The sequence below is a fragment of the Brachionichthys hirsutus genome, chromosome 19 (genome assembly GCF_040956055.1).
Source record: "Brachionichthys hirsutus isolate HB-005 chromosome 19, CSIRO-AGI_Bhir_v1, whole genome shotgun sequence".
Lineage (NCBI taxonomy): Eukaryota > Metazoa > Chordata > Actinopteri > Lophiiformes > Brachionichthyidae > Brachionichthys > Brachionichthys hirsutus.
Window position 1 is genome coordinate 2516625 of NC_090915.1, and position 69604 is coordinate 2586228.

Below are 69604 nucleotides of genomic sequence, written 5' to 3' on the forward strand. Positions count from 1 at the left end.
TCAGCGTGTGTGTTCTCTTCCTGTCCTGTGTGGGCGTTGATGTGTTGGCCTCCTGTCGCTGGAGAACACTTCACAGAGCTCCATCAAAGAGAGAACAGAGGGAGAACCAAGTGGGGGGGGCATCAGAGGCCGATGCTCTCCGCTGTTTCCACATGCTGCAACGTCCCAGTGGTAACAGCTGACAGCCTGTTCAGATCCGACCAGCAGGATGCACCCATTCAAAAACATCTTGCACTCCTGGCCTTTGTTTGTCGGACGGCGGGGTAGAACGAAGGGGTGGGGAGTGCACAAATTAAGGCAGACAAAATTATGGAAGGAAAGAAAGCGAGGCCGATACAGCTAAGATTCCAAACACAAAATAGAGTCCAGGGCGGGACGAGAGCCAATGTTGTCCGCCTGGAATCCGTGGAAACCGCTCCGAGGTGCGTTTGGGTGTCCGTCCTTGTCTTTGCGTTGCCCATGGATGGGAGGGTTGAGGGAGAGGAAGAGGATGTGTGAAGAAGAAGAATCAGTTTTCACTGCTCTTTCCTGTCCCCCGTCGTGCTCTGAAGATTAAAACGCTTGACAGACCTGGAGCTGCATTCCATTCAGGTGACGACGGCGATAATCCGCAGGCAGTTTGGAGCAAGCCGAGCACGAATGACAAGGTCGGACGCGCTGCCACACATTACCTGGAACCGTCCCGTTCGTCTCAGGCCCCGTCTCGGAAACGAAAGGCCGCGGGTCACACTTTGTACGAAATGCGCTCGCCTCCGGCTGTAATCCTCCCCGTCAGACTTTGTGACCGCTTGATGGACAGACAGAAGGAAGGGGAAGAGGCGTTCAATGTCAAAGTGTCGGAGTGACAGCAGCAGCAAAACACAATCCCTTCACACACGGTCTGCCGGAACGCCGAAGCCGGGCAATCTACGCATGCCTGTTTAAGCCTGACCCATGCCCCCCCCCCCCCCCCCCCCCCCCTTTAATGATTCCAGTAAGCACCGGCGCTGGGAATCACGGCCCCCCAGTACCTCGTGTGTTCTCCACACGGGCCGACGTGCCGGAGGCAATGCCCTCATTTAGTCATCTGTCAATATCAGATATTATTTCGGTGCATTGGCCCACTGCGTGGTGCATTCAAGTGCACCGTTTTTACCAGATGTGTCTCTGAGCATGATGACGCTTCCACCGATGAGCCGAGTGACACAGCGAGGAAATAAACTGAGTCAACATCTCGTACCAGAATGAGCAAGTGGGAGTGGAACAGCAGGTGGAACCGAGGAGCAATCCACACTTCAGCGATAACCAGCGTAATCTGTATTTATGATTGTGTGGGAAATCGTGACATTATCTCACCCTCTGCAGTCGGGTGTGCATTTGGAGCCGGAAGGGAAACCGTCCTACTTCAGCAGAAATCTGAGGTCGGCACATAAAATATTTCACGGCGCGTCGGGCCTCTCTGCGCATCGTGAATAATGTCCAACGCGACACCGTAATGCTTGTTCAGGTGAAAAACGGTTCCCGTCGCAACTTTCTGGGGCAGCGGTAATAATATTCCATCCCACAGAGTGGGCGCGCGTGAAATATGGCTCTACTTTGCATTCATGTATTCATCCCGGAGCGATAAATTACACCCCAGACATTTCAATCTAGCTTCCTAAATAGAGCACTTTGTCATCACAAACTAAAGGGAAAGTGTGTCGACTGATCAACGGAGCAGCTTCTTTCTTTGGGGGGGGGGGGGGGGGGGGGTGTTGCACATGACTCTCAGAATTAGTACCAGAACACGCTGTAAATAATAAAGTACAAAGCGTGGCTAATTTGAAATCGCTCCTCATCCTCTCATCTCTGATGGCTGGAACTGCCTTACAGCATTAACGTGAGCGGCATCCTTTATTGTGGTCAGACGTGTGTGAGATGGATTCGCCTGGTGCAGCCGGCTGAAAGGCCTCGGGTCAGTCGGACGATAATGGCCTTTTAATTGAGCTCTTATGTCCTCTGTAGCCTCACAAGCGGCTGGACGACGACGCTCCATCGCCTCGCTTTGTTACCCTGCTCACCCCGACGACATCAGGGGGGGGGCTGAAACCGGATTTTGTCCAAAGGATGCACGAAAAGTCCAAACACAACTTGATATTTAAAAGGTTATCCCTAAAAATCGGTTATCGGTTTGACTTTTTGCCGCTCTCCTCCGACTCCGGCTGGATTGTCTTCTTTGGATGTATTTGTAAACCTTCCGGTTCTGCCGTAGCTGCTTAAATCACGAGTCGAGCGTTATGACAGACGTCGCTTGCGCTGACGGGACGGGCCCTGAAAGGCGTCGCTCCCTCGGTAATGATGCGTTTGGGAGGCTGCTGACCAGTGATTTAAAAAACATTTAAGTGTGGCTCGCGTTTGGGCCTCTAAATGCTGCCGGGGTTCATTCCTGACGTGAATGAATGAGGGCTTTGCTGAGGGTTAAGTAAATAAAGTCATCAAAGCGAGGAGGAGCCCTCAAGGAGCCTTGGCTCCTTCCTCCCCCCCCTCGGTGGCTCTGTTTGAATAATTCACTGTGGCTCTTATCAATGTCTTGTATTGAACAGGGTGAATCAATGCGTGACATAGGTCCCGGTTCGGTGCCCCGTTCCAGCTAACGGCTTCGTCTTTGATTTTATAGCCAGGTTAGGGATTAATGGCGATCCAGGATGAAAGCGATTGACTCCTGCGTCGTCCCTCTTTCTCATTAACTACACGGAGAATCTGTGCAAAGTACAAGATGGCTCTGAGAGGACACATTTAACGTTCTGCGGGCTCCAGTTCCAGGGCCCAGCGATACGAAGGGGCCAAGGCCATTCGAGATTTATCACCTCAGTAAAAACAAGCGCGCCTCTCTCAATCGTTTGCAAAAACCTCAACAAGGTTCCCGTCCTCTTCGGGAGACAATAGTCGCGATAATGTCCCCTTGTGTGTGATGTTTTGAGATTCTCCGACGAGACCCGACCTCAGAGTCTCTCCGGATATCCACACTCCTCTTGTCGGAGTCGATCATGGACGGCGGCTTCGGATAAATCTCTGGTATCAGCTCTAAACGGGATAAAACTCCTCGTTGCTGACTGGTGAAGTGTTTCAAACAGAAATCAATGGGAAACGATTGCCTTGCGACGGAGCGGAGTGACGCCTTCGGGGAGCAGCAAGAAAGGTTTATTTAGCACCTCCAGGCCCGTCGCAGTCGCTTCAATCAATTTCCCCCGCGGCAGCAAAGGAAGACGTTCTGCACATGACAAACAGGAGCGTTCATCTCGTCGCAAATGCAACAACAAAATAATGTTATGTCATCTAATGCATGCTTTCTAGAAGTGCTAACACAAGCCAGGTAGCTGGCTAAGCTACCTTCTGACGCAGACTATGACTCTTTAACTCATTAAAAAATGGTCCTAAATCACACAAAAGCTTATTAGATTTGCATCAGTTATATTTTATTTAATTGGAGATTCTGCTTTTAAAAAATCCATTTTCTGGTGCTTTGCAAGCCTTTTTTTTATTTATTTAAAAGTGCACGATAGCTAGCAGGCAAGTTCTGTGGGATTTGGAATCAGATATTCTGCACAAAGCCAAATCTACAGGGGTGTGAAAAAAACATGTTTGATGTCAGATGAAATTTCAGTGAACAGCGCGGTTCAATCTGACTCCACGCTGGCATCCTCCGGCAGGCTGATCGCTCCGGACCGTTCCACCCACAGTACGTGAAATGTGCATCTGTGCTACTGGAAGAGTGTGTGTTTCTGTGTGTCCGTGTGGCTACGAAAGAGGCGATCATTCAAATATTTGAGGGAAATTTGTAGGACAGGTGGCAGACTTCATCATTCCACAAATGAAGCATTAATTTTGTACAGTTAATTCACTGGCAGCAAATGAGAAGAAAACCAATGTCAAATATTCTTTCTTTAGATCACTGCGGATTCTTTTTCTCTTTATTATGATTATCAAAGTTGTGTTGACAGAGTTATGGGGCAGGTGATGCTGGGAAATGTATTTCCTGGCTGTAAAAAATATATGCAAAACTGTAATTATAAAGGCCCATCGGCCATTTCTGACCCGCCATGATAGTCTTTTAATCCTGCTAACAGGCTAAACGAACCAACAACTCGACGCGAGACGCTTTAAAACCCGCTCCAGTCAGCCGTTGCCTTTTGTTTTTAGGAGGAAGCGGGAAAGCCGTCCCGTTTGAGCGTATTCCGGAACACTGCGCTGCAGCTTGCATCCTTGTTCTGATAACCGACGAGGCAAACCGCCGCTCCTGCTCTTCGTCGTGCCGGTTCGCCCCTTTCATCGGCCGCAGACTGTGACCTTGCTCCCCCCGATGAGATGGCGCTCCCTCTCTTTGCTGCTCCTTATCACCGACGGGGATGCTGATGGACGATGAGGAGTCGCTGTCCAGGTCGCTGGAGGTCAAGGCAGCGGTTGCGTTTTGCCTGGTATTGATTTCTGATCGCTAACAGGGCCCGGGAGGATTGTGTGTGTTCATTAAAAGAATGTTGAGCAAACTGTTCTTTCACATAAGTATTAATTTACTAACCTTCTTTCTTTTTTTTTATTCACCGTTTGCTTTTGAAGATTACGGGGAACCCTGCGAGACGCGTGGAAATAATCCGCCCGCTCGCATCCCGCAGCCTTCAGCCCAAAGGTTGTGAGGGATTAGGAATAATTTTATTACGGAGCCAAGCAGCCGGGAATCCAAAGCCCACAGAACGGGACTATTTTGGGCTGCCGCTAATAGTTCTCGATAAGCCGATACTTTTAAAGCACTTTAACAAGCAATTCATGGTACAATTGGGTTAGCAAAATTAGCTTCTTGTGAAGCCAGTCAGGAGGTGGAAACTCAATAAAGCTGTTAACATTCCAGATTGATAGAACCCATAACAGATTATCTGCCGATAACGCCATTGTGACGCGTTGGGCGCGCTCTATCGATTTTATTTATTTTTCCCGGAGACAAACGATCCGTCGCTCAGACGCATTCCTGAACTGATGACAGCAGCAAATAAACGTCTGTCTTCAAGATGAAAGAAGCGTTTTCAATCCGCGCCAATCTGACCGACGCCTTCAGACAAGTTGCCATGGTGACACAAGGGGGCTGTTAATCATGATGACACACCTTTCAAACAGGTGTGTGTGTGTGTGAAGGCTTTGAAGATTTAGGAAATATGGCGACCCCTTCCTGGTTCCGCCTGCTTTTGTCCTTTGATCTAAATAGTCTAAAATGATTATCGATTAACTCAACGCAATCCGACACGTTCCGCCGTTTTATTGGTTAACTCGGGAAGCGTAAAAATATTTTTTTCTTCCCGTTCTCCGAGTGACGCGGAAACCCTTTGATCGGTTATCGCTGTTGTCGTGCCAACGAGCCGCCGCCAACGCGTCGTCGCCGCAAGCGTTGTGAAAACATAGCTTCCTTGTTGGAGGTGAAAAGTAGGTCACGGCATTTAATCTGCTTCCAATCGTTTCGGAAGGATGCGGAAATAGGAAACCCCTGCTGGGATTATTGATTATAGCGATCAGCTCAGGAAAATGTCAAGACATTTAATATCAAAGCGTATGATGGGCCTTTTTTTTGTTTCCTTTTAGTTGATCGATTATAAATGGAAAGCGATATCCCCCGGGGGTGATCGATGCTCCACCGACATCCACAGTTGGATCCAAACCCGGACCTGGATCTTGGTGTGATGATGCTTATCGCAGACTCACAAAGAGCCCACTTCTTTTTCTGGACCGACCCGTGACAGGAAATGGCCGAACTGGGCTCGGAGGTGAGAAAACAATTTTCCCGTTGTTGTTGCGTTTCAGTGGCGTTGGCCTCCGGAGCTTCGGCGTCCCCCGAGTGATCTCTAGTTTAGTTTCTGTCACCGTCTCTTCAGGGAGATTTCAGATCATCCGACCTTCAGGTATTAGCACGTTTAGCCACATTAGCTGTTTGTATTTTCTTGTTTAGATTATCTCCATTCGGCACGCTGAACCATACGGATGCGTGTTTGTGGGCATTAGAACTAATGACCTCCTTCGGAGTTGTGTCGGAACTGATCTGCAGATTGCAGACCAGACCTCACCCTCTGGAGTCGTTAACCCCCGGCTGACTCGCCCGCTTGTTGACGACAGACCGAAGGGTGACTCGTGACCACATGAAGGTTGAGCCTCATGATTCAGTGCCGGAGAGCCGTGGATGATTGATCTGTGTTGTTAGTGGCACGACGGTGCAGCGGTTAGCGCCGTTGCCGTCGCCAACAAGGATCTGGGTTCGAGTCCGGACTCCTTCTGCGAGACGTCTTGCACATTGTCCACTGCCTGGAACCGCATTTGTTTTTCAAATCCCACCAGAGCTTTTCTGTGGATTCCAGTCGGATGTCTGCGACGGCCTCTCGGTTGATCCAGGACTCGTCCAATGAAGTCCGAGCCTCGTCTTCCTCACAGATATGTTTCTGATCCCTGCTGGAATCCATCTGAACCTCTACCGGCTGCAGGGTTCCTCCTCATCCTCCAGACGCACCGCTGATCCAGAGGCCCCAAAAGGTCCGGTTTGTTTTCATGGCTCCACAGAACAGCACCCCGACCCGTTTGGGATTACAGACGGGTCACAAATAAGAGATCAATCCTAATATAAAATGGCAGTTTAATAATTATGGCTTCATGGATAATGATGAAGGTTAAAGTCCTGGACTAAAGAAATGATGACATCATCGTAAGATCTAACACACGTCGCCTGATCTGGATCCGGTTGTCATTCTGGATCTGATCAATATTAATACTGCTGAACTGAGAGAACCCGCAGCCGGGACTGCTTGAAGGTCTGACGTCACCTGCCTGTCACGTGACTGCAGGTGTAACGACGTAACGGGCTCCGAGTCTGTTCTTCTTCCTCCGCGCACTGAAGCGTCAGCGGAGCGGAGGAAGGGCTTCTCTCTGGGCGTTGCGCCGCCTTCTTGGCGCCCCCCCCCCCCCCCCCCCCGCCCACCTCATTCCTCATGCGGCCCCCCCCCCAGCGGACACTTGCTGCCTGTTGTGTGATCAGTGAGCTGCCGAAGTCCGGAGAGGAGACACGCAGAAGTGGGGACGGGAGCGCGCATCACCGGGATCTATACTCCACTCCGGTTTTCACGTTTTTTGGATGATGGCGCGTCAAACGGACTGAGAGGCTCCTCCGTCCCCTTCGGACTGTTTAGGACGTCCAGCTGTTTTTGTTTTTTCTTTTTTTCTTTGGGACATGGAATACATTTAGTAAACGTCACACGTGGACTAAAAGTAACGCACATCCCCAAAGCGCGGCGCCCCCTGTCCGATGAAATATCTCCCCGCGGCGCACCGACCCAGTACGCGGATCGAGCTCAGTGAGACCAGCCCGTCCGGTCCCGGTGCGGCGGACCCCCCGTTGACCCCTCTGGATCCTCACCGGCAGGCAAAGCGGCTCCCGATCCGACTGATCAACATGTTGACGGCGCACACCGGACACTTACTGCACCCGGAATATTTACAGCCTTTGACGTCCGCGCCAGTCAGCATCGAGGTATTTCATATTTGTCACAAGGACAAGACTTTAATGTGTCGTGTAATAAATAATAACAACTGATTGTCTGCTTTATTGATCCACTTAAATTGACGATGATTAATCGAGTCGTCGAAAGAATCCAAACGATAATTTTTACGCAAAGCAAAAAAGAAGTCTGGTGTTAGTTTTTGTAAAAAGGATGGAATGTAAATTTGCGTTTTGCTGTCAATTATTTCAGCTAAAATGATCGATTGAGAAAATCTTTTCAAAGATTAATCTCAAAATAAAAGTAAAATAAAAATAGCCTTTTTTTTTTAGGAAAGAAAAACTGTTTGTGCTCTGAAAACAGACATTTGAAGATTCAGGTCGATTTTATTGGGCTTTTTTTTTTAACGATTTCACTTTATAAACAATGACTAATAAAAAAAAAGAACCACCAGATAATTTTCTAATTAAATTAATCATCTCATGTAAATTAAATATGAATGAATGACAGGCTAACAGGGCAAATATTTCAGTTAAAATATAGATAACTAATCAGAATCTCTATTTGATCTCAGCTGGATGCCAAGAAGAGTCCGTTGGCCCTGTTGGCACAGACCTGCTCCCAGATCGGTAAACCAGACCCTCCATCTTCCTCCAAGCTGGGCTCCTCCTGCAACCACGGGGACAAGGAGTCCAGCGGTCGGCCGTGTCTCTCCAGCCTGAAGCATGGGGAGCACCGCCCCTCCCTGGAGGACAAGTGTAGCTTCAAGCCCTACAACAAAGGCAGTGGAGACGGTCACAGGGATGGAGTCAGCAGCAGCTCCAACGGCAGCGATAAAGTCGGCTTCAGGGTGCCCGGTAATAACGGAAATGGAAATTCCAGCTCAGGCCAGCTGTCCTACCCCCCCCACGCTGCTTCTCCCGGCTCCAGGACGAGCAGCAGCGCCTCTCCGGGGCGCAGCCAACAGCAGCAGCCGCCGCACAAGCGGAGCCAGTCTCCCGGTGAAAAGCCCGCCCCTCAGTCCCAGAACACCAGCGGCGAAAGCGCGAGTGAGCGAGGAAGTCCCGCCATCACGAGCAGCAACAGCCATCATCCCAAGAAGGACGCCGACGTAAATAAAAACAATTCAGACAGTCCACACAGCCACATCCGGGCCGGCAGCAACGGCAGCGCCGAAGGCGGGGCCGGCCACGAGGCGGTTAAAGCAGAGTCTGCCCAGCCGAACCTCCGTCCCGGACGCATTACGCCCATTTCTCCCTACAAGACGAGCCAACCGCTCTTCCCCCTGCCCCCCTCTAACATGGGCTACCACGGATCCTTATTGGGGGCTTACGCCGGCTACCCATCTCAGTTCGTCCCCGGGCTCGATCCGACAAAATCCGGCCTCGGGGTGGGAGGCATGGGAGTTGGTGGAAAGCACCCGAGTTCCAGCCCCCTCACGGGGGCCTCCCCTCCGTCCTTCATGCAGGGTTTATGCAGGGACCCCTACTGCTTAAGCTATCCCAGTGTACCCCATCTTGGCGGAAGCAACTGCAACTCCTGCATTCACGACCCCTCCTCCACCCTCAAATCAAGCTACCCGTTGGTCTATCCCTCCCACCCGCTCCACTCCCTCCACCAAAGCCCCCTGTCGTCCAGCGCGTCCTCCCCAATCTACACGTACGGCTTCATGCTTCCCAACGACCCCCTGCCCCACGCCTGTAACTGGGTCTCGGCCGCGGGGCCCTGCGACAAACGTTTCGGCAACTCTGAGGAACTCCTGGCTCACCTCCGGACGCACACAGCGCTCCCTGTGGGGATGGACAGTAAGCTGCTTTCGGTCTCCTCCTCTGGGCCGGCCCCCTGCCACCTTCACCTCCCGCATCAGAGCAGCCCAGGCTCAATGCCCGGCTCTCTCTCCCTCAGGGCGCCCCCCGGCCTGGGTCTCTCTCGGTATCACCCCTACAGTAAGGTCCATCTGCCCCCCGGACCCTCGCCCATCTCCCTGCACTCCCTGCCCACCACAGGCCCATACTACCCCCATTACGCTCTGTACGGTCAAAGACTCGGATCTTCTGCTCTGGGATACCAGTGATGCACCATCAACTCACACGATTGATATTTGCTTCAAAATCATGGGCAATGGCTTTATACTCTGTAGATGAGAAGACTGATACCACACATCCATCTTAGCTTAGCTTAGCACAAACGCAGGAAGCGTTTCCAAGCAGTGGAGGACTTCAGGAAGTTATGGCTCCAAATCATTTTGCAGTTAGGATTATGGTCTGGCTCTTGCCAGATAAGCTAACCGAGTCCCCTTTTCAGGTCCTTGTGTTATGCTAAGCTAACGTGCTACTGCCTGACGCCTTATATGTAACGGACAGACGAGAAAGGCATCAGTCCTCTTGTCTAACTTCCCATCGTAAAGCCAATGAGCCTACTTTCCAAGATATCAAGTGATTTTTTTTATTTTGCTGCTTCCTCTGACGTAAGACTGGATTCTAAAGGATGTGAGTTCAACTCCTGGATTTTGTTTTAGGAGCATTTTCTTGCTTTTTTTCTCCACATGATATGTGCGATTTTCCACTGCTGGTGCTCAGAATACTCATTCCTGGATCCCTTTGCTCCGGGCGGACTCTGGGTATCATGTTTGGGTTTTAATGTTTAATGGTTCTTGCTGCAAATGAAGATGATTTAACCCAGAAAAAAAAGAAAAGAAAAAAGACGTCTGGCTTTCTCCCTGCGAGACTTGCCTGGAGGTTTGACAGGAGAGACACTTGACTGTTTATTCAACACCACGGTTTGTGATGATTTGTTTCGGTTTCTTATGTTTTGTTTATTCCTACTGAGAATTTGTATTTATTCAATTCACAATCCTCCGAGCAGACATGTGGGAAGCCAGACGACAGAATATGTTGTGTCTTAACACTTTTTTCCCACAAGAATTATGATTGTTGAAATCACATTTCTCTCTCTCTCTCTCTCTCTTTCTCGCTCTGAACGCCTCAGCTCATTGATTTTACTATTGCCACAGCAAATCAATTAAAATGAGATGTGATATTTTTTGTAAGATGGGAACGCCTTGTGGCCGTGTCCTGTCAAAGGGGAGCTCGTATTTTATTAAACAAATCACACCGAAGATGTAAATCTTGTCTTCTTTTTGTTTTGTTTTTTATGTGCTCTGAATTTCTGTCCGTTTTTATGTAACGTATAAATCTAAAGATTGTGACGTTTATCTTGTCTTATCTGTCGTGGCGCTTCACTTTAATTTCTTCACTTCTTTTTTTGTGAAGAAGATGAAGCAGCAGTTTCATTTTGGGAGAAAATCCAAACTCTGACAGTCTTTGATGGGATTTTCTTTACAACAAAATACATGGTTTAAATGGTGTAAAGTCAGGAAGGTTCGAACTTCGCCTCTCTGAAAGAGAGAAATATCTCCTCTCAACCAGCTGTGAGAATTCTACCTTCAGGGTTTCAACTCCTCTTGAAGCTCTCGTTTTCATTCTTGGAACAACGTTTTCTGTCACTTTCCATTTGAAAAGCATCTTACAGGAAACTCAGAAACATTTTTCGTCATTCCCCTTATTTGAATTTTTTAAAACCCGGCTTTTCTGACTACCATTTCAGTTCTGATGGAGTATTTCTCGGCCTTGAGGGGAAACAGGAGTGAAAAGACGTAAACCTTTGTCGGTGTACATGTCAGCCTGACTGAGGCTGTCTGGATTCGTACGAGTAGCTATTATTACACTGTAAAAAAACAAAAACAATCACAAGATTGATGACTCTAGCTGCAGCATTGCTTCCAGTAATTTTTCACCATGTTGACAGTGTCTTATAATCAGACCACAAAGAGCTTGCGTTTCTCTGTCCTGCAGTGGATGCAGCTTCGCCCTGAAAGCAGCAGCTCCTTTATTCAAAGCTGTGGGGGGGGGGTTTAACGGCAATTTCCACGGATGCCGAGGAAGCACGGAAAAACCCATCGGGCTGTAATTTATCCAGACTGTAAGACCCTGATAAGCATCAGAGCCAAAGTGCCGCTTTAGGTATGTGTTCAAGATAAAGGCCCTTATAATCGCTCAAGTTACTACCCCTGCCACATGATTGGCAGCGGTAAAATGCCATTTCCTAGCAACGTGACACTGTGGCACCCTTACGAAGTATAAATGACCCTCGCTGGTAACAAGCATCTCCGACTAGAGACCCGCAGGGGTCAGAACTGCCTGTAACAAGAGAGCGCTCCAGTTTCAGCGGCCTGAGATGCTTTTACGGGTTGTCTGAGTTCGGCAGCAGGGCACAAGATCCTGTGGGCCCACTGTGGGGGTTTCATGTTGCCCGATGTGTCCCAGGAAACAGAACCACTTCTTTATGAAGCCCAAGAACGCCTTTGAATGCAGATACTACTGTGAAATAGTCTGTGGAGAGTTGTTGTTATCCTTCCTTGATGGATTCTATGGAACCTTTGGGTTTAAGGCGCAGCAGGAAGTAGAACGTTGGACTGGGATGCCACCTATTGGTGACACTGGAATGTCATTCAGTTTAATCAAGAGGAATCCCCTGCGTCTGGTACATCTTGTTGGATTCTGTTCACGTTCGTATAACATCAGTGCAGGTACTGCATATTTAGATTACAGGGATTTTCAGTGATTAGGTTAGTGATAATAGTGCAAAATTAATAAAGTATTATTAGGGATTGTGTATAAATTATTAGAGGAGAATATATTTATATATATATATATATATTTATTTATTAGAGAAAATTATAGTTGTTTTTTCACATTGCAAAAAAACAACTACCAGTACATGCAAAAAACAACAACGATGTGTTTAGTGCTAATTAGCAAGAATTTATATGCTAACATGCTGACTTAAAATGTACACATTGCCACATCAACATAATGCTAAATGACAACACGACAATGACATTTCCATCAATCATAGCTGTATGTCGTGTTTCATGCAATTTGATGAACATTTGTCTGCTAACATGCTAAGCTAACATGGTGAAAATAGCAAACGCTGTACTCTAAACATTAGCATGTTGTTCTCTTATGTTGCATTTAGAGCTCATGAGCAAAGCTATCATGCTGGCATTCTAAATGTTACACTATACGCACTGTCGTTTGTCATTTTTAGCATTTATTTCAGCGTGCAGGATCGTAATCTTTCCCAGTCAGCCGGATGATTCATCCTTTAAAGAACAATTGCATATTATTTAGAACACTAAATTAAACCCAGAGTTTTAGAGGACATATTTTTCAACAACATCTAAAAAGTATTTGGGTATTGCTTTTGGAACGGCTGAAGCCTGACAGCCCCGGTGATTAATGGTGACAGACCGCAGAGCTACTCCTTCATCACGGCCGGACTTCAACCTCTCTATCAGCCTAAAAACTGTGCATGAAGGCCAGAGGGAAAGAGCCGCATTAAAATCATTAAGGGACGTCACAAATCACCAACATATGCCCTGATTCTGAATTGGCTGTAAGTTTCTGCTCACCAGAAATAGATTCCTCTGATTTCATTGTCCTCTCTCCAACTTTATCACTTCATCCATCATCCTGCTATGCGGGCTTTTCAAGTGGTCCAAAAATAAAGAGGACCCAGATGTCAGCCATGCTGTACGAATGTTTCTTAACCACCCATAACTTACATCCACCCACAGGCAGGGGGAAATGTTGGAAATACACTGTTCTCACTTGTGGAAACACTTCACAAAACTTTCAAAATGAGCCGCACACACAATATACTGCAGCTCTGCAGCGGTGTATGTTAAATTACCCACATCCAACAATAAATAGATCTGCATTTCAGCAGCATTCTCATTTCTAAAACGGGCACTAATCCACCCTCCTTTCCTTCTCTCGAACCCTGTCGGTTTAAAAAAAAATAAAAAAGGAGTTTAGCGGTGTACAAAAGGGCAAACGTAATTATGGTTTCTTTGCTAATGTGCACGGCCCCAGCTGGTTTTGATCTGGATGTTCTCTAAGGGCTCAGCTGTCAGCTCTCATGGATCACAGACCTGTAGCTTAACGGAAAAACGTGCTTTGGCAGCGACCGGCAGAAGCCTGGAGGCCAGCGGTTGCTGGTCGGTTAGCCTCATGCAGGGATGGGGGGGGGTGACACCATCCGCTGCCTTCTGCATCTGGATCCTTTCGGTCACATTCCCTCATTCCTTTTGGTTTTTCACCTCCCCATCATGAATGCAACCGCTGTAATTGGCCGGCGTGACCCGGAGCAGACGCCACGCCACAGACTTGGGAGGTCAGAGAAAAGACTCCAAAATACACACACATGGACGACACCAGAGAGAGAGAGAGAGAGAGAGAGAGCACAAAGCAGAATGAAAAAGAGACGCTTGCATGGAAATAAGCATGCGTGATTACTCAAATACAGTCATTAAGGAGGAAATGTTGTTTTTTAGGCTGTCAGGATGATTAATGAGGGACAGAAAATCCACTCAAATGCTGTTGTTTAGTCTAACCACCAGACCTGATCTCTGCTAACATAGAGCAGACCGAAACCCAACTACAAAGCATGCTATCAAATGCTATAAGACAGTATTTTAAATAAACTGTTATTATAGCTCACATGTTCTTTTCCCAGAACAGAAACGTGTTCTTCTGACTTCAGTTTATTTGTGAGATTTTTGAGTCGGGTACTACCGGGAAGATGGGTTGATATTTAAACTTTGAAAAGGTTGAAGGTTTATATTCTGAAGGGATTTAGTCGCAGTTTGTTGGGCTTATGTAGGCGTTCCCAGGCGGCCTCTCGCCCATAGCAGGCTGGGATAGACTCCAGCAACTCCCGTGACCCGTAAAGCGGCAGAAAATGGATGGGTGGTTGTTGCAGCTCCGGATCGGATCGACTCATCTCAGTCAAACCAGGAATTAACAACTTTTTTTAGTTGTATGAAAATCCATCATATAATTTTTGTTAAATCTTTTTATAACCATCAAAAAGACTGCTAAAGCAGATTGCTTTACAAATATTCAAGCGAGCAAAAATGTTTGCGTTTCCATTCTATTCCAAAATGTATCCACATTTCCTTTTTGATTATTATGTAACAAGATTTCAGCTTTCAAAGAGTTTGGAGATTCTTGTTTTTGATTTTTGTTGTTGTTTTTTTAAACCAAAAACACAAGATTGAAAGTGCAATAAATAAATAGCCTATGCTAATGTGAACTACACTAGCATGTCAGGCTAACTACTGCGTTACCTTCAGTGGTAATCAATCATTATAGATGTTTGGATGGGTAACTCCCTTCAAACATAACCTAGTATCATTAAATTTCCCAAACACATTTCTCAGGGCCTTACTTAGAAACCAGTAGCTTGATTAGCTAGCGACAGCTAATAAAGTCTAGCTTGCTGTCACATCGGCTATTGATAATTGCCTCCTAAAAATGAGTACTTGTACTTGTCAAGACATTTGTCTGAAATGTAACCAGTAGTTTCAATTTTTTAGTAACTCCTACAATGCTAAACTGGCCTAGCATTAGTGAGAGGTCCCTCTGCTTTCCTTCATGCATGCCGCATTCATTGAAAAAACATTTAACATTGCCATTGATCACGTAGTCTACAGAGTATGTGTCAACACGTTGGAGAAAATTACCATCTTTGTGCCAAAGTCCTCAGAAATGCCAGATGTTTCCTGAACCATGCTTGAAGGCTGATAAGGAATCAGTTTTCAGCAGATGTGTGGACGCAGCGATTTAGCTGTGAATGATGAAGCGGCGTTTCAGCATTTCACAACACCAATGCTTCGTGGTAAAAGCAGCTGCAGATCCGGGTGATGTCACGTCAGCGGATGAGAATGACGAGGTATGCTAGTTGCGCAGTTGCCTCACAGCAAGAAGGTCACGGGTTCGAACAAATGAATGCATTTTTTAAATGCCTCAACCGATATGGGTGTGACCCAAAATATTTGAAAAGCAGCTAGTAGCTGTTAGCTGCTAATTCCAGGAAGAGAAACCAAAATCTCTCAAAAGTAGGGGGGGAACGTTCTGGAATCTCCTCCCACTCCGGTTACTATCCGACAGTGATGCACGCATCGGATGTTTGGTTATTCAATGTACATGGACAAATATTTAGCAGGTGCGATGTAGCAACCTAGCATCTGTCAAACTCGGCGAGCCGCCGTTCATGATGGCACGAATGACTGACACAAACAGTGAGGGAGTCGGACGGATGAGCGCCACGCCCGTGTGTGTGTGTGTGTGTGTGTGTGTGTGTGGGGGGGGGGGGGGGGTCCGAGGGTCAACACATCGCCTCAGCATTGAGTGTGGCCCAGCAGCTGTATGCATAGGGGAGCCTTGGCCTCCTGCTCTGCATGTCAGGGGCCATGATTAATGGCCTGCAGCCTTGCTCTTTACCCCCCACCACCACCACCCCCCGCCCCACAGAAGTCACTGCAGCCACTACTCATTTAGCTAATGGACACACACAAGACATGGACAGACACGCACAGCAGACGGGTTACATTCAACCGCGCAGCCAAACCAATTTCCCTCGCACAAAACACCACTCTTCCAGGCCGCGTGTAATTCCAGGGCGAGGGCGATATTGTGTTCGATTGCCATGTGCGGGGTTTGCGAGTCTGCACGGCGTCGAGGTCCAGAGGGTGCCCTGTTGTGTACCGGGTTCCCAGCGTGTCGGGCGGCTGGCGAGGAGTGATTTATGACCACGAGACTCCGACCTGTCTTCACTGCCAGCCCGGTATTGTTAAAACTGACAGCTAATGAGGCCAGACATGCTTTCAAGCAGAGCACTTAACGGGGCTTCAATCTTCTCCCGTCACGACGACCATTTTCTGCACTCTCTCACATGCCACCCTCCTTTCTCCATGCCTTCCTTGTTCTCTGTCTTTCTGTGGTGGAATATCTGACAGGCAGTGAAAAGGCCTCAGCCTGCTGAAGGAGATGTTTCTCAAAAGGCATCCTGCACACACACACACACACACACACACGCTCCCAGTTGTCCTTTCCCGAGCTCCGGCCCTTAAAAACAGAATCTGTTGCAGCTCTCCAACCTTTAACCCTCGTTCCTTGTCATCCATGATTAATGGCAGGCTAACAGGCTGCTAGCTCACATTGTTGGCGGTGCCATTGTGTCCTGGTTGCTGAACTCGGACAAAGAATGTTTTGCAGATGCGTTCATTAGATGCTACAACAGCGACACCCGGCGGTCGATGTGGGACGTGCAGGCAGCAGCATGATACTGAATGTGTTATAACATTTATGAATGAATAAACAGGTAATTATAATATGCATTAATGATTCTATTCATTCCTCCTTTTTTGATGTGATAGATAAGAAGAGTATGCGCAATAAATAAATATATTCAGAAGTTATTTAGTTGATTTATCATTTTCAACATATTTCAAGGCTCAGAAACTTTTTTTCGTTTTTGTATTTTTTTTATTTTAAAGTAGCGTGTGAAGCTATTGCCAGTTTAACCTGAGGAAACAGGAAGATCAAGAAAGTAGCAAATAAAGGTCAGCAGCAGCAGGTTTGTAGTGCAAACACTGCATTACAAATTAAAATATTGCGCAAAATAGACACGCTCAGATTTGTATATTGTAAAAAAAAGAAATATCTATACCTTGTGAACATATTTTTGTATCATCAGTGTTTTCTATTGGTTGCTTCATGCACCCCAAAACAATCAGCTGTACTGTGTCGCCTCCTGCTGGACACCTGTTTAAAGCACACCCTCCGTGACGTCATCCGCTTTACTTCAGAAAAGTTTACCCTCTCCCAGTTTCCTGAGCTATAAATAGTAAAGACTCTTTGAAGCATTTGTAACGGGGTGGGGGATGATTACGCAAACATTTTACGCGAAGTCCGACCCCGTGCGCGCTTTCTTCTAAAAGATGCGTGCGTTTTAGTCATCTAATCGAGACGCAGAAGTAATTTCTGCGCGTTGAAACGTTGTCTGCCCCCCCCCAGCAGGAGTCTCTCCTTGCAGTTCCTGAAGTTCCCAACTGCTCCCTCCCCCTTTTCCCGGCTCCTCCTCCTCCTCCTCCTCCTCCTCCTTCGGGCTTCTTTCTTCGTATCGAACGATCTTCCAAAACTTTTCCGTGCCAAAGCTTCCCCGAAGCTTTTGAACCCAATGAAATGGGAATAATAAAACAACGGCAGTGATGACCGAGCAGGCGGAAAAACCTCCGACCTCGGTATCCACACCGGAGCCAGTCCTCAACAAGGACTCCCGAGGGAATCGGTAAGTAGGGAAAAGATGGAGAGGAAGCGCCCGGTGAGGCCCGGATCCGGCGAGCTTCTCGTGTTTGCACATCCAGCTCATTCCACTAAGGAAGCTCTGAGACGCGGACGCGGCGCAGATCTGCACCAAATCATGCGATCAGCTTTTACGCACATAACGCAGACACTGAAATGTGTTATAAAAGCTTTACAGGTGTGCACGCAGGTAGAGCGGGATCAGTGGCTGTTTATAAATGTGTCCAGGTATGAGGCGGAGCACGGAGGAGAGAGGAGGCAGAGGAGGCCCGGACCCCCAGACCTCCAGCTGTGTCTGGAGGAGGAGGCGGAGCCAGCGGAGGGCGGGAAGAAAGCAGCCGGCGTGAGGTGAGATTGTGACGTCAGCTTTTAAACTTTACAAAATAATGTAAATAATCATTATAAGCGACAAAATGTTTTTTGTTTTTTTTACAAAAAACTGAAAAAAATATTTCAATTTTTTAAAGTTTTTGTCACATTTGTGGCCTAAAATGTGTCAAAAAACAGGAACATATTTTGCTGAATAATAGCCATGTCATCCTCAAACCGGTCTGAACTGGATCCATTTGGCCCTTATGAAGTGCTGTTTACAGATCCTGCTGTAAGACGCCGCCGACATCCCGGTGACGCGTCTGGGACCGTCCCGTCGCACCTGTCCGGGCGTTACCTGTCCGCTGTCTGTTCAAACACAAGCTAACCCTCTTGTTTGTCAGGCTGAAACCCGCGGGGGGGCAGCAGCCTTCGCCCATTCTGACCCCGAGCGACTGCGTGTCCAAGTTCGAGAGGAAGAAGCCCCACCCCGGCCACGTACGGAACCGCCCGACCCGAACGCTTCGTGCGGTTTGTTTTTTACCGTCCGCTAACAGATCCGTCCTTTTCAGCTGTCGAAGACAAACGGTCACTATCACAAGTTATTCAAAGAGGTCGGCAAAGACGAGCTCCTCAAGCAGAGTGAGTTTCAGACTGTTTGCCCGCCAATCGGAGGCTGCGAGACCCGCCGGCGCTGACGCCCGTGTCCCGTTTGTCCCCGACAGGCTACACGTGCGCCCTGCAGAGAGACATTTTATACCAGGGCAGAATGTTTGTCTCTGATAACTGGGTCTGTTTCCACTCCAAGCTCTTCGGCAGAGACACGAAGGTGCGACGCCGCCTGAGCATGGGGGGGCAGCCGCTCATGTTTTTCACGGCTGGATTTTCGTCTAACTTGTTCTCTCGACCTCCAGATTTCCATCCCCGCGTTGTCTGTGACGTTTATCAAAAAGACCAAAACGGCGTTGTTGGTGCCGAACGCCCTGGTGATTGAAACCACGAGTTTTCAGGTGAGGAGTCGATCGGGCATTTGTTCTTTTCCCTTATTCGCGTGAACGGGAAACTGATGGTAAAAAAAAACGTCTGTTTTCCAGCACGTCTTTGTTTCCTTCCTCTCTCGAAACACCACCTACAAATTCCTGAAGTCCGTCTGCATTCATCTGGAGGTAAATCTAAAGTGGAACATTTATTTTCCCCGCTTTGGAGAAGACGGCTAGCGCGCTAACGTTTGCATGCTAAATATGAAGCTCCAGGTGGACAAGGCGTGCCTCAGCCCCACCACGTCGTCCTGTGAAAACAGCTTCAGAGCCAAATGCCCGTCGTCTCTTCCACTGGTCAGTCGGGGGGGGGTTCTTGCACAGGGGGGGGGGGGGTGTATCTATTTATTTTCCTGAATGTCCTCCATTGTGAGAACGTCTATAGCGCTGCCTCGCTCTCTATGTGGGATCCATTGTACCGTTTCCTGCACGTGCGCCGCAGGACTTTTCCAGAGACTTCTCTGACCTCGATGGCGTCGTGCAACAAAGACGGCAGGAGATGATGGAGAGCAGCAGCTCCGGCTCCCAAACGCCAGATTACGACAAAATAGCAGGTGCGTGCGCTCCTCAAAGCTACTTTATGCTAATGCCGTAGCGTAGCGCTTCAGGCAGGTCCCTTTGCAAATATCCAAGTGAAGCCCGGCCTGGTGTTGACTCACCTGTGGGTCACCTGACCTTCTCTGTGTTTGAGCAGACTTCCCCAGCCTCCCGGACACGTTTCTCAGCACAGTGAAGACCGGAGAGGTTTCCGTCCACGCAGACGTCCACCTCCAGAATCCGGGCCATCAGCGCGGCGCCGCGCTTCACGGTGGTTTTGATGGAATCGCTTTGATGAAGGCTTCTGTGACGCTTCCTTTGAAACAGCCTCAGAGGCAGTAGAAATAAACAAACTGTCGTTTATTAACCTTGGCTTTACGGAGCGGTTGCGTAACGGGTAACAGGTAACACGCCGCCTCTCTGCTAGCCAAAAAAGCTGTAGTGAAACGCAGCTTCGGCCATTTTGCAGCCATTTGTAGACAACAAAACATGGCAACAACAACAGTGTGTGGTGTTTTATCTCATCTTCCACTTAGGGAGGAAGGAGGAAGACACCATTTTGAGCTACCTGTTACCTCCTCGCATCAACATTAACACCCTTAACGCTGCAGCTGCTTCCTAGCTACTAGCATCAAATCTAATTTTTTTTGCTTCCCTTCACAGGTTCTGCCAAACCGACCGGGCTCGAAGACAAAACGTCACAGCCCGTATCGCTGCACGCCATCCTGCTCCTCTATCTGTTCCTGTGAGTCCGGGGACAGGAGATGCTAAAGATAATAGCATAGCTAGCTGTTATTTGAGCGTGCCAGCGCTTCTTCCACACGGTTGTTTTGCGTGTGTTCACAGGGTCGGCGTTCTCGTCCTGTCCTCCTGTTACATGGCTTTTAAGATCTTGGCGCTGGAGCATCGTTTGAACTCCTTGATTTCCTTCGGGGAACAGATCCGAAATCAGTAAGAGAGTTTGAAAGAGATTGAAAGCTCCAAATACGCTCACGTATGTTCTGTTTCAATCTTTATTGACTGACGTGTGACGTCTTGTAGCAGAAATGCTGTCGGCAGGACCCAGAGTGAAATGAACGCCGAGATCTATGAAGAACTGTCGACCAACTTGTTCAAGCTAGAAAAGGTTCGTTCCGTTTTCTTGCGCCGCACAGAAATAGGCTCAATATTTGATCATCATAGATCCAAATGTTTTCATACAGATCTGAACCCGTAGTCCAGATCAGTAATTAGAATCAGGATTTAGGCGTTTAATGGACTCGGTATGATTTTTACTCTGCATGATTTCTGACATCTCCCGTTTTTAAATCACAGATTCAAAGAAATCTGCAGAAGCTTCTGGGGGAGACTTGAGGAGAACACTAATCAGCTGGTTCTGACCCGAAGCTTCGGCTGTTAGCAGAGACGTTATCTCATTTCAGATCGGCCTGTTTCGGATTTGAAGCTTTCTTAGGTTACGTGAACTTTAACTCTTTCCCCCTGTTCCAGTCAGGACTCGATCTGACTGGGTCGGTGTCGGAGGTGAATTGAAGCACCGTGTTAGCGTGCTAGCATTAGCTAAGAATGTATTTATTGACAAGCTTTTATTTTCATTTCATCATGGTCCGATTATTTCATTGTTTTCCACACATTTCTTAAAGGTCAAATCATGCTGTGCAATTTTTGTTCAAATTGAATTGCAGATAATATATATTTGTGGATTTTATGCGTACAGTTCCTCTTCTATTTTTTATCTCTAATTAGAAATGAGTCTTATTTTTCTGGCTGAAAACACACTGAAGCAATTTCCAAACCAGTTTAATGTGATATATTTACATGTGCTTTTACTATAAGTGTCTCAGAACGTTTGCTGTTTAGGGAGAGGAGCGTGTTTCTTCTTCTTCGGTGGTGTGGTGAGACGTCTGGTTGCTGATCACTGACTTGTTGTCCTTCATTAAAGGCCATGAATTGTCCTGAGCTTTGTGTTTGTGAGCTTTCCCGTCAGGGAGTCGACCTCAGAGTCGGGTGACGCGTCTGCAAAGCTATGAAAAAATTTATGCAAACAACCCAACATCTCCTGAAACCTTATCCTCAGGAACGCAAAAGAATGTTGCCATAGGAACCCACAGCAGACTCTGTGTGGATTGGAATCCAAACCCGGCTCCATTACGATCTTTAATAATGAGTATTTATACTTTTGTAACTTGATGCTAGCAGGCTACGTTTGTAGATTCGCCTCAGTTATAGTCTAAAAGGAGTTTTACTCACGTATTAGTACCTTTTTGTACACTTTGCATAATGGATAAGTCTGTGAGAAACTCCGCTTTGAACTATCCAGACCCCTCGGGTCATCTGGGACAGATGTGCTGGAGTCAAAACCGACCATCAGAATGAATCCCCAGAGAACCGAGGACCGGCTTCATCTCGGATAAAATAAAAATACACAACGTTCCCTGAGCGACAAGAAATCCACGAGGAGTCCAGATGGTTTTTCTTGAATAACTATCAAAGTAATAATCCTACTAGTTTGGTTCCAGGTTCTAGGGTCAGATCCCATGCATCCTTAAAGGAATCACTTTTTGCTCGGTGCAGGTTTGTTTCTTTATTTCTACCTTTTTATATTGTCTTTTTTTTTTGGACCAGTCATGAGTCGATCAGCCTTAATAATCCATAATAATATTGTTAGTAAGAAAAAAAATAATAATATACTATTCTCGGCTCAGCAAAGGAGAGGTCAAAATACATGATGCATTTTTTTGTGTAACTTTTTTTTGCAAGGGTGTGTGGTTCTTTCATCCTCAGATCAAAGTTAGACTGAGAGTTTTTGAGTTACCTTGCTGACAGGCAGGCAGACAGACAGAAGAGCAGACAGGCAGACAGACAGACAGACAGACAGGCAGACAGACAGACAGGCAGACAGACTGTGCATGCATTGAATCTGGATGTTTATTGTGCTGCAACAACAAAGCGGCCCGCCCACTCCCGGGTTTTTAACCAATCACACGCGCGCCTCCACATCTCGTCTGCCTATCAACCCGTGCCCGACCCCCCCCACCCCCCCCTTGCATGACGTAACACCCAGTCTGAAAGTGCAATGGCGATATTGGACAATAACAGCCGCCGCTTCTCGAGGGCTTCATCTCTATTATGTGGCTAACGTCGGAGGAAGCCCCTCCAGTCGGATGCGCGTCCAATCAGCGCGCAGCGCGAGCCTCGACCTCGAGACAAGGCGAAGGTGCTTCCGCAGCCCCCGCGCGCGATGACGGCTTAGATCCAACCCCGCTGGTGAGTCGCGAACTCTCGTTTCCTGCGGCCAGCTTCGCGTTTCAAAGGGGCGTGGCCACGCGTGGGTACCGCTTCTGACTAAAGGATGCTGATAGCTTAGCAACAGCGGCAAGAAAGGGAGAGGAAGCGGAGGAGAGACAATGGATGTCAGCGTCGCTACTGGGGGAGGAGATCACCTTCATCAGCATCACCATCATCATCATCAGGAGCCGTGAATGTAAACAAAGGGCGTGGGCCTTCCAGCTGGCCCCCACGCGGGGTTCACCCCCCCCCTAACTGTTGCCTCCTCTCTCCTCAGGTGTGACGTGTGAACATGGCCACACAGGAGCCGTCCCCTCCGTCGTCCATGGAGAGCAACAAGCCGGGCTTCCCCAAGAAGATCCTGGGCAACAAGCTGGAGGACAAGCACCTGTGCAACGGCTGCCACGACATCCTCCGGCGACCGTTCCAAGCCCAGTGCGGCCATCGCTTCTGCTCCTACTGCTTCAACAGGACTGTGAGGTGAGGAGGCGCGGGCGTGGGGCGGGGAGGTGCAGGCGTGGGGCGGGGAGGTGGAGGCGTGGGGCGGGGAGGTGGAGGCGTGGGGCGGGGAGGTGGAGGCGTGGGGCAAGGAGGTGCAGGCGTGGGGCGAGGAGGTGCAGGCGTGGGGCGGGGAGGTGCAGGCGTGGGGCGGGGAGGTGGAGGCGTTGGGCGAGGAGGTGCAGGCGTGGGGCGGGGAGGTGCAGGCGTGGGGCGGGGAGGTGGAGGCGTGGGGCGAGGAGGTGGAGGCGTGGGGCGAGGAGGTGGAGAAAAGGAGGTGCAGGTGTGGGGCGAGGAGGTGGAGAAAAGGAGGTGCAGGCGTGGGGCGGGGAGGTGGAGGCGTGGGGCGAGGAGGTGGAGGCGTGGGGCGGGGAGGTGGAGGCGTGGGGCGAGGAGGTGCAGGCGTGGGGCGGGGAGGTGCAGGCGTGGGGCGGGGAGGTGGAGGCGTGGGGCGGGGAGGTGGAGGCGTGGGGCGGGGAGGTGGAGGCGTGGGGCGGGGAGGTGGAGGCGTGGGGCGGGGAGGTGGAGGCGTGGGGCGAGGAGGTGGAGGCGTGGGGCGGGGAGGTGGAGGCGTGGGGCGGGGAGGTGGAGGCGTGGGGCGGGGAGGTGCAGGCGTGGGGCGAGGAGGTGGAGGCGTGGGGCGGGGAGGCGCAGGCGTGGGGCGAGGAGGCGGAGGCGTGGGGCGGGGAGGCGCAGGCGTGGGGCGAGGAGGTGCAGGCGTGGGGCGGGGAGGTGGAGGCGTGGGGCGAGGAGGTGGAGGCGTGGGGCGGGGAGGTGGAGGCGTGGGGCGAGGAGGTGCAGGCGTGGGGCGAGGAGGTGCAGGCGTGGGGCGGGGAGGTGGAGGCGTGGGGCGAGGAGGTGGAGGCGTGGGGCGGGGAGGTGGAGGCGTTGGGCGAGGAGGTGCAGGCGTGGGGCGAGGAGGTGGAGGCGTGGGGCGGGGAGGTGGAGGCGTTGGGCGAGGAGGTGCAGCCGTGGGGCGAGGAGGTGCAGGTGCAGGCGAGGAGGTGCAGGCGTGTTAAACAAATGAATGTTTAACGAGAGTAGAAAGTACATTTGGTTCAGAATGTAGAAGAATAAAGAACGATCAATAAACCTGAAATCGTGCTGTGAGACTTGACTGATTGATAATCCGTTGATCGTTTTGGCCTCTTTTGTTGTTTTATTGCAGTAATGGACCCCAGAAATGCAGCGCCTGCATTAAAGAGGACATTTTTGAGGAGCCCACGTCGATTTTGAAACAAGGATGTGTGAGTATTTCTGTTTTGCTATTTTCATTTATTTGGGAAAAAAAAAATTCAGAAAAGAAAAAATTAGACAAACGATTTAAAACCATCAGAATATTCACTTTACTTCAGGAAAAGTTAAATAAATGCAGCGAATTCTTACATTTTAGAAGCCGGAGAGAAACTTAAATATTTGTATTAGTTCCCGTTGAACTTCAGAGATGAACCTAAACAGCATTCTGAGAAGATTTAATAGTTTAAAGGTTTAATGATGATCAGGGTTTTAGCCAGTCTCAGTTTTACCAGTTACAAATTGATTTGGTTTAAGTTTTATTCAAACCAGTGCTGGTTATAGTCTGATTTAGATCTCATTTAGATTTTTCTAGCCAGTAAACATTTTAAAGAATCCGCCATCGAGGAATCTCCTGTTTCTCCAGGCTTTTCCCGACAACGCCGTCCGAAGGGAAGTCGAGCACCTTCCCGCCGTTTGCATCAATGAAAGTTGTACGTGGAAAGGCAGCATCAAAGACTACGAGGTGACTCTTTCCTCCGATTGTTCTCTAGCGTTTATCTGATACCAGATTGATTGATCGGTTTGTTTCTGGCCTGAACAAATGATTTGAACTGCTTTGACGTTTATCTGTGTCTTTTTTGCAGCTCAACCACGAGGGGAAGTGCGAGTTCATGATCATCCCCTGCCCCTCCTGCAAAGAACACATCCGCTTCAACGAGCAGGAGCGGCACAGCGAGCGAGAGTGCCCGGAGAGAACGCTCAACTGCAAGTACTGCAAGGAGCCATTTCATTTCAAAAACATCAAGGTGGGACATGGTTCGCTCGGACGCCCCCCCCCCCCTCTTTCTGTGTGCTTGAAGAAAACGTTCCTTTTTTACAGGCGCATGATGAGATCTGTCCCAAGTACCCGATGATCTGTGAAGGCTGCGCCAAGAAGAAGATACCCAGAGAAAAGGTAGTCTGTGTGTGTGTGTGTGCGTGCGTGTGCGTGCGTGCGTGTGTGTGTGCGTGTGCGTGTGTGTGCGTGTGTGTGCGCTATGCTAATAATCCCTTTCATTGTTTCATTTCAGTACGTGGACCACATTAAGTTCTGCAGCAAGTTCAGGACTCCGTGTCGCTTTCACGTCGTGGGATGCGACACGTCTGTGAGTACCTCGCGTTTCCACGCTAGGGACCGTCTGAAAATGAGTAGCAGGGGCGAGGAGGTCAGAAAGGAGGGAGGATCGTGCATTTCTTTTTTTTGTATTTGAGTTTTCTCTTCTTTGGGTCACAAAGATGATTTTTCTTTTTTTATATTTAATGTTAATCCTTTGTAAAGAATGTTTTAACCCTCCTCTCCACACATAATTCTCCCACGGTCCCTTAAACTGCTGACGGGAAAGCGTTTTTTTTTTTCCTCTTGTTTTCGTAGGTGGAAAAGGAAAAGATTCACGACCACGAGCGCGCCTATGCCTACGAGCACCTCAACCTGCTGCTGCATTACATCATGGGCATGAAAGTGAGTATGGAGGGCCTGCAGCCCCACGGGCTGGAGGTGGCCGGTCACAAACTGGTGCAGCTCCAACAGTCCCTCAGGGAGCTTGAGGCCAGAGTCTCCCAGCTCAGCACCACCTCCTGTGGGCCTCCCGTGCAGGGAGCCGCCGCCGCCACCTCCTCTTCATTCTCCACCTCCGGTCCCCCTGGTCCACCCGCCTCGGCTCCTCTCCCGCCCCCGCCCGCTCTCGCTCCCACTCTGTCTGTGTCGACCTCTTTCACGCCCCTGCCCAGCTCGGTGGGAGCGGCGCTGGAGCTGCAGCTCCACAGCGAGAAGACCAAGGTGGCCGAACTGGGCCGCAGGTGCACGGAGCTGGAGGTCAAGGCCGGCACGTTCGAAAACGTGGTGTGCGTCCTGAACAGAGAGGTGGAGCGGTTCGCCACCACCATGGAAGCCAGCAACCGTCAGCACAAGCTGGACCAGGACAAGATCGAAGCTCTGAGCAATAAGGTGAGACTGGATCGAAGCCGCAGGTAGCCCCCAAACGCTCCCTCCCTCAAACCGACGGCACGTTTCCCTTCCCAGGTGCGACAGCTGGAGAGGACGGTGGGGCTGAAGGACCTGACGGTCGCCGAGATGGAGGGCCGCCTGAGGGAAATGTCCGCCACTACGTTTGACGGCGTCTTCGTCTGGAGGATCTCTGATTTCGCCAAGAAGAGACAGGACGCCGTCGCGGGCCGAGCCCCCGCCATGTTTTCCCCGGGTAAGGCAGAGCTCAGGTCACGGAGGGTGCAGGAAGCCCGGCCTGCGCTTTGTGCTTGAAGCCGACTCTCTCCTTCCTCTCAGCCTTCTACACCAGTAAGTACGGCTATAAGATGTGTCTGCGGATCTACCTGAACGGCGACGGGACGGGGCGTGGCAGCCACCTGTCCTTGTTCTTCGTGGTGATGAGGGGCCTGAGTGACGCTCTGCTTAAATGGCCCTTCAACCAGAAGGTAGACGACTCTGAGAAATCAGCTACAGTAGCGAACTCGCCTTTCGACGCCCCCCCCCCGTGGTGACATCATCCGTCCGACCCCCTCTCGTCTCCAGGTGACCCTGATGCTTCTGGACCAGAGCAACAGGGAGCACATCATCGACGCCTTTCGACCCGACGTCACTTCCTCTTCCTTCCAGAGACCCGTGAGCGAGATGAACATCGCCAGCGGCTGTCCCCTCTTCTGCCCGCTCGCCAAGCTCGACGCCAAGAACTCCTACATCCGCGACGACACCATCTTCATCAAGGCGATCGTGGATCTCACCGGCCTCTAGGTGGCGCCACGGGGGGGGGGCGCCGTGACGTTTGACATAGGGAAACGCACGCTCGTCGCCGAGCGCTGCGTGTGGCTGCGGCGCGCTCTGTCCGGACGGCGCCGGCTCCGTCGGTGGTCTCGACGTGAGAACCAGCGTTCTCCTTTTTTTTCTGTCGCGGCGGTGGAACATCACTTTAGTTGTTTTGTTGAAGGCCACAGACGTAAGCAGCAGCGCGGCGGCGTCTGAGTGAAACGAGCGGCTAGCATCTCTCGTAGCGTCTCCTCCGGGAGGTTTGAAGCATCGGGGCGGGGCTCTAGATCCCAGACAGTCGATGCGATCCCTCTGATGTCATTGTAGAACGCTTATACCCCAGTAAGACCCTGGTTCGATGCAGTTCTTGCTTTTTTCTTGCAGGGTTGTGGATGTTGTGAGTTTCCTAATTCCAGTGTGGAGTGAATTTGCATAGACAAACGTGGAGTTATGTTATGAATACAGATTACGGGCATTTTCTTTTTTGCCTTTTTTATTTGCTCAAAGTGCATGCTGCTGGCATTTTTAAGTCGAACCCGCTCCCTGATCTCGACGACGGCTCCTCGTTTGTTGTTAAACTCGTTCGTGAATTAGCAGGCGCCGCGGGCCGTTTTCATGTGACGTTTTGCGTTGCGTATTTGTTCCTCCTGAGGGGTTGGTGGTTCTGATCGGTGGTTTGGTACATCTGTGGAAGATACAGTGGAGTTACCAAGGAGTCAGGGCAGCTTGCCAGTCGGGCCTGAGGCGTTAAACTCGCATGCGAGCTGAAGTTTCCCTGCAGGAACTGCTCACTAGCTCACATCTCAACACATTGTGCTGTGCCCCACCACAGACTGAGGTCAACACAGATTCCACGACATGAAGGAATTGTCCGTCCCATGTTTTCAGTGCATCCGTGTTTCCGCTGCTCTAACATAGAATCCTGATGTGAATCTAATATATATATATTTGTTGGTGCTAATATACAAGAGGTAAATGTTTGTGCAGCCTGAGAGGCTGAGGCTGAATATTTAAACGAGAGTTTGACATTATCGACTTCACTTATTGCATATCGACGTTCGGTGGAGCCACCAAACGACTCTACGCTCATTTCCAACCACATCTGCGCCGTGTGTTTGAATGACGCGTCGTTTCCCGGTGTCCACCAGAGATTGCTGTTGTACTTACTTAGCATGCACGCTGAGGCTTCCCAGACCCGCCGCTGGCCTGTCGGAGAACCATTCTCGACCGGTATTGAACCCTCTCTGTGCATGGGAGGCTTCGATTCATATTCGCTGTGGAGTTCCACGTTGGGTTCCCCTCCCCCCTTCCCCCCCTCCGCCGTGAGCCACGTGTGAACGCATTTATTTGTATTTGTTTGGGTGAAAAATACTTAATTGTAGAATAGATATTATGTTATAACCGGCTCGGCGCCTGTTTAACAGAAACGCCGGCCTATATTCATAGCAACTTATAAATATGTACCTTTCATAGCATAATGTCGAAATAATCTATATATCAATGTTAATATATACGCAAGAAGTTATAATAAACATAGTATTGCTGAATACCTTATTAATTCTATATCTATATATATATCGGCTTTTCTTTTGTCAAGGTGGTTTGAACAGGCCAGAACGAACCTTTTGTGCGGCGACGACTCTCCGTCTAGAGTGCAAATATGCGATGATGTTAGACGGCGAACAATTCAAGGCTAGCTGCTGCTTTCCTTTCATTACGCATAGAAAATCACTAACATGGGAAATGAGCTAAAGGGAATTCATGCTATTAATGGGTTTCTATTCTCGTCTTAGACGATGGATCGTGTAAAAAGTACACGAGCTTTTTAAACCTTCGGCGTTCTTGTAGCGGGCCAACATCAGAGGGCGCCTGTTTATACTAACAATGCTGTTATCCTACATTCTATGCTAGATATGGTGCCAAATATGTTTATGATTTCATTTTGAGTCAAGTTTTGTACTGTGTGTGTGTGTGTGTGTGTGCACGCGCGCGCGCATGTGTGACGATGCGTCTGCCGCCTCTTCTGTAAGCACCGGAAGTGATGAAAATGGTTCCCAATGTTCAGACCTCGCCCAAGGTTTTTAATGAATGTAAAGCGTTTTAATTCAGCCGGTTTTATGTGTAAACAAACGGCAGCGGTTGGTTAACGTGATGCAGTTGGCTCCAGCCAACTATCTTTGTGCACTTTGTATTGGTTGTTTGTGCAAACAGGGTATTTCTTTTGTTGAGTGATTTATGTACGTTGAAATCAGAGCCATAAATATCCTGATGTTCATAGTTGATGTTTTGTGCTACAAAATAACATGCAGTATTTATTAAAGTTTGCTGGTATCAGTTGGTTGACTTTTACTCATTCATACCAGACACCGGCTTTCATTGCATGTCCAATATGTCAAATATAGATAATCCTTTGGTGGAAATAAGCTGCTGGGACGTCTCCATGAAAGGGAACACAGTGGCTGCACAGAGCAGCTGGACAAAAACAACGCCGTACGTTAGTGTCATTTAAAATATTAAATGGAATTAAATGCAATTTAAAGGACTTTACGCTTACAAGTTTATAAGCAATAATGCTCAATTACAAATATGGAGTATTGCCATTACTGTAATTGCCATGCTGGAGACTTTAAAAATAATAATTTAAGATTCATTTATAAATTACATCTAAATCTAGCTTATTTTATAACGTACGCGTTGAATTTAATGGCCGACAGTGAAAAGGTCACTTGAGTTCAAACTCGCCGGCGGTGCCACACCCACTGTCACGTGACAAAGTTCAAATTGAGGTCAAACTCGCCGGCGGTGCCACACCCACTGTCACGTGACAAAGTTCAAATTGAGGTCAAACTCGCCGGCGGTGCCACACCCACTGTCACGTGACAAAGTTCAAATTGAGGTCAAACTCGCCGGCGGTGCCACACCCACTGTCACGTGACTCGCTCCACCAGAGTCCACGCGCCTTTCTGTGATTGTGCCGTTCTTGAGTTTCGTCCAACAAATATTCCCCTCTGAGTGTCATGTCTGCACCTTTTAACCTGAGAAACATGACTCAGGTCTGAATAAGAAACTGCGGCTCTGTTAGCCGTGCTATTAACATAAGTTATGCTAGCTAGGGGTATTACGATGCGATTGCGTCACAGGTCGTTGTTTGCTAGCTACCTAGCTAGCTAACTAGCGTAGCCTCATTTGGGCACTTTGAATGGCGCATCCACCGCCGGGAGGCTCCTCTACGTCATTAAGATGGAACTGCTTTACAACAATAAGATAAGTAATTTATATTTCTGCTAACACGGATGTAAAGAATGTTGTTTTATAATTACAATTTATTAGAACTTCAGGTTAAGCATAGAATTTCCAACAGAATTAGTAGAAATCCTCATGAAGCTTCATTTAATCCGTCAAAAGTTGAGATGGTGCTAAAACAAAGATAGGAAAACATATCCTTATTGTGTGAGGCAATAATAATAATTATAATAATAACCTCAAGTTGAAAATTATATTGTAGGCTTCCTAAAAGTTGGTTTTGTGCTTCGAGCAAACCAAATTCTCATCCTTTTTGAAACTGTGACACATTTTAAAACGCACAAATAAGTGAGAACGTGGACATGCGACATAGGTTGTTGTTTAATTTGGGGAACGTGTTGTGCTGAAATGAATGATGGTTGGTTTTGACAGAAGGGCAAAGATGGGATAAATATTTGCATTATCTTTCCAACGCTCAAAAGAACGGCTGCTGCTTGCACATGTCTGTCTGCCTCAGCTTCTCTGTTGCTCCATGAATCTCCGCAGAGATGTTCCAGTGTTGTCGTCTCTGTGGGACGAGGTTCACTGCTTGTTGGCTGACTGTGCAGCTCTCTCTACATTAATCATGTTGACTTGCATGTACCTTTGAAGCCCCGGGATCCTGCATGCCGTTCTCTTCAGCGCTACAGTATCGTTGACCGTGCATTCACACGATTGATGCACAAAATGTTGGAATACATGATGGAAAGAATAAATAATAAAATTATGTTGGAACTAAGGAGAACACAAGGAATGGATATTACCCTTCAGTTCTCAACCGGTGATGTACTTTGTCCTTGTGTGCTTCGGGTGAGAGGAAAGCAGGTGGTAACTTTAATAAAATTGTATCGCAGAAATTCGACTGGAATTTCATTGTCTCTGCAAAGAGAAAAGGCATTGATAATAGCATAATGTATGTCCTTCAGTAATGAGTGAAAAGATGAAATAATATCACAAGGGAGTCTTTTAAAAATAATGACCCTTATAAAAATATCATTTGAATGCTTCCTGAAATTTGAGAGGAACTGAATAAGGTCTAAAGTGCTTCTAGTAAAGGTCCTGGAATCATTTTTAAATCATAAGCAGGAATGTGTTTGGTTGGAATGACACCACCTTGCTGTATTGTGGACTTGGCTTGAACTAAATAAACAAGAAATGATATGTATGCTAGCCAGACACCGAGAATGATGAAGGCAGACCTTTGAAAGACTACTTTGGATCGCATTCCTGAAGTGAGACATTAAACAATTATGCCAGCAGCGTTGCTCAGACTAAACAACCAGAGAAATAGATGTGTTGTTTGGTTTCTTCCAACATTCGCTTTGTGCATCTTTGATCTCGGTACAGGTTAAAGGTCAGCTGTAACATGGATAGGTCAAGATATTCATCGCTACTGGCCATGTCGGATTCATGACGCTGTTTTAAGTAATGAAGAGCCATTGGTCTGTACTCTTTACCTTTTATCTTCTTCCACTTCTTCTTCCTAGTGGTTCATCTTGAACTTGGTTTTTCCATTTTGCCTGCAATTTTGAAAAGGTTTGCTAAATATCAGTTTTTCTCATGACGTTTATCCACATCTACACAAAGATGGCATCTCTGTTTACATTTTTTGTTTTGTTTTATCACAATCATTGGGTTCAGAACTACAAATTTATAATATTTTTATTTAAACTGAAACATTAAAAAATGTCATTTTCTGAGCTGATGCTGATTTTACTGTTGTAAAGTGTCTCTGTGCAGCAGCTTTGTCCAGACAAGACGCTGGAACAGGAGCACATTGGCTGTAAATCTAATGTGTATAAACTGAGCTGGTTGGCAGGCAGGAACAGCGTTGGAACAGCGTTGATGTATTGTGTGTCGAGAGTGACTTACCACGGACAGTCCTGCAGTATTTTTAACAAAGTGTTGTTGACCTAGGCGCAGCAACGCTGGCAGTTAATTTGGTGTTAATGGTTTCTAGGCATTAAATCCAAATGATTTGCACGGCACTGTAACATTTCCATTAGCGCTAACAGACTTCTGAGCTAGCATCATCACCAGATAAACCTTTTAATTCAACTGGCAACTTTCTTTTTTTTACATTCACAGCACCCTCAGTTGTAGCCATCAAGCGGCGATGGCACCATGTACACGATGAACAATCACGTAACACTAGATTGCTAGCATGCTAACATGAGCGCATTGCTCAGAACACTGCTGCGCTGACGTCACATCGCAGAGCCTCTCGTAAGGCTTTGGACTCGTAAAACTTCTAGCGGCAAGCATTGATCGACCTTGGAATAATAGCCCTTTCTAGTTGACAGTGCTAACATATTCTTTGTAGTCCAAATATTTACTGGTTCTGTCATGGCTAACGTCTGCTGCCCCTATTCCAGTGAAATGAGATGTAGCTTCGTAACGGCTAACGTGACGCCTGGTCTCAGTCGTTTGTTGGAAGTCAGTCAGAAGGGATTAGTGGGAACGCCTGCAGTTCCTCTTTATTTTCTCTTTGTACTTTTCAAAGTTCTTTTGGCTTTAAAGTGCCGTTCAATGAGTGGTTGCCAGGAAGCACTGCGTTCAAGTGAAAAAAAGAGCGTATCTAAGAAATCCAGCAACAACAGTAGCGGAATAAGATTCAACTGTTAACCAGGTTTCTATTTGTGCTGTAATTCAGTCACGCTCCTGCATCTTCTTACAGTTATGCGCCCCACTGGCTGAAAATATGGTGGTTTGCCGTGAATCTGGGTCACTCCCTGGGCTCTCATCAATACATAATTAAAAAGGCAGGATACAGACACGCTTCTTGTGCACTCCGGGCTCAGGATGGACTGATTTTATTCATTTGAGAAAATTAGGACGCAAATTTCCTGAAACTTTCTTAATGAATTAGGCTGTTTTGAAGGAAAATTTGTGATCAGGATCCAGAGAGAACTATAAAAAAATCACGTACCAATTTCCATAAGGTTGATCTTCATGGATTGAACCATGGATCCAGGAAGTTCATTAACATTCTAAGATGGGACACTCATCAACATTTCAGCAACAGTAAAAACACTTTGCTGTATTTTGCAGCTGGTCGGCCAAAGATGGAAAAGTAATAAAGATAGAAGACATTCCATCTAATTTCGACTTGATGACATTTGATCAGCGTAAACCTACGGAGACACTGGCCCATACAGTAGACTCGTAGTGTTCAGACCTCTTTACCCAGATACGCCTGCCAGTTCTAATCCCGCTCTGTCTGGAGGCGCTGACCTCTTTTGTCCAGTTGATGGCTTATTACCGGTATTGATTTTGGCTCCTTTATTTTATAGACTTCCTGCGGGGGGACAGATGACTAATGGAAATATCAGCTATACTGTTAGTTGCAGTGACACTGGCGGACATTACAAACTGGTTATGCTGAAAATTGTTTACTGTTGTTTGTGCATTTTTGCATCACGCTTTGGGATTCAGGATCATGTGCAAATTTATTGGACCTCCTACTTTGGGCTTTGTCTGGTCAGATTCTTCTAATGGACTTGAACCTGGTGGACGAAACCTTTCATGCTGTAAGTCCTACAAGAAACCGTCTGAAAATATTGGACAAGAAAAAGCATTTGCAAAGTCATTTTAGTCTGTATATTCTTTTTGTGGTAGTTCATACTAACAAAATGCCAAAGTAGGCATCTAGTATTAGAGTGTAGGGTTCTTAAAAAGTGACTTTTGTTTAATGTCTTCTGACATTTGGCCGGAGAGGAAAGGATCATAAATACAGCCCAGACTGTGGGGTCAAATGTCAAATAACCTGCGGCGAACAGCGGTAGAAATGTTCCAACAGAATGGTTTTCTGTTGGGATGCATGAGTGTGATTAAAGTTGGAGAGCCCATACAAACGTCTAAGGCCAAGGTCATGTCTTCATAAGTTTACGGTTTACATTCAGATTTGATGTTGATTGCGTAGATCTCCTGAGCTGCATGTGTTCGCTATGACCTCGTTAATTTGCTAACATCAGCATATTTGCCGATTTTCTATTAAATGTGATCCAGAATGTCCCTCGAGTTCAAGCTGTCAGCAAAACGACTGTAATGCCATGTAAAAATCATTTATGCGCAACCGCTGCGGAAATATCCCACCTCCCACAGTCACACACACACATCAAAAGATGGCGGTGCAGTTGTCATGGTAACGGAGTTTGGTTTGGGTCTGTTTGAGCGAGTGAGGTCGGTCCTTTTGGCGACCTTTTTATGAATGGTTCATCAGCACTTTGTCGTCAGAAAGTTTCCCTCTTCTCTGTCCGATCAGTTCTTCTTTCTTCTGCGTTTCAGCAATCGAAACACAAGATATTAATTTATTAAGCTTCAACCACGAGTCTGCGTAAGTTAAATCTTATTACTTAAGTCTTTATAGACTCACCACAGACATGCTATTGGGCTCGCTCTCATGGATGAAAGCTTACTGACCTCTTTCTGAAAAACATCAGAGGAGCGGGAACTATCATTTCATGCTCCCACACATTTTCCATATGCCTTTGTCCAAACTGAGACCACGGACTTCTTGCAGCTGTGTGCATAAAAGCGCTGCGTTAGCCGCTAACGGAGGCCAGGCTGAATAGCCTCTGAAGATGAGCCATTTCCCACAGTGGGGGAAGCGTCGGCCGTTTGAAACGAGACAGGCCTGGACACCAGGGAGGTTTCATAGAGGACCAGCATCAAAACTGTAGGTCATAAAGTTTCAAGGTTAACATAAAGAATATTAAGACACCAACACAGTCGACTTAAGAGCTATCTCTGTTAACCATTAGTATTTAGTAAGATGTCCACCCTCTGCTTCTGGTCGATTATTTAGAAGCTGAATTGTGTCAACAGGGAGATAGTTCTGTTAGCATGAATGTCAACACCCAAAAGAGGATTAGTTTAATGCTGCACCAACATATTATCTCAGTCGTCACACCCGACTTCCTTCTGGTGGATTTTCTGTTCTGATGATGAATGAACTAATCATCATCATCAGTAATCAACTGTAGAAGCTCGGTGCATTTGCAATAAAATAATGAGGCTTCATAGCTGCTAGCGTGGCTGAACACTCCGCTTCTTAATCTAAACCTCAAGAGAAAATGCGCTTTCATTATCTCTGGAAAATGTTTCCATTAATTTAATAGAAATATGCTCATGCTAGCCCGGTGCAGCAGCGTCATCCCCATTCAGGGCAGCTAATTGGAACTGCTGCAGTTTAAACTGGGACATAAATACATGCCTTCCTGAAGGATGAAGGCAGGGTGCTACTTCTCCTTACCCCTACGACTGATCATCTTCTAAAGGCTATCAGGCCCTGTGGTTGATTAAGATGTAACCCAGCCAAACACAGCTGTTAACGGTGGGTCACGTTCCATACAGATCATTCACCAGTGTCGCTCTAATCCCTAAACTAGGACTGGAAGTGTAAATCCTCTAATCTCTAAAGAGCATGAGCTCATTAGTTCTATCGCGCTGCAGCAACAGAAGGAAACTGTGTGCAGAGTTTGACGTCTGTGGTTTTCAGTCGAAGCCTCTCTTGGTAGCTGCTGCGAGCGGAAGCTTTCCCGGATGCTGGCGAGCGCCCGCGGCTCCCGGAGAGGGCTTCGTGATGCCTTCAGAGCCATATTAGTTCATGTTTGTGCGAGCTGCGGCAGCCCTGGTCTGCTCACTGTCGCACATGAGCTGTGCAATTTCATCTTAGCTCGTCATCATGAGCCTGTTTCAGCTACTTAGCATAAAGATTTTCTGCTTTCCTTTCTCTTCTGCAGTAAAAAAAATAATCAGGTGAACATTTTAAGACTAATGGTTAATTTAGTTTACTATGTAAATAGAATTACATATTTTCAACTACTTTACCTACACAAAATATATCTAGTATAAATACAACAGCACCTGCTTCCTGTTGTCTCCTCTGTACTTTGTTGTCCATTCACTCGCTCTTTAGTTTGGTTCTCTTTAATCAGAAAAGATCAACCTCATTCGTTCAGCCTTCAGTAGAAACACTCCAACATTAACATAAATAAACATTACACCATGTAAATATGTCAAAGTAACCCAAGACTACATTAAAAGTAAAACGTGAATGACTCCTCCTTTCAGAACACCACTCTTTTTGTGTGTGTGTGTAATTAGTTGTAAAATCACAGCCAGTTTTACGGCAATTTGATGTTTATTATTTTTTCTAGTTGATGCATCCATGTATTTTTGCGTTTTTGAGTTGCTTGGCCACGTATAGCACGTACCCGAAAACCATCATTAATGTTTGGAAACAAACACAATACACAACATTAAGCCTAACCTACCCATAAACCATTGAGTTCTGTTATTACAGGCCCAAACGCTAACATGTACACATAGTGAACATGCTAAAAATACCTAGCTAGCATCAGTGTGTCATAATTGGGAACACGTGAAAGCATATTGTCGCTAGCAGCTAGCTCAACGCTCCACTGGGTCTTATTCGGCAAGCATGGCTTCCTTCAGGTTGTCTTGTTGCGATCATATCTGCCCTTTGTGTTTCGTGCTGCGGGAACAATTTGCCTTCCCGTGCTTTAGAGCTTGCGTCTGCGCCACACGGGTCCAGCGTTTATTACACGTGAAACACAAGTAGAGGGTTCAAATGGAAATGGGGTCACAGTGTGACCTACTTTCTAGGCCATCTTTAGGGATCTCATTCGGACCAGATCCCCGGAGTTTCTTAAAACGTAGGGGAAGTTTGATTTAAAGAGCGGTGACAGACTTTATGAGCTTATCCCCCGACTGTGACTCGAGTCTCGCCTGCAGACATTCAGGTTATTTTCTGTTAAACATTATAAGACGGCGACTTAAAGCCACTTGTTGTCTTTGTGCTTCGGCTTTGTTTAATCGAGCGACAATGAAAAGTGACAAATCTCCTTATCTGCTTTTGCCTCTGGATTAGATGGGCTCATGTTCGTATCTGTTCATTTAACTCCTTTAAAGCGCTTCCTTCTTGTATTTGCTTTTCTTTAAAAACCCAGATCAAATGTCAAGATAAATATTTAACATTTTGAACGCAGCGCTTCACCTCAGGTGACTTTTAGACGCAACGATGAATTGATTTGTGTTCGTGGCCTCGTCTTAGAGCGTTCTGCCCGTGTTGGGAGCGGCTCATGATGATCCAGCATCCCTTGAACGTCTTAACTGGCCTCACAGACTCACTTTAAGGATTTAAGCGGCTTTAATGCTCATCTGATTCAGGACTGATCACAGACCCGTTGGCGTCCGTATGGTGCCCGGTTTCGCCATACGGACCAAAAAGTAGTCTTGCAGTTTTACGTAAAAGATTTGGGCTGCAAAACGGATATTTCATATTAGCTCAGCTTTCGTTCGGGCTCAAACCGAGGTGGCAGGACTGAGGTAAGAATGCGTCTGTTTCCTGTCTGCCTGTTAAACGAATGAGAACGTAACCACGACTGTAGGACCCGTCTGTGTCTAAGCAAGGAAACATTTCCTCCAGGAGTCAGAGGATGATCTCACTCCCCCTTTATACACATTTAAATCATTACTGAATCTATTAAACCGAGGAGGGGAAAACGCATTCGCTCAATTCTAATAAACCGCTGCTGCAGCATGAGCTTTTACAACCTGAGCTTTTACAACCTGAAGGATTGATGTCCAGTGTGGACATGAGCAGAACCGGTGATAGAAGATTAAGGAGCAGATTTCACTGCATCAAATTTGTCTGATTTGAAAACGACATCCTTTATTCTGTGCCCTCTGGAAGCGATAAAATCCCAAATCGTTATTACAAGTGGAAACGTCTGCCAGCTGTCTACGAGCTCGACTTCACGTTCCCGGCTTTCTCCTCTAATTTTAATGCGAGACCCAGGAGAGCTGCTCGCCCTGTCATGACTCCCAGGAACGCTGGCGTCTCGTTTAAAGGCGGCCGCTCGCCTCTGCGTCCTTTATTACAGTGAGAGAGCAGAACGAGGGCTGTGGATGACGGGGTAATGACAGCTGTTTAAGGGTTGTAGTTCAAGTAATGGGGGGGTCTGACCTAAACACTCCTCACACTTTGAAAGACATTTACTCCCTCTCTCCCCCGGTTCTCCCTCTCCCTCCCTCCCTCCCTCCCTCTCGCCTCCGCTCTGTGCCTTTGTCGGTGAAGGAGCCGAAGCTCATCCTGAGTAACGAGCAGCGAGGAGCGATAAGGAGCTGGCTGAGGGAGGACTGACGGAGCTGCTACCTTGCGGGAGAAGACGGGGAGGCAGAGATTCGTTGTTTCTTGGCTCCACTGAATGCGTGACGCCTGAGAGGAGCGCTTCATCATCGGCATCGTCTTCCGCACCGGCACAGGTAAGATCAGGCGTTCATTCGTTTCTCTGATTCCCTTGGATTCAGTGTGAGAAGTCATAATTAAATTATTGGCTTCATGATCATAATTTTGCAGCGCATTAGCGTCTAGCTTGGGTTGCTGCAGCACCAGAAGGTTCTGATTAGTTTATTGGACGTTATGCGCTCGGTGTGAACTGGAACTTATTCGTCAGGCAGACGCACAGCGTTGCCAATGCAGGATTAGAAGTTCTGACCGACTGCTGAGGGCGCGAACATGTGGAAGCGCTATCCACGGCTTTGATCGGCGTCTAGGAAGGGCCTGCAGCCAGCGTGTTTCACGCCAGGACCATTCCCTCGGTCTGTGTCAGGTTGGACATCAATAGTCCAGAGAGAAAAACTGTCCATCTGCGTTTCTGTCTGTGAACTTTTGGAGTCTGAAGGTGCATCACGTTACGTTTTGGAGATTCATTTTTTCACTGTCATTTTTCCGTCATGGAGAATCGATTTAGTCCGTCCAGCTGCCCTGAACCGAAATCCAAGTTGGGGCGTCCTGTGATTTTAACTTTTGCTCAGAAATACTGAGCGATAATGATTCAAGCTTCTTAATTGATCTCGTGTCTGATCCACAGCTGTTCAGCCTGTCTGCTCTGTGCTGGCCGACTGTATACCTGTGCAGCAGAAGGAGAAAGGTCTCTGACGGCACAGATGGTTTAGTGGAGCTCCCTCCAGGGCTCTCCTGCACCCCCCCCCCCCCCCCCAGCATCTTATGTAAATTGGGGTGTCTCTGTTTCAGCCCTAACACATCAAATTAAGGATGGCGGGATGTCTTCTTTTGGTGCCCTGCAGCAAAATTCAAATTTGTTTTGTTGTTTGCTTCTGTTGTTGTTTTTGTTTCCTGCTAGTGATGTCGATTGGTTGACAGGTGAAGGCAACACGCCCACATCCGACTTAATGCCACAGAGGCCGGGAAGAAAATGACGAGGTTTTTAGTTGCTGAAAAAAACGTCTGCTATTTTGAAATGTTTATCAATCATGATTCGGATGCTGTTGCCAGGCAGATAAAATGCTAAGCTATCTCAAATAAATGTATAAGCAGATGCAGCGGATCGATATCTACCACGTACCAGAGGCCTGACGGTTCCAGTCAGTCTTGAATGGTTTTCATCAGACGGGCGTCCTGACAGGCTCCACCGCCGTTATCACGGATTTGACGTGACGGTGGCGTGTGAAACGGAGACGAGGCCGACCGCTGGAAGCCAGAGGCGCTCCTTCAGACGGAGATGAGAAGAAACAATAAATTTAACATTAGATCGATGTCAATGTTGAGGCAACGGAGCCATTATGTGGAACAGACCATCAGGTTTTTCTTCGACAAGGCGAAACAGATGTCAACAATCCAGAGCCAACATTCCCAGTTTCTCTTTTCCACACGGGAAAGTTCCCTTCTCTCCGCCAGCACAGTGGAAGAATAGTAAAGCATTAGCCATTCTGGATTATAGCTTAGTGATTATTTTAACTTCATATGTCGTGTAGACCAAAGAAATGTCTTTCTTGGTGAACCTCTGGACCTGAATGACTTTTCATTTCAACCACTGAGACTGAAATGGTTTAATCATTTCATTTGTGGGTAATCGAACCTTTATTTTAACAAAGAAAATCATAGTAAGGGTATTTTTTAGCAATATATACTGTAGAACACTAAAGGTTTAGCAAGTCCAGAGGATTTGAAAGGATTCAGTCTTTTCCTTGAAGTGAATTATCGGTCTGTGTGGAAGTTTTTAAAAACGCAGGAACAGATCTCGCTGTCATATTTACAACCGCAGCCAGAAAACCTTTATCCTGCAGGTCTCACAGGTTTACATCTTTAACGGTTGAGGTGACGAGCTGCATTAAAGGTGAGGTTAAAGACGAGGTCAAACAATAAAGGAAAGAGAAAAGGGGGGGGGGGGGATCATCCCATCAATCACGCAGGGTGTACCTAGAAGAGTGCAGGATTGGTTGATTGTAAGCGTTGGGCTGATGTGAGGATCCATGTTTGGATTTTAGACAAATCTGTATCTTATGTAAAGTTTCCAGCTTAAACTTGTAATTATGATGAATTTAATGAATGAAAGCATCGTCCATCCTGTGGTTGGAGGGGTGGATGGAAGCAGGATGAGAAATGCGAGGGGAGACAACGGAGCGGGAATGCTTTTGCAGATTCTCCCGCCGACTCAGTCAAATACAGATTTTTTTTATTTTGAAAAGATTTGAAGATTTACCTAAATCCGGACGGGCTGCTGGATTCTTAGGAATTCAACTTGTTTAAAGTATCATTTTGTATAAAAAGAATGCAATGAAAGGTATGTTTTTGTTGTTGTTTTTTCATCAATCATTACATTAAAATAAATCCCTTCTGGGGGGCTTTGCCTGTTAAACTCTTCCTTCACTGGCTGGGATGCGACCCCTTCATGGAGGTGTAGTTTTCTGCCTCGTATATACAGCAGCAGACATTAATGTGAAAAATCTTTAAGCAGAAATGTTTCCATAAGTGAGCAGGATGCTTGTGTTCCGTAGATTTTCAGTGTCCTGTGAAAACTTGTGTCTTATGGAAACCCAACACTAAGTAATCACGCCGAGGAAGGGTGTCATTATTTCTAGCGAGGCTCCTCTAAATTATAGAGTTCCTTAGTGTCCAGCTGATGAAGTCATCTTGGAGGTACATGGGTGAGAAGGCGTGCTGTGTCATGTTGTGTGTAAATACTATGATGTGGCAGCACAACTTCGGATTTGTTCATCTTAGTAGAAGTGGATGAAGAACGCGCTCTCGGGTTTCTCTGATTCTGGTTTGCAGGTGGAATAAAAATGAGCAACAGGAAGTACCTCGGATCAAGAAACTGGATTCTTCTTTCCGGGTTTTATTTGGATTCAACAAACGAGATGTAGCGTGCTAACCTGTTAGCTCGAAAGCAGATTTGGTTTCCCTGATAGAACCAGGCTTTCAAGCTTCATGCTAAGCTAATCAGATGCTACCTGTCTTTATATTTGCAGCCATGTTTTAGGTGGTGTCTCATGTAATTCTGAGTAAGACTGATCATATATTTGTTTATGTTTTAGTTGAATTTGTAGAATTGAAGCCATTATTAATTTTATTTCACGGTATTTGTATGTTTTCCAGATCCTTCACTATTGACAACTGGCCTTTAGTCGGAAGTTTAAAGTGAAATTCTCACTATATTCACATCCCACATCCAGCATGGGTGCAACAGGCCTTTTGGGATGCCTCCTCCTGACTGCTTTAATCGGCTCATCTAATGCTGGGCTTGTGAAGAAAGTACTGCGTCATAGACGACAGACCCTAGCTTCTCCTAAAGAACATAACGCCACCCTGCCCAGTTCGGACCGTCCCGTGGTTTTTAACCACATATATAACGTCAATATCCCTGCCAGTTCCCTGTGTTCGGTGGACCTGGAATCTCCGGAGAGCGTGCAGCTGCAGCCCAAAGATGCAACGCCCCCTTCAGGCCATCAGACCACCGAACAAACCATCGATGGGGAGAACCAGATCGTCTTCACCCACCGCATCAATATACCTCGGCAAGCCTGCGGCTGCGCCGAAGATACGTCTGTCCTGAAGAACCTCATGAGCCGGCTGGAGATGCTTGAAGGCGAAGTGTCAGCCCTGAGAGAGCAACACAATGGTGACGGGGTCTGCTGCAGTGTACAGGCCACAGGTAGGTGTGTCTTTACACATAAAGGAAGATTTGTTATTTTCTTACTGAACTCGTGAAACACAAGAAAATAAATAACTTGAGAACATTTCTTTCATCTTGGTATGAAAGGTAAAGTGGGAATTAAACCGTACTGCAATGGTCACGGGAACTACAGCACGGAAACCTGCGTCTGCATCTGTGGTCCAGGCTGGACAGGGCCCAACTGCACAGACCCGGAGTGTCCGGGGAACTGTCGCGACCAGGGCCGCTGCATTAATGGAAAGTGTGACTGTCTGAAGGGCTTCGCCGGAGAAGACTGTGCGCTGAAGACCTGCCCCGTCGACTGTGGGGCGATGGGACGGTGTGTGGGCGGTATTTGTACTTGCTTAGAAGGCTTCTTTGGGGAAGACTGTTCCGAACCAAAGTGTCCCGACGACTGTCGAAGCCGTGGCCGCTGCATTGACGGATCCTGCATGTGCAACGAACCTTGGGCTGGTCTTGATTGTTCAGAACTCCACTGCCCCAAAGGCTGCCATGACCACGGCCACTGTGTGAACGGCACCTGCTACTGCAAAGAGGGATACGCCGGGACGGACTGCAGGGAGCCGAGCTGTCCCAGCGGCTGTCATGGGAATGGCTTCTGCGTAGACGGCCACTGCGTGTGCATCGCCGGCTTCAGCGGGAAAGACTGCGCTCACCTGGCTTGCCTCAACGACTGCAACGGCAGAGGGTCCTGCTTCAACGGGATGTGCATCTGCCACACGGGGTACCAAGGCGAAGACTGCAGCCAGTTGGCATGCCTGAACCACTGCAACAGCAGAGGCCAGTGCATCAACGGCCAGTGTGCCTGCGACGTTGGCTTCCAGGGAGACGACTGTGCGGAGCTTTCCTGTCCAAACGACTGCCTCCACCGGGGGCGCTGCGTTAACGGCCAGTGCGTGTGTGAGGAAGACTTCGCCGGTGAGGACTGCAGAATCCGGACCTGCCCCTCAAACTGCTACGGCCGCGGCGACTGCACCGCAGGACGTTGCGTGTGTCGCGCGGGCTTCATTGGCGAGGATTGCAGCGAGCTGAGCTGCCCCAACGACTGCCGAGGCCGCGGGCGGTGCGTCGACGGCCAGTGTGTTTGCGACGAAGGCTTTGCCGGGGAAGACTGCAGTCAGAAAGCTTGTCCCAATGACTGCCTGGCTCGAGGTCGCTGCGTTGACGGAACGTGCACCTGTCAGGAAGGCTACGCCGGAGACGACTGCTCCGCGCTCATCTGTCCGTTGAACTGCAACAGTAGGGGGCGCTGCATCAACGGAAGTTGCACGTGCGAGAGCGGATATCAAGGGGAGAGTTGCTCGGAACTGAGCTGTCCCAACGACTGCAGGGACAAAGGTCGCTGTGTGGATGGACGGTGCGTCTGCGATGAGGGGTACATCGGGGAGGACTGCTCAGAAGGTAAGAGGCAGCAGAAAAAAGCTTTGGCAACCCTCGAGTCGTAAAATGTGTTCACTCGTATAAAAGGATGATGTAATTTCCGTCTATTCTCAAGCTTCACTCATCCTTCGGGAAACATTGAACAAAGGAAGCGGCTCTCTATTTGTGTATTTCTTACATTTCTGGGCTTCATTTGGGATTTTTTGGTAGATATTCACCTTATAGCAAGATGTACCTCTGGAGTTTGCATTAGCTCTGTTTGGTGGTAAACCGAGGCGTTGAAAATCTGTCCAAGACACAGCCTTTGCAAGTTGTCGCCCCCCCCCCCCCCCCCCCAGTGTCTCCTCCAAAGGACCTCACGGTTGGCGAGGTCACCAGTGACACGGTGGCGCTGTCTTGGAACAACGAGATGTTGGTGACGGAGTTCCTTGTGACTTGCGTGCCAACCGGGTCTGGCGGTCTTCACCGGGAGTTCGCCGTGCCGGGAGACGAAACGTCCGCTACTGTCAAAGAGCTCGAACCGGGGATCGAGTATCTGATCAAGGTCTACGCTGTTCTGAGCAACAAGAAGAGCGTCCCCGTCAGCGCGAGGGTGGCCACAGGTATCGGCATCCCCGTGGCGCTTCAATGTGAAACCCACGATCCTGCTAACAATGTTTTTTCTTTCCACTCCATCAGTTCTCCCACAACCAGAGGGCCTAATATTCAAATCGGTGGGGGAGACCTCGGTGGAGGTGGTGTGGGACCAGCTGGACGTCCACTTTGATGGCTGGGAGATCTATTTCCGCAACACGGTCAGTGAGCCTTGCCTTTGCAGGCTTTCCCAGAGCTTCACGGGGGAAATGTGAGGTGAAAAGTAGCAGCTGCGTACTGCTAGTCGCTGCACAACATGGATTTATTTCACTGCCATTCACTTAATTTGCTTTGACGCATGGAAAAACGCAATAAAGGTAAGTCTTGGTGTAATTGAACCGAGCCAGAAATTCAGCTGATAAGACCCAGACCTCAAGGTTCTGCTGTTGCTGCAGCTTTTACCCATTTTTAATAGGTTGCTCTGACTCTCGTGCTAGTTTTGACGAATGGCTGTGTGATTGTGCAGCAGCTCTCTGCCGGGGTTATTGGTTATTGGTTATCAATCCTCACACATTCCCTCTGCCGTGGAAATTGACGGCGGCTGCGTCGTGTATACCGGTACATGGCCTGCATGGCATGTCTCTGTCAGCAGCCCTGCAAAAGGAAAGCATTATAGAAAATGGAAGGGATGAAGGATTGATGGATTTCCCTGCAACAAAAAACTTAATTACGTGTCCTTGCAGAAAGAGGAAAACGGGAAAGTCGTGAGCACCCTTCCACCCTCTCAAAACCGCTTTATCCAGTCGGGCCTGGGACCAGGACAGGAGTACGAAGTCTCCATCGGCATCATCAAAAACAACACCCGAGGACCCAAAATGTCCGAAACAATCACTACTAGTAAGTCTCATGTCACCTGTCACGCCGGTGAAAGTGTGTCTCGCTCTGTCCGGCAGCTGTTAGTGGTAGAATTAAAAAAAATTAACATTTCATCTGACTGCAGAATAAAAAAAATAAGACAACGTCCACAAGTGAAATTCCACAATGAGGAGAGTTCCAGGAAATCCCTGCTTGCTGTGCGAACGTCCACTTACCCAAAGAGTAATTACTCAGCCGCGGAATCCCAGCCTTGCATGAACACGTCTGCTTGCTTAAACGTTTATTGCAGTGCTGCTCCATACATCATGTCCTGAATTCCATTGTTATGGGTGGAAAAGCCATTTAGTTTTCAAGTACCGGTATGTGTTGGACTCCCCTGGTTTTACACCATTTCACTTCTGGTGTATTTTACTTGCTGAATCTTTCATATTTATCCGGTCTTACCCCCCAGAGCTCCTTTTATCGCGGCTCCAAAAATCACGTAAGAGTAGTAAAATATGGCAGGAGGGCTAATGCTTCTGCCTTTTTCTATACTGATTCTTGATCCGGTTGTGGATTTAAAAGTTGTGCCCTAACCCTTCCCACAGAGACTGAGCTTGGTCTCGGTTCTACCCCGTCTGTGTGATGATGACGGAGGTCGTTTCATGCTAACTCACCCTTGCCTCTCACCTGAATTTCCACCCTAGAGATCGACGGCCCCCAGCAGGTGGAGGTGAAGGACGTGACGGCCTCCTCGGCTCTGGTCAGCTGGTCTCGGTCGGTGGCTCCCACAGACAAGGTCACTGTGTTTTACGGGCCCAGCGCCGACCCCTCAGACGAGACCCGTGTGGAGGTTTTCCCTCCAGACAAGCAGTGCAGCATTGACGGTCTGAGGGCCGACACCGAGTACGAGGTGTCGCTCGTCTCTAGGAGCGGAGACGTCACCAGTGACCCCACCACCGCCACGTTTACTACAGGTAGCTGTGTGCTAGTAGCCGCGTGTCCAAAATACAGCTGCTTAATGCTAATTCAGATGTCCCGCTCTCCAATATTGGCCAATGCATTAATTTTTGGTTTAAATAAAATGCATGTCCTGCAGCGCTGGACGCCCCCACCAACCTGCAGGCCGTGTCCCAGGCAGAGGATAGCATCGCTCTGGAGTGGACCAACAGTCGAGCTGACGGTGGCGTCTATCGGGTTAAATACAGTCCCATCTCTGGAGAGACTCATGATGAGAAACTATTCCCACGAGGACCAGGAGACACGACGAAAGCTATTATTACTGGTACGGATAAAACCGCGCCCGCATCCTGTGGTATTAATCACGCCACGTGGTGATTGTCTGTCCGTCCCTCTGTCTGGCAGGGCTGAAGCCGGGGACGGAGTACGGCGTTGGTGTGACTGCGGTGAATAATGACAGAGAGAGCCTCCCTGCTACGATCAATGCAGCAACTGGTGAGTTGTGTCGCAGCAGATGGACTCAAAGGTCCCTTAAAAATACATCAAAGAACAAAAAAAACTCATGAGTGCGTTTTTTTCTCTCTGCAGAGATCGATCCTCCCAGAGATTTCAAAGAAGTGGAGTCCACGGAGACCTCCATCGCTCTGAGGTGGCAGAAGCCCCAGGCCAAGGTCGGCGCCTACAGGCTGGTGTGCGTCTCGAAAGAAGGCCACGTTGTGGAGGGCGAGATCCCAGGCACGGCGAGCAGCTTCCTGTTGTCCCGTCTGACTCCTGGGATGAGCTACAGCATCACTCTGACGGCAGAGAGGGGTCTGAAGAGGAGCGCTCCGGTCACCCTGTCTGCATCCACAGGTGACCGTTAGCATCCATCGCTGTTGCTATATTGCATGTTTGCATCGGCATATGATAAACCGGATAAACAGGATTGGTGTCTGAAGCGATGAGCAAACACACGTTTACGTCTGAATGTGGTTTCTTGATTTGTGCCTTTTTTTTTTTTCTCGTAGCCACTCTTACATTTTATTTATCTGACCCAGACGAGTCAGCGCCTCCTGCAGGCTCGGAGGACGATGTCATTAGCTTTGTGTCTTCAGACTCCTCCGAGTCCCAGTTCTCAGGGACGGAGCCTGAGGACGAGTTTGAGACGCTGACCGTCTCGGGCATCACGCCTGATGGATTCGACCTCTCGTGGAAACTGAAGCCTCACAGAGTCTATGATGGTTTTGCAGTAGAATATAAAGACTCTCAGCGATTGTGGGATGTGAGGGAGGTCCGGCTTCCCGGAGATGCCGCCGACTCTAGAATTGAAGGCCTGAGGCCGTCGACAGAGTATGAAATCAAACTTTATGGGATAACCAGTATCCAGAGATCTGCGCTACTTGAAGCTGTCGCTGTCACAGGTATAAGATTCTCTCCGAGGCGGGTTTGGGCATGCATGATCCTGATATTAATCTTTCCCATCGCGATGGCCTCCACACAATGCTTTTCAACACTTCCTGCGACTGACACCAAACTATCCTTTTCAGACTCATCAAAAAAAAGCTCCATCATATCTGATTGCAATACAATTAGCATGTGTTTAACCCTTTGCATGACAGAGGTTTGTCAAAAAGAATCCTCACCTCGTCCCGTCGTCTAACAAAGCTTCAGTGCTGCGACATGATGTTTGAATCCGAGCCATTAATGCCCTCGAGGGCGGAAAGGTCTTCGTTTGGGTGCTGCTATCTTTAGTTGATATAACCAGTGATCATCGACTAATTCCATTAACAGCCGAGTGGTTCCGGAGTGACGCCGCACTTTCTTTCCAGCGGCGCCAGAATGGCTGCATGGCTTCATCGTTTATTTGAAGGAAACGGTACCTTTGCCAATTAATGCCTCCGACTCGAGTGCCTTTAAAGCAGGGGTCCCCAAACTTTTTCCTGTGAGGGCCACATCACTTTTTCCTTCTCTGATGGAGGGCCGGGGCCAGTTTGTAGGAAAAGTGTGATGATGGCAGGGGTGCCTAAACATTTAGGGGCCGAATGCAGAGGCAGGCTGTAGTTTAGGCTTCATCTCACTATCACAACTACACACAGTGACATGAATCGAGCATCACACACGCAATGCCTCTCACACCCAAACTCAGTCTCTCTCCAGCATTATCACGAAGTGCAGCAGTGGCGAAGAAAGACTGGATCAATGAGCTGATCCAATGCAGCTGCAGAGGAGCAAACAACAAACCTCAAATTATTGTAAAAAACCTGAGTGCTGCACGCCTTGGTTTTGAACCCAGGATCTCCTAGCAGGGAGTCAAGTGCACTACCCACTACATCACCTAGACGTCCCCCTGTCGAACGTTAGGATAAATAGACAGTAGCATTGTTGACTTTAGACCAGGGGCACTGGTTTCGAATCCAGTACGACGTCGCCTGGTCGGAGACACGCCCACTCCACGTAACACAAAAGGAAAAAGCACAACATAACAACACAACAACATAGCAACACGCTGTGGTCTGAGATATCAACTTATTATTTGACAGGTACGACTTTAGTAATACATCGATACGTATCACTCCGCGAGGCGCCTGACGGAGTCCGCCTTACAACAAAACATAGGACGTGCGGACGATAGGACGTTCGGCAAATTTAGAAGATAATTTAAGACATTTACGTGCATCTTACCGTGAAAATACTGTAAGTTGATATTACAGAACATTGGAACATTAACTTTCTGGCCGTATGTGACGGCCATTAAAAATAAAAGGGGGGCTACTCATGTTGTGTGGAAAGGAAAATAAGTAAATTTTATTTTGGGTCTCTGGTATTGTTCAGGGGGCCAGGCCAAATGTGGAAATGGGCCGGATCCGGCCCGCGGGCCGTAGTTTGGGGACCCCTGCTTTAAAGTCTCAACTGTTGCTCGAAGATACAAATCAGTCCCAGAAAAAAATGGGATATTTGGTGTGCACCTTTAATTAACCTGGTTTATTCTTCACAGGTTGGTAGAAACGTTATCCTTTAACTTGTTTTATTCTTTGTAGCACCAAAGCCTACCTCTCCGGATGTTCTTACGCTGAGCATCAAGGATGCCTCGGTAACCCCCCAGTCTGAAAACCCAAACCCTCTCCGTCCTCGAACCTCTGAGGCTCCTCTCACATCTGGTACCGAGTCTGAAAGGTCGAGACTCAACCTGCCGGATGGCCTCAAGGTCGATGCGACCTCCGCTAATGTAAGCCCGGCGCCTGGCGGGACGCTTTACAGCTTTTTGGCGGTCAGTGCTCCGCCCAGTGTGACACAAGCTCATGTGACCACACTACCAGGAAGTGTGACGGAAACGGAGGGTTTGTCCCCCCCCTCCTCACACAATGATATAACGTTACAAGGGCTGGTGGAAGGGAGGGAATCCTCTCCTCTCAAAGACTTTGCTGCTAAAGGTACATGGAGCCGAATGATGATGATAGTTTCCCAACAGCCATCTTTCATTCAGTATTATCTTCTACTTAACATTTTTTTTTTATTTATGGTGGAGTATTAGGGCCTCAAAAAAGTCGAAACCAATTTCAACATTTAACAAACAAAAATGTGATTAAAAAAAAAAAGGAAAGTCATGGTTTATTTTTAAATTCATGACACATTGGATATAGTGCTTTCAGAAAATGTATTTATAGATAAATATTTTAAGTTTGCGACTTTTTCCTCAAATCCTTTGAATTCTCAAAATGTTAGGGATTTTTTTAATTTTTTTATTTTGTTTCCTCAACAGTTCAAATCTGAAATCTGAGGCTAATTCTGAGGCCCAAACACTCCATCGTAAGAGTTCACAAGCGTCGTGCCACTCGTCTTGACCCGCTCTGATCTGTCTATCCACTAGAGGAGCTGAAGCCCATGGTGGTGAACTTCACCATATCTGACAACACTTGGGACCGCTTCACGGCGTCCTGGACCCCCGTGCGGGGCGAGTTTGACAGCTTTGTCATTGAGGTAACAAACATGGACGATTTTGCGGAGAGCCAGAACCTCACTCTGTCGGGAGGAGCTTTGAGCCTGGGCATCTCTGGGCTGAATCCCAACACCAGCTACATGTTGGGACTGTTTGGGATGCATCAGGGCTCCTTCCTTGAACCCGTGTACATTGAAGCCACCACAGGTACCCACAACTGGCAGCGTCGCAGCGTTTTGTCCTCCAATATTCTTTCCTTTTTAACTTTCACACTTTCTATTCTCGCTCACAGTGGATCCCCGCTGCATGAAAAGAGAACAACTCAATAACCTAGTTTCTGTTTCGTTGTCGGCGTCCAGTGGCCCGTTTCCAGGACGCTGTGTCGCTTCCTCTTAACAGACATGTCTTGATTCTTTCTTTACCCTCCAGCTACTGTTTCTGTCTGGCTGAGAGAGGGCAGCATCACTTCGCCTAGTAAACGCCACCTCAAATGTTCGCCCTTGATCTGAACTGCTCCTTCCATTTACGGTACCAAAATGCATGAAGCCCCCCCCCCCCCTGCCCCCTGCATCGTTGAGGTTTGAAGCTGATGTGCTGCAATGATTGCAAAAGCAAACCAATAACTCTCACCACTCATCAGCCCGTCGCACTCGTCGTTTCATTCCGTGTGGAATTGATTGACCTTGAGGGATCACAGGCTATTTCGTGTGAATGAAATAGTTTGACATTCTGCGCAGATGGATTTTAAACCAATGTAAATATTCCTCGTTCGCCTCTGAACTGCCCGGCGGGAAGCTGAAAAGCTAAAAAGAGTCGATTAACAGTAACACGACTGAGTTATAGCGAAACCGTGCAGCATGTTTGCATGCGGCCCGCTAAATTTCTCACCGCATGTAAAAACAGATTTAGTTTCTGCTTTGAAACGCTCTTCATTACAACATTACACAGTCATTTTAGGAATAGAAATAGTTTCTGCATACAAACGAAAGAGACTTGAAGCTATTTACTGCAGTATATAATAATATCTATCAAGCTAATTACCATTGTGTTGTAATTCCAGTCAGATAATTACACGCTAATGTTTTTATTGGGCTATTCAGAGGTGGCGAATGATAAATGATGACATCCAAGATAAACCAACCAGATGCCGATCCTCTGGTAAATATATCTACGTGTGTTCCTGCGGGACACTAATAATGATTTCTCTCTTTAGTGAATCAACCCGCGCTTGGCAAACTTTTTGTCTCAAACTTAACGTCAGAGAGCTTTTCGATCTCCTGGAACGGCACGGAGGGAGACGTTGACGGTTACATCCTGGACATAATTGATTCTGAATGGCTGATGGAGCCAAAGGAACATAACGTATCCCACGATGTAAAGTCCTATGACATCACAGGGCTCAGGCCCAGCACTGACTATGTAGCCTACCTCTATGGGACTTACAAGGGATCCAGAACCGGTGCCGTCAGTATTGTTGCATCCACAGGTACTTTGATGTTGTGTATTCACCCCTAGTCAAAGGGTTATAATATCATTTTTGAGCCTGTGTGTGTAAAAAACAAATACACGCTTTCCTTTTCCTCAAATGAATCTGTTTTACATTTCTTCTCTCCCCTGTAGCTAAAGAGCCTGATTTATCCCGGCTAGTTGTTGCTAACGTTACCTCAGACAGATTCTCTCTGTCGTGGCGGACGGGAGAAAAGGCTTTTGATAACTTTATAGTAGAAGTCAGAGAGTCTGCTTTGCCCTCGCAGGCGATGGGGCGCGCTCTGCCGGGACACGAGCGCTCCACAGTCATGGCCGGCCTCAAAGCGAGCACGCGCTACAACATAAAGCTGTACGCCAGTGCTGGTGGCCGGAACACCCCGCCCCTTTATGACGTAGCTACAACAGGTATCACACATTTCTTTTGACGCCACGTGTACCGACAATTTACCGCTGACTGAAGAGCCGTGTTCTTTTTCTGTTCAGAGGACGTCCCACAGTTGGGGCCCTTTGCCGTTTCGTCCGTGAGCCCGAATAACCTCAGCTTGTCCTGGGCCACAGAGTCGGGCCACTTTGATGGCTTTATAATCCGGGTCAGTGACCCGGATCCGCAGTCAGACACGCTGGAGCTCAGGCTGCCCGGTGACGCCCGTAACGTTACCATCGCTAACCTGATGGACGCCACGGGCTATGATATCGAACTGTACGGTATCTCTCACGGGCGCCACACCCCCTCCACGTTAGCGCACGCCATCACAGGTACTACGTATTTTACTACACCTGGGTCACCTGAAATTCTAAATACTAATATATTAATGTGTTAAGGTTACATAAGGTGCATTTGTATGTTAATAATCTGAGTCAAAAGTACCTGGGAAAGGAAATATTCAAGTGCAGACATCAGATGGTGCAGTACCTCTAATGGCCATTAGGCGTTTGTCGTCATGCCTTCGTTAGCCTTACCTTCTTTTTTGTTTTTATAGCTAACGTTTTTTGGTTTTTCCCCCCCGCAGAAATCTAATGCCAAATTTTCCTTTTAAAGTGTTTTGGCCTTTAAATGTTGTCGACATTCAGACCAGATGTTCTTTATCGATCACTTTAAAACGCAGGATGAACGGATGATTTGCTTTTGCAATAATTGCACACTTGGTTGTTCACTCTTCTTCCCCTCTCCCCTACAAAAAAAAAAAAAATGCCACACACTACCCTTTCAGCTCCTTTGCCGAAAGTGGGAAACTTGACCATTTCCGGCGTAACCCCCTACGGCTTCCGTGTGTCGTGGGAGGTGAAGCAGCAGCGGCGGCTGCAGCTGGAGGAGGACCTGCCCCCCGCTAGTGGGGGCTTCAGCCATTTTCACATAGTGGTGACGGACTCCGGTTGGCTGCTGGAGCCTCAGGAGTTCACTGTGCCAGGAAACCAAAGTCACCTGGACGTCGGGGGCCTCATTACCGGCATCGGCTATGAGGTCAGGCTGACTGGCGTGTCAGACGCGGGGCTTCTCTCGCGGCCTCTGACCACGGTGGCTGTGACAGGTAGCCCCCCCCCTCTCCCCCCCCCCTCTCGCTTAGATGGTGACGTTTCAGCGCCCTGCTCAAGATAACCTTAACTTCTGCTAACTAATGCTAATCTTTCCTGAATGAGCTAACGCAAACTTTTCTTGGAATGCAGCGACGTCGCCGGGCAGAAGGCGTCGAGTTCCCGTTTCTTCATACTGCCAACGTGTGCCGAGGCATGCGTGATATTTTAAATCTCCTCCTTCGGATGTCTGTGGATTTCTTCCGACTACTTTATCTTCTCATTGGACACGATGGATTAATGTGGGCTTATTGATCCGGCTCAAACACTGAATAAAACAAAGGGGATAAATCCACAAACATTCTGAGCATGAAATATTAAGCTGATCTCGTTTAATTGTGAGATCATTGAATCTCATTTTGAGCTGCTTTCCGAATGTGAACCTGGATTATTAATAAAAAAGGATCTTTTCCTTTCAGTGCATCCGAGCTCTTTATTTCCCGTCTGATTGATGATTGGTTCACACAAACTGACGACTGAGCATGACTTGGTCTCGTATGGTGAACAAAAAGTCCTTTGAGTTGGAGTCTCATCGCCGGCCGTCCCCGTGGAAACGCTCTCGCCTCATCCTCGTATTTTGTTTCTACTGTCTTCCCAGAGACCGAACCGGAGGTGGAGCATCTCTTTGTCTCGGACACCACCGCCGACGGCTTCCGCCTGTCGTGGACGTCCGATGAAGGCCTGTTTGATAGATTTGTGATTAAAGTAAGAGACAGCAAGAGATTAGCCCACCCTCAGGAGTACAGCGTCGGCGGCGATGAGCGAACCGAGGTTCTAACCGGACTCCTGAGCGGCACGGAGTACGAAATCGAGCTCTATGGCGTCACGCTGGACCGGCGTTCTCAACCTGTTACAGGGGTCGCTCAGACAGGTATATAAAAAACAAAACATCTGGGTTTATACAATCTGGGAACAGGGAACCGATCCTACTCCAAACTGTTTGATTAATGATGAAACACGATCTCTGGAGTTTATCCAAGCCCCTGAGTTGCTGACGGTATTCCGTCCGCTTTCCGTTTGCTCTTCGGCAGGCCTCGGCACGCCAAACGGGCTTCGCTTCTCCGAGGTGACGGACTCCTCCGCCGTGGTTCACTGGTCCACGCCTCGGTCTCCTGTGGACAGCTACCGCGTCACCTACGTCCCCTTTGAAGGAGGTATGAGGGTCACTCGGGTTCAGTTACTGGTTTGGATTCGCCTCACAGCGGACGTCGGTGTTGGCATGACGACCAGACCGGCTGTTTTTGGATGGATTGCGATGATATACTTGTGCAGATTTTTATCAACGGGAAGAAGATCCCATGCTCCTCACTTCTTTTTTGTCTTTATCGAGAGCCCCCTAGTGGCAGAAACTTCAAACTGCACGTTAAAATGCCACGCATCGACCCGTGCTTCCTTTTTTAATGAAACGCTTCTGGCCTCCGCAGGAAGCCCGATGGTCATGACTGTGGACGGCGGCGTGTTTGAGGCGTTGCTCTCCCACATGACCCCGGGTCGCATGTACCACGTGGCCGTGAGTTCGGTGAAGGGCCTGGAGGAAAGCGACCCGAGTGCCGACACGGTGACCACAGGTCGGCTCCCTCTTCTCCTCGCATTGAAAACGCTGCTGAAACATTTCTCGTTACGTGATCCCGTTCCTGCTCCTCAGCTTTGGACGCGCCTCGGGGTCTCGCCGCCGTCAACGTCACCGACACCTCCGCCCTGTTGCTGTGGCGACCGTCCGTGGCCTCTGTCGATGGCTATGTCATCACTTGCGCCGTGGATTCGGGTATGTGTTTTAACTCAGACGAGGAGGACGAGTTCGTCTAACGTTGGGTTTAACGATGAGCCCCGCCTCTCAGCGTCCCCACGGGTGGAGCATGTTTCTGGGAACACGGCGGAGTTTGAGATGGGATCGCTGCTTCCAGGAACTCGCTACACGGTTGGAGTTCACGCAGTGAAAGGAGCTCAGGAGAGCGACTCCGCCCTCACCGGATTCACCACCGGTAGGCGTAGGGGAGAGACAGGAAGCACAATCGTGATTGGATGCTGCCGCGGCTGATAAATGTGTTTTCAGACGTGGACCCCCCTCGCGATCTGACGGCGGTTAACGTTCAAACGGACAGCGCGACTCTGGCGTGGAACCCCCCCCAGGCTGCCGTCACCGGTTACATGCTCACCTTCACGTCCTCCGACGGGATGATCAGGGTACGCTCATCCTCATGGCTCCGGCGGTGGAACCAGGTAAATAACGTTCCTGTGTGTGGGTCCAGGAGGTGGTGCTCAGCCCAACGGCGTCCTCCTACAACATGGCTCAGCTGACGGGTTCCACGGAGTACGAGGTCAGCCTGCAGGCCGTCGTCGGGGCCCAGAGGAGTTGTCGCATCAGCGCCGCCTTCACGACCAGTAAGGACGGGGACGAGGGAGGCGCTGATTTACAAATGAGAGGCAGAGAAAGTTAAATAAATACTAAATCTGGGATCCCTGCGATCTGTTCAAATCCTCCAGCTCTCGTTGCAGGACAGCAAACTCCCGGAACGGATAAACTCCGGCTGTTTCAGTTCAGATTCACATCAGAACGACGTTCTGAGGCAGATTCCTGTCGGTTGACGCGATCCCGCCGTCGGGTCACCTGCGTTTATTTTTCCGTCTGTCGGAGCGTCTCCCAGCGAGTTTTATTTTCCTCTTCTTGACACTCGATATTCTTCTTTTTTTTTTTTTATCCAAGCAAGACGAAGCAGCTGCGTGGACTGATTTCTTTTTAATGTGTGCGTCTAGTCGGGCAGCTGTTCCGACGCCCGAAGGACTGCGCTCAGATTCTGCTGAACGGCGAGGCCACGTCTGGACTGTACACCATCTACGTGGGGGGGGCGGGGAACCAGGCGCTCCAGGTCTACTGCGACATGACCACGGACGGCGGCGGATGGCTGGTGAGTAGATCGACTCGAATCCCGTTCAGAAGCAGATTTGAGGCTCTAATTCTTGTCCTCTTCAGGTTTTCCTCAGACGCCTGAACGGAAAGCTGGAGTTCTACAGGAATTGGAAGAACTACACCGCCGGCTTCGGTAACCTGAATCACGAGTTCTGGCTGGGTACGAGCCTTCGTCTTCTCGCCTCGCCTCGCCCCGCCTCGCCCCCCTCTCTCCAGCTCACGCCTCTTAAATTCCCGCAGGTCTCACCAACCTCCATAAGATCACAAACTCAAGCCATTACGAGCTGCGGGTGGACCTGAGGGACGGCGGCGAGTCGGTCTACGCTCTGTACGACAAGCTCGTCATCGCAGAGCCGAGGACACGCTATAAGCTCCTCCTGGGGAAGTACAGCGGGACAGCAGGTGGGACCGCCGGGCCCGGAACGCCGCAAACTCAATCCATCAGTAGAGAAATGAATACCCATCGGCCTGCGTCGCGGAACGCTGACAGCAGGAGTCATCATGTTTATGGTTTTTATACAAGAATAGAAATCCAGATATTTGTTTGTTTTCCGGGCTCCACCCCCAGGCGACTCCATGACCTACCACCAGGGGCGCCCTTTCTCCACCTACGACAACGATAACGACATCGCCGTCACCAACTGCGCTTTGTCCTACAAAGGCGCCTTCTGGTATAAAAACTGTCACCGCGTCAACCTCATGGGAAAGTACGGAGACACCAGTCACAGCAAGGTGGGTCGACGCCCACGCCGCCTGCTGCTGGGGGGGGGGGGGGGGGTTCTTCCATCTCTGCTCTCATTGTTGGTTCTCTTCTCCCATCCTCTGTCTCCTGCTCTTTCCACAGGGGATAAACTGGTTCCACTGGAAAGGCCACGAGCACTCGATCCAGTTTGCAGAGATGAAGCTAAGACCCGCCAACTTCAGACATTTAGAGGGCGGGAAGAAGCGGTCGTAGCCTCGCGGACCCTACGCCCCCCCCCCCCCCCCCCCCCCCTCCCGTCGGCGGTGGCGAAGAACCGCCTCCTCCCGTCCTGAAAGACAAACGCGCTGGACGTAATTCGGTTCTGACAGATGGAACCCGGCGACGTCACACCGAAGGTCAAACAGTCAGTTGTGTTGTGCAGCGTTCCCGGTTGTTCGTGTGTGTTTGTGTTTTTGTTTCCCAGTAGGAAGTAGAGACGAGAATGAACAAACGTTACTAAAGTGTTTTTGGGACCAAACCTCTTTAATTATAACACTGTCTGAACGGATCCACTGGATCAGCAACACGTCAAAGGCACATACGGCCAGAAGTAATGGGACATTAGTCACCCCGGAGACGGTCAGTGACGATGTCTTTATTATTGACGACACAAACAAGAGACGAGTCATGTGTTGAGGCCACGGATTGAATTTAATTCATGTTTAAATGTTGCTTTTGTTACAAACATTTTAAAATCTGATGCTCTGCAACCATAAAAAATAAAAAGCGGTTAAATTAAAGTGTTTGAGGGCTTTAAATTACTCCCCCCCCTCCTCTCCAGCAGAGGGCGGTGTTGCCTCTAAATACAGATCACTGCAACGAGTTTTAGAACATTTGCCTTCAGGTTGAGGGGAACCCGTTGCTGGTTCTATGACTCTGGATGGGGGGCGAGGATCCGTCCGGGCTTCCAGCCTCCTGTCCGTCCTGCCGGGACTGCTTGTTCCCAGCTCGCTCAGGGGGCACACTCTGTCCCAAACAGCGGGGGGGACCATGACTTGGCGTTTGGGCCTTTGGTTCCTGCTCGGTCTTAATGGTTACCCAGAAGCCCGACACCCTCAGCTGTCGAAGGTTCAGGCTGCAGGAACATTTTGTTTGAACACCAATCAGGAATTAGATGTTGGCTGGCGACGAGCTGGGAGTTTTGCTGTTGACCTAATGCTGAGATCAAATTATGTCCTGAGATGTTTCTAAATGGAGGGCTGGAGGTCGGATTATAATTAATTATTGTTTTATTCAATGAAAAAGATGTTGTGAACAAAATATAGAAATGATAATGAAGCCGTTCATTTTATTAAATATTTGATTTGGGAAAACGTTTTCAAAAAGTGTTTTTACTATAATTAGAATATTTAAAGTAGTTCATTAATGCTTATTGATTTTGTTGATCTTTATCTCTGGATTTAAACCGTTCGCACCTGAAGGAACGGAGAGCGTCCTGGTGACCGGCTGTAAACCGGAGCGCCCCCCCCCCGGTGCAGATGTCCCACCTGCAGTTCAGGGAGGAGCTGCCTCAGTACATGGAACCCAAAATTAGCCAACAGTTCTGAGAACTGTCACGCTGTTGCCACAGGCGGCGAGACTTTGAGTGTTTGCGCAGTCGTATCATTGTTTGCTCTGCGCAGCGACTCTGACGTCAGCTTGGTTTCACTCGTCTCTTATTGATTAAGAACAATTTCCTTTTATGATGTGAAATCAAATTATACCATCTCCTCGCGCCGGTCGAGCAGATAATCATTTTTTTTTTCTTTTAGCCACGCGGCCTCGCTGAATCCTTTCGGACCGCCATTAATCACGTTTTTCCGAGGGAACTTCCCCCCCCCCCCCAGGAGTCTGTGCTATACTTTAATTGGACGTGCTCTCGGGCACACTCTGAAGATAATCTGTCTTTAGCGCGTGTGAATATTATTTATTATGACCTTATCTTGTGAGTGGCAGGGAAGACGTCATCATATTCCCACTGTTTGGAACGTTGATCCCGGATCGATCATCGTAAAAGTCCCTTTATGATCTGTATCCCGTCCACAGCCGCGCTAGCTAGGCTACGCTTCCTGCCGAAGCTAACATGCTAACCATACGCGCAGCACATGCTAGCTTTCAGGGGCGCTAATGCTGTCATGCAAAACACTTTGGCAGGTTAGCCTGTTATTTGCTTTTATAATGACCTAATTATGGTCTTTCAGTAGATGTAAATTAAATTAATGTATTTTAATCAAGTTAATGTCTTTTAGATAATTTAATGTATTTGCCAAATAATTGGAAAATAATTACAGCAAGCGTTGAGACTGCCCACTGGCGGCAGAAGCAGGATCTGTCCTCGGGGAATAACTCTTCCAATTGTCTTATAAAAAGGTTTTTGTCACGTTTGAAGACAACATTGATCTGTTTAATCTCCCCCCTCAGGTGTGGCGGCGCAAGTTTGACGCCTGATGGGGGCCGTCATTGGTAACTGCACAGATCCTAATGAGCCGCTGCAGGCGAGAGTCGAGCCCGCGACACGGAGGATTATGGGAAATGATCCTACGGTATCATAATTCGCGTTGAACGTCCCACGTGGGCGGCGGCATTGGATGCGTGCGTGTCGTCGATATTTCCGCCCGTGTTCAAATCAACACGCATCGAGATGGTGAGTGGCGTGTTGCTCCGAGTAGAACGTTTTGTTTTCTTTTGAACTGTGATTTCCAATCATCTTTCTATGCTATGCTAAGCTAAGCTAGTTAGCCGTAGCGTCATGTTCATTGTGCATCTCGGCCCTGCAGCAATGCTTTCTCAACAAACATGTTTGTTTTGGTCGAATCGTGTGAAAATACAAATCAAATCGGGTCCATTAATCCGCTCGTGTTACCTGCTCGCTCGCTCGCTCGCTCTGATTGGATGTTGGGTTCAGTTTAGCCCTGCAACGCTGTGACGGAACATCCCGGCTCGGAGACGGGGGATTACGGCTCATTCTTCAGAGCTCTGAGTTTATTTTAGGGTCTGACTGGATAAAACAGGATTAGCATCACAATGAATCAAGCTCTCAGCTCCTCCGTGACCTTTGACATTTGAAATGTCTATAAATCCCCCATCCGTGTTGGGATAGCTAAACTTAGATTTGATCAGCTGTCATTCCGTTTTTGATATGTTTAAGGAGAAAGCCTGTCCTTTGGTGACGGCTTTTGATCGACCGGACCGGTTCCACGGGATTCTCGGCTTCTCTGCTGTAGCTCCTGTTGCTAAAAGTACCTAATTCTGCTTAATTTTATTTGTTTTATCCTCCTGGGACCTAGCCCGCCAGTTAGTGTCCTCTGTAATGGACAAATGTCCACTACGGAGGACACGCTAACTGGCTGGGTCTCTGGAGGATATACAAATTAAAGTAATGGCAACGTATAACTTCTATTTGTCAAACTCGCGTGCGATTTGTTCAGAGCCAAACTCATTTAAATGCGTTGCATTAAATAAATAGACGTTGGTGCCGTTAATTTACATCAAAAATGTTATTCTCAAAGCTAAGGCAAAAGTCAATATTCATCTAATCTCTGAATCCATGCTGGCGTCGGCGTTAAAGTAGCTTCTGGTAATTCGCGTGGCTTTTATTTACCGTCAACATTATAAAACCTGAGTGGCCTCAACAGTAGCCCAGGTGCATTCCCAAAAAGTCCTGCAGAATTTCCTGGTTCCAGCTTTAATGGCCTCCTCTCATAGACCTTGACTCGGCGCTGATGTCATAGCAGCTCGGTGGACCGACCTCGTTAATTATTGAGAGGCCCGCATTATGCAGCAACGATTAGATACGCCGTCTCCGGACTGTTCACAGATAAAGCTTAATAGATTACACTCGGCCTGAAGCCTTTTTGGGTTCAAAGCCTCTGAAATCTTACTTTCTTACATTTAATAATAATGAAAAAATACTTTTTTAAATTCACAAGGATGGAACCGTTTTGACTTCAAATTCAGATTTTATTTCTTGAATCTTCACGACTCTTTTTTTCAGCCTTAAAATTACCGAACCTAAAAGCGACTGGATGTGATGCGTGTGCTGATTATTTCCTCCACCAATCAGAGTTATGTAAGATTTGACTGAAATATTTGAGACCCGTTTTCGCTGATTTTCAAAGCTCTGACCCATCGACTCCGGTTCAAGAACCCGTAGTTACCTCTGGCATCGGCTGAGGTAATTTCGGCGATGATAAGCGACGTGTTTTCATATCCTCCAGACAACTCTTATTGCGCAAAGAGTCTCTTAGGATAACGGCCTGGATTATTGATTAACAAAACTATAAAAACGCCAAACCGGACCAACATCGCCTGAGGGTCAGAATCAACCAAATCAAATGTTTTGTTTTAAATAAAGGCAAAGCCGTTACGATTTGCCTGACGGGAAGATGTTGATTCACTCCCGACACGAGTTCAGAATCATTTTGTAGATTTAATCAAGTATGGACCGATCACAAGATCGTCAATACTTGGAAGGCGGGTGATCGGCGGACTTTTGTCCGTGAGTTGCTTCCCAAATATCCCTTTTCGAGAGCTGCTCATCAATGCTTTCTGATACATCTGTCAAATATTAACAGAGTGCTATCAGGGTTTCCTAAGATAAACCGTCTGAACCATCGCCTTATCTTTAAAAGCCATCGTTTACAGCTCTGGAACCGGTGCGGCTGCATTACAGTTCATGCATCTGACCTAGAAGGGGAAAAAAAAAAAAACATTTTCGTGGATTCTTTGCATTGCAGCTCTGGGATGTCACATAAGAAGACAAAACAGTGTTTTACTGAAGCTGCTGCAGGAAATTTAGCCTGAACAGAAGTTCGATGCATCCTTAAAACGCACAATAACTAGTGAAGTAGTCTGTGATAAAAGCCTCTGTTTATTATGTTCTTCCCTACTCTGAAAAGATTTTCAGAAGATTTGCGGCGGCGGTTGGGCGACAGTTTTTTGTGCGCCGTCGCTTTTCACCGGAAACACGAGCCGCTGTGTTTTTTTTTTTACTGGTGACGTTAAACGCCAGCAAACCCGTTCACCTGCACACAGTTTGCATTACTTCGTTTACCCAGTGGAAAGTCGGGCGCAGATGAACCGCCACCAGTGCAAACAGAATTTTATTGCAAGAAGCGAGTCGAGGTTGAGCTGATGCAAGAGTTTCATAGTTTCTGAACCTTTTCTTGAAATCTCAAGTGAAGTTGTTTCAGCAAAAAAAACGTTTTGGTGATATAATTGGAGATTTCTTCAAAATGTTTTTCTTGTGCAGTTTTTCCAGGCAGTGAAAGCGTTATGGGTGTTGAAAGAATATAATCGTGTTCTCTGTTGGCGATTTGAGAGTGTTTCATCCTACTTTGCATGGATTATGTATTACCGGTAGTTTCAAATGTGATTTCCAAAAATCAGGCAGAATATTTTCTAACCGTGAAACATTAAACATGAGAATTTCTTTGTGCAAGTTAGTAAGAGTAGCTAGCATTAATTTTGCTGTATAGTTCAAGCCGTAAAGACTGAATGGAGCTGAGCGTAGAAGACATCGATTGGTTCTAAACAGCAGTGGACGTCCATTATTATTATTTTTTTTTGCATCAACTTGTTCCCTTCAAACGAGGAGGCGTACCGGCCTCAAGGCCCCGGGTGCCATTGATAAAACCGGTTTGTGTTCCAGAGAATGCGCGTCGCATGCCCTGCAGCACGCTAGCAGGAAATGTCAAGTCTTTCTCTGAACCAGGTCAAAGACATTTATTCGTGACGCGTCAAGTTCTAATGCTAATGTGTTCGCGATGCTATCTGGGTATTAGCTTTGTGTAACCCTAACCCTTTATCAGGCACAAACCTCGAACAGAGCCCAAGACGCATAGTAGGCGGCCATCTGTCTTGACCGGTTGGTTTAGCGGATCACCTTCCTGTAGTGCGCTAGCATGAATCATCCAAGTCCAAACTGGTTTCTTAAGAAGTGTTTTATTTTTTTATTTTTTTTAACAAAGCCCAATACAGATGTTAAGCAAAACTTGGGTGAACACTGGTAAATCTCAATCCAATCATCATCATCATCTCTGGGAACATCCACAAGAAGATGTGCATTAGATTAAAAAAAAACACTAAAATAATCACAGCTCTAGGGTTTGGGCCACAGAAAACATAACGGTAGATATCCAAGAACTATAAAAAAAATAAAATAATTCTGACTAAGAAACGAGGTGTTCAAGTCAGCAGCTTTTGAAAGAGGAATAATTTAATAAAGTAAATGTCAGATTTAACATCCTGGACATTGGCTTTGAGGGAACCAATTAAAGGATAAATGTTTTTAAGCTAAACTTTTAGTGTTGGATGAATATTCGGTCAAAAAAAAAAAAAAAACCACATTGTACACTTTGAACTGTGTCCAGTAGCTTGTTTGGGCCTTAATGCAATCCTGACCTGAGTGGGTTCAGGACACGAAATTAATGATTAAATAAGATGAACGATGCTTTCAGTGTTTGTTTTTTTAAACGCGACATTGAATGTCTCGTTTATTTTGTTAGCCCGCTTGAACACAAGACGACCTATTTTTCCAGGAGACGAGATAAGAGTCGATCCATTTGATAGGTCGACAAGGGAACGTGTCGAGGAGGGGGGGGGGGGGGGGGGGGGGGGGTAAAAGTACCACATGTAAACCCTTTATCAGCAGGTAGCGCTAGGGTTAAACAATCAATCATTTCAACCATCTAGTTTAGTCGTCTGACAAATCGGTTGGAGGCTGGAAAGCTTTCTTTGATATATTCTCCAGTGTCAGTCCACCGGTTTCACTGGACTTCAACTGAATCTGAACTTACAGACGGATCTGAAATGAGCCGATCCACCTACGTAAACAGTGATTTTCTGATACAGAAAAATACTAAGTGGACAATGCATATTGATCTCTAACAACGTCCAATGGTTGAGAAACACCAGTTCTGCTTTGATATATTCTCACGTGGGAACATGTATCTTTTATAACAAAATAAATCTATGCTGCTGTTTCCGTGGTGATGGCCGGACGGGTTCGCACAACCCCGCCGCTCCGTGCGCCGAGGCCGGACTCTGTGAGAAACTCGTGACCGAAGCGACTCAAACACTCGAAAGGCTCTGCCTGAGAAGAAGTTTGACGTGACGACGAAGACCAATGAAACGCTCATCTGTCCACCAGCTGTTAAAGTCATCTATAATAAAGTGTACGTTGCTATTATTATCATCTTTTAAAAATCGTAAGCAGGTTCTTTATCGTCTTGGCATTTCGACGTTAGAAATCCTGTCGGATATTCGCACAGGAAAGGAGACTTTCTCCAAGCAATAAAAACAAGCTTATATTATCGGGTGCGACAGAATAAAACACGATTCTGAAGGAGTAATGGAGAGAATTGCATAGCGGATCAGAACGTGACTAAACGGGAACCGATCTTTTTTTTGGTACGGCGCACGCTGCACGCTTTCACATATGTACATGAAACACGAAACCCATTCATGGTTTCACCTGCCCACGGTAAGTATCGCGTTAGCTTCGGCGCTATAATGCTCGACAGTGAGGAGGCGGGGTTTGGACGCGTTGTCCTCGCCGCTCTCCCAATAAAAGTCCAAAGGAGTCTCTCCGAGAAAGAAATTAAACTTTGTTTAAAAAGTGCCATTTTGCTACATTTATTAGCCGACTCGTCGTCGGCGACCGAACGGTTAACACAAATAAACGTGCCTCCCCTCCCCCGCCCCGATTTCTCTGTTTCCTGATTCTATGAGTTTTGGTCACATGGACAATCACGCACCACCACGTACGCAAACAGTTGTGCAGAAACACACACACGCACACACACACGCACACACACACACACACACACGCACACACACACACACACGCACAAGATGACGACGTGAACGGAGAAACAAAAGTTGTGGCCGGCGGGTATCGATCCATTTGAAGGGTTTCTCTGCTGGGATTCGACATTCCCGGCTGGTAAAGCTTAGAGAGAGCGAGAACAAGCACCGTTGGGAAAACGCCTCGGCTCCTGCTCGATTCTCTGCTCCCGAAAAAAAAACAAATCTACATTCAGGCTTGCGGTCACGGAAAGTCTCTGAAAGGTTTTCAGGCTCCGCCGCGTCTTTCTCCTCCGATAACGAGTCCGAGCCCGACAGGCGGAGCTTTAAAAAAAATCACAATCCAAGGAGGCGCGTCTCCGTCCGTCTCCCACTCCCAGGAGGCCTTCATCCTTGTGCCCGTTTGGACCCGCCCAGGTCCTCACCGTCTCTGCTGGCCGTTGACCGGGTACGCTAGCGTCACATTCAGAGAGTCGTTGTGCTGGACCAAAGACGTGTGCTGGTAGTGAAGTACGAGTTCTTTTAGCGAGCTGTAGAGGTTGTACGGCTCGGCGAAGCCGTAACCTGAGGGGGTCTTGTTGATGACGCAGTGCTTCACCTCGCCGTCCACGCTGCGAAGAGGAAGAGGAGGAAGACAGCGGTCAGTTTGTTGCGAGTCTGCAGGAACGCCGCTCGCTTCTCTGCGGGCTAGAAACGACTCGGTTTTTACGAGTCCTTCGTTGCATTCGAGACAAACTGCAGGCTTTTAAAGGTACAATTCAAACACTTTCAAGCAGCGTGCACAGGAAGCGGACACGTACACAACGCTGCAGGCGTAGCATCCCGCTTTGCTGCTCTCTCGAACCAGGAATGTTCCGTCTCTCTTGCTCTGGAGAAGCGCCTCCGCTTGTTGCCGCTTGATGTTGCCCATCTTCCAGGACCGCTCGTCGTGGTGAGGAAGGTCCTCGTCGTCGTCCACCATCGAATATTGACTGCAAAGGCATCAAAGATAACTCGAATGAGTTCCGAGCTCAAAGTCGTCTTCTCCGAATCGACGTGCCGAAAGCAAAAACGCTTTTTAAAGAGGGGGACTCACTCTTCGGTGTTCTCGTTCTTGATTCCGAGCCACTCGTTGAGCTTCTTCTGTCTGACTCCCTTCTGGGTCAGCCACCTGATGACGGAGGCGAGCAGAAAGCGGGTCAGAACCGTTCCGATTGGCTCTCCTGGGGGGGGGGAGTCGCCGTACTTACGTGAAATACTGGTCTCTGGTCTTCCGGAGCTGGATGAGATCCGGCTTGATGCTGTTCATCCTCTTGTCGATCTCTCTGTAATCCGCCGCCTGCTTCTTCAGATCTTCCTCCAGGCGGCGCTTGCTGTCCACGATCTCGCTGATCCGCGACTTTAACTTCTCATAGTTGCTCTTGATCCTGAAGGCGATGGAGGATGAGTGTATTTCTGACATTTTGACCAGCGTTTCCCCGCCGGGCCGCCCTTACCTCTGGATCTCCTTGTCGTTTCCTTCCCTCCTGAACTTCTCGATGTACTCCTTGCTGTACCGCTCTTGCGTTTGGCATTGCTCGTCGAATATCTTTATGGTTTCGTTAAAAGCCTCGATGGCCGTTCTTTTCATTTGGATTTCCTGGAGGCGGAGGCGCAGCGTTAGCGCACGCGCTCGAGGGTTCCCGACGGTTCCTGCGGGCGCTGCTCACCTGTGACGTTCTGGTGTACTCTTCGTACAGACGGTCGTACTCTTTGTTCTTCTCTTGGTACTGCTGGTGGTATTCGCAGAGCTTCCGCCCCACAGCTTCGATGTTGTCTTCTTTCACCACCTGATCCTGAGGGAGAGAGCCGAGGCGGGAGCGTTGAAGGTGGGGGGCCCCGCTGGAACGTGGAGGCTGCGAGGGGGGGGGGGGGGGGGTCTCACCTGCTGGTGCTTGGAGACCGGGAACAGCAGCTTGACGTCCAGCTTGGCGTTGTACTGCGCCAGCGACTCGTTGCGATAGTGGTTGATGAGCTCGACGACGGAGCCGAAGGTCAGCGGGTCCGAGAAGCCGTACTGCCCGTCCTGGTGGAATATTTTAATCAGCTTGTTGTTTCCTCCTTTCCTAGAGACGAAACCAAAAACATTTTTACATGAAGCGGCAAATCCGGTTGAGAACAAGAGACGGTGGGATCAAAGAAACGCCGGGAAGGCGCTCACCTCAGAGTCAGCGTGTAATCCCCGTGCATTTTCGTAGAGGCGTCCCGCACCAGGAACGTACCGTCCGCGGTGTCCCTCAGTTTCTCGTTGACCTCCTCCCTCGAGATGTCCCCCCAGTACCATTCGGCGTCTTGCAGAGCCATGTTGTTGTTCATACCGTTGTTCGTCACTGACGTGGGTTTGGGTGGCTTCGGAGGTAGAGCTGAGAGAGGAGAGGATGGAAATGTGATTCTCCACGCCAGAGAGGCTCTCAAGGCCCCCCCCCCCATTCATTATAAATAGGCCGTCAGGAGAGGCGGCGGGAGGGGAAATGAACCGTGAGTCAGGGAGGACGATCTTCATTCAGGGAAGAGTCGGTCTAATCCCGGCTACAAACGGCACGGATAAGATGTAGCTAGCTGAAAGACGGAGGCGGCAGATAATCAATCGCCTCCGACGTCTAATCAAAGCATCACATCCCGTCACCGTGGTGATTTATTCTGAAATGAGATTCTTGCTGCCGCCGAAAGCCTTCGAGTGCAGCGGGTGAAGGTAGCCGTCTATTTTTAACCCGCTGGTCTGCACTGCCTTTGCCCCCCCCCCTGCTTTAACACGATTTCTGCTTCATTGAAACCGATTCCTCCGTTTGCCGCTAGCAGACACGTGACGCGGCAGAAGACGACGAAAAAAGCAGAGGTTTCGTATTTGTGCGAGATTTATCCGGACCTTCTTCTGATGGGATCCGATTCTGCTCCACGTTACTAGAAATGAGTTCCGACAATCATGTGGACAAACCAGTCCGGACCGTTTGGCAGCAGGGAGCCGGCACGCGTGACTCAGTGCGAAAGAGCTCCCTGAGCAGGAACGAAAAACTGTTGTTTTTAACTACCCCCCCCCCCCCAAACGTTAGCGATTAACGGCAGCCTGCTCGGTAACGCGTTACATCACCTACCGCGGCCAATCACGCGGGGGGGTCTGCCGTCAACCACTCCTGCGTCTTTCACTCCCCGACATGGATGAGGTCATTCTGAAAGACCGTCGGCGTTTATATTCCTGCATCAGTTCGTGGAAACGCTGCGGCAAAACTGAAACGAAGCCGTCGCATCCATCTTAAACGCTAACGTGCAGCGGAGGAGGAGGAGGAAGAGGAGGAAGAGGAGGGGGGGAAAGAAAGGACATGCAGCCTGCTTCCATGCTTCTCCTCTGCCGTCCCTCTCTCTCTCTCTCCGGCCGCCCGTCCTCCTGCAGGTTTGCTCGGCCCCTCCTCTCCCGTGTGTCGCGAGGAGCTTTTAGCCCGTCCCCCTTCTGGCGCTCAGACAAAGCCGGCTCTGCTGCAGCAGCACGTTCGCAGCTACGTTCTAAAGCCCGGCGGCCGCAGCTCGCAAATACGCCCGTAATCCCACGGCGTGAAACGCGGCGCGACACAGATAGCTCCCCCCCCCCCCCGTTTTCTAAGCGACATTTAAATAGACCCAGTTCTCGGTAAACCAGAACACGTTAAGCTGGAAAATGAACCGAATTAAATCAAGCCTGTTCCACGACACACTTCACTGCGCTGACGGTTGAACATTAAGTCCACACCGAGAAACCTTCAACATTTCACGGCGAGTCTCCAGGGACGACCTTTCACTCTGCGGTCCTTTACCTTTACTTTACTCCCAAACAAACAAAAATAAAACGGAAAGAGACCCAGGCCGTCAAAAACTTACGTTGCAAGTTGTGCATATTTCGAGTCAAAAATCTCTCCTCTGCAGCTTCGTTCTTATTCCTTACAGGTAAATTAAATCCAGCTCGCGAGCCGACTCCCCGTCCTCCGGTAAGGCTCCATATCATAGTTCAGAGAGTCCGGGCGAGCTCAAACAGATCCAGGTAAGCCGCCGGCCTGGAGGCGGGGGCGGCGTGCAGGCGGGTCGCTAACGATTAGCGGTTGCTGCCGGTTCTGTGAGCAGCCACTTGTGCCAGCCGGTGTATGTATATGTGGGAGTGTCTCCCTCTCTTTGGTCACTCCCTCTCTCCCTCCCTCTCTCTGTTTGTAAAGGAGGAGGGCAGGAGGTATTCAGTCTTATGATTAATTTGCAAAGTTTCAAATATTTGCCGAGCTGGGCACTTTGAGGCAGGGCGGACATGTGGAGATCCAGGAGGTGCTGAAGGAGGAGGAGGAGGAGGAGGAGGAAGGGGAGAGCGGCTCTAGAAACTGGAAGCAGCTCTCGGCTAACAAGAAGCGCTCTGTGGAACAGGCCGACTTTCCAGCCAACCAAATCTAAGTGGGCCTTTTGTCGCCGACTTAAAATAGTCCGGCAGTAACTGGGAGGAGGCGACCGGGTCGGGTCGCTCACGGGGACACATGGACATTCTCTGCATACGTGTTGACACAGCGGGCTCGTCTGTCTTCTGGAGCCCGTCGTGATCCTAGAAGTCGTGCGACTGAACACCTCAGGCCTCGTTTGTAAAGAACAAAATGGCCTGGGGGGGGGGGCATCAGATCCCGGCATTATATAACGCATCGCACCAACGACGGTACACGGATCCCACTGGAGAAGTCTGCGTGTGAAGAAGAAGAACTCTAGCGGTTCGTGCCCATCCACC

The 69604-nt window shown here is 48.3% G+C and overlaps 4 protein-coding genes and 1 long non-coding RNA gene across 5 annotated transcripts in view; 3 read left to right on the forward strand and 2 right to left on the reverse strand.

Annotated features, from left to right (window-relative positions):
* Positions 1-7288: 7288 nt before the first annotated feature.
* Positions 7289-9555, forward strand: LOC137908587 (zinc finger protein 703-like). The gene is made up of 2 exons (XM_068752997.1): positions 7289-7513; positions 8056-9555. Exons 1-2 carry the CDS (start codon positions 7289-7291, stop codon positions 9553-9555), a joined length of 1725 nt encoding a protein of 574 aa, XP_068609098.1.
* An 8046-nt stretch (positions 9556-17601) lies between these two features.
* Positions 17602-27382, forward strand: LOC137908713 (uncharacterized). The gene is given in 26 exon segments (XM_068753135.1): positions 17602-17681; positions 17924-18043; positions 18409-18502; positions 18577-18646; positions 18730-18833; positions 18919-19014; positions 19099-19170; positions 19258-19338; positions 19484-19595; positions 19736-19852; positions 20242-20323; positions 20425-20529; positions 20623-20704; positions 20893-20928; positions 21067-21099; positions 22927-23059; positions 23141-23345; positions 24509-24608; positions 24989-25177; positions 25242-25403; positions 25478-25552; positions 25668-25742; positions 26009-26581; positions 26657-26834; positions 26918-27066; positions 27164-27382. Coding segments are annotated over 26 exon segments (3342 nt in total).
* A 502-nt stretch (positions 27383-27884) lies between these two features.
* LOC137908963 (uncharacterized) lies at positions 27885-32152 on the reverse strand. Its single transcript, XR_011105972.1, has 3 exons — positions 32134-32152; positions 31441-31555; positions 27885-28079 (listed from the first exon to the last, which is right to left on the reverse strand). It is a non-coding gene; the product is annotated as an uncharacterized lncRNA (long non-coding RNA).
* A 10030-nt stretch (positions 32153-42182) lies between these two features.
* LOC137908962 (tenascin-like) lies at positions 42183-57539 on the forward strand. The gene is made up of 28 exons (XM_068753395.1): positions 42183-42660; positions 42769-44082; positions 44400-44663; positions 44740-44855; positions 45378-45531; positions 46197-46466; positions 46589-46774; positions 46855-46944; positions 47038-47301; positions 47457-47849; positions 49467-49859; positions 50297-50572; positions 51579-51851; positions 51986-52258; positions 52337-52609; positions 53065-53382; positions 54024-54296; positions 54457-54579; positions 54850-54993; positions 55071-55190; positions 55264-55407; positions 55479-55609; positions 55675-55807; positions 56180-56331; positions 56397-56493; positions 56574-56735; positions 56902-57065; positions 57178-57539. The coding sequence occupies exons 1-28, from the start codon at positions 42183-42185 to the stop codon at positions 57286-57288; spliced, it is 7089 nt and encodes a 2362-aa protein (XP_068609496.1). The 3' UTR covers positions 57289-57539.
* Positions 57540-62978: 5439 nt separating this feature from the next.
* pik3r1 (phosphoinositide-3-kinase, regulatory subunit 1 (alpha)) overlaps positions 62979-69604 on the reverse strand; it is a 16919-nt gene continuing 10293 nt past the window's right edge. The window contains exons 8-15 of the mRNA XM_068752554.1: positions 67040-67241; positions 66764-66944; positions 66549-66674; positions 66336-66478; positions 66090-66266; positions 65936-66010; positions 65661-65831; positions 62979-65471 (exon numbers count right to left, since the gene is read on the reverse strand). Coding sequence (XP_068608655.1) covers positions 65282-65471; positions 65661-65831; positions 65936-66010; positions 66090-66266; positions 66336-66478; positions 66549-66674; positions 66764-66944; positions 67040-67241 — 1265 coding nt within the window. The 3' untranslated portion in view covers positions 62979-65281. The remainder of the gene's footprint in view (positions 65472-65660; positions 65832-65935; positions 66011-66089; positions 66267-66335; positions 66479-66548; positions 66675-66763; positions 66945-67039; positions 67242-69604) is intronic.

Excerpts from the sequence above, each read along its gene's own strand:
- LOC137908587 (XM_068752997.1), top strand. The coding sequence starts at position 7,289 with ATGAAATATCTCCCCGCGGCGCACCGACCCAGTACGCGGATCGAGCTC. Across the intron at positions 7,514-8,055 it reads CCGCGCCAGTCAGCATCGAG|CTGGATGCCAAGAAGAGTCC; the intron begins GTATTTCATATT and ends ATTTGATCTCAG.
- LOC137908962 (XM_068753395.1), top strand. The coding sequence starts at position 42,183 with ATGGGTGCAACAGGCCTTTTGGGATGCCTCCTCCTGACTGCTTTAATC. Across the intron at positions 46,775-46,854 it reads GACGAAAGCTATTATTACTG|GGCTGAAGCCGGGGACGGAG; the intron begins GTACGGATAAAA and ends TCTGTCTGGCAG. Across the intron at positions 57,066-57,177 it reads GAGACACCAGTCACAGCAAG|GGGATAAACTGGTTCCACTG; the intron begins GTGGGTCGACGC and ends CTCTTTCCACAG.